Source organism: Malaya genurostris, chromosome 3 (genome assembly GCF_030247185.1).
Source record: "Malaya genurostris strain Urasoe2022 chromosome 3, Malgen_1.1, whole genome shotgun sequence".
Taxonomy (NCBI): domain Eukaryota; kingdom Metazoa; phylum Arthropoda; class Insecta; order Diptera; family Culicidae; genus Malaya; species Malaya genurostris.
The window spans coordinates 127,960,517-128,032,605 of NC_080572.1; the positions used below are offsets into that span (position 1 = coordinate 127,960,517).

General features: G+C 35.3%; 2 protein-coding genes across 2 annotated transcripts; one reads left to right on the forward strand and one right to left on the reverse strand.

The window, feature by feature from the left end:
• Nucleotides 1-19,025: 19,025 nt before the first annotated feature.
• On the forward strand, nt 19,026-19,779 carry LOC131436809 (large ribosomal subunit protein uL14m). The gene has a single exon (XM_058605732.1). It carries the CDS (start codon nt 19,257-19,259, stop codon nt 19,725-19,727), a length of 471 nt encoding a protein of 156 aa, XP_058461715.1. The 5' UTR covers nt 19,026-19,256; the 3' UTR covers nt 19,728-19,779.
• On the reverse strand, nt 19,752-21,917 carry LOC131436808 (probable ATP-dependent RNA helicase DDX56). Its single transcript, XM_058605731.1, has 6 exons — nt 21,760-21,917; nt 20,960-21,708; nt 20,669-20,768; nt 20,270-20,610; nt 20,074-20,215; nt 19,752-20,021 (listed from the first exon to the last, which is right to left on the reverse strand). The coding sequence occupies exons 1-6, from the start codon at nt 21,826-21,828 to the stop codon at nt 19,773-19,775; spliced, it is 1,650 nt and encodes a 549-aa protein (XP_058461714.1). The 5' UTR covers nt 21,829-21,917; the 3' UTR covers nt 19,752-19,772.
• Nucleotides 21,918-72,089: the final 50,172 nt, after the last annotated feature.

The following is a 72,089-nucleotide window of genomic DNA, read 5'->3' on the forward strand; positions in this document are numbered from 1 at the left end:
AATGGACAGGGCATAAACACGCTCTTCGCAGAAAACTCATGATTTGGCCTGATAGTGTATTATTCCACGAGTCAACAATTCGCAACGATGAAGAGGTTGAGTCGTGCAGCTCCGCGGTACCTGCATATTTAAAACTCTGTTTCCGTAACTACTGTTTGGAAGACATTCTTGTAAGGAATGAAAAAGGGAAGATTGTTTGTAAATACTACAAATCGCACCAGCATCTGGATAACGTGAACAGAAGAGCACTGTCTCACACTGTGTTTTTTTATAATAAAATTTTTATTTGGCTCATTTGCTTTAGCTTAACGTGGCCGATTGTTTTGTTGTTATAGGAGAAGAGGGGACGCCGTATTAAGGGGGCGGCATACTCCCCTAGAGTTAGTAAAGAAATGTGAGGAGGGTGGGATTTACAAAATATTGATTTTGAATTACAATACATCATTCGTTTGTGGCACAAATTTTTTAGAGTTTTCTGGATCTTCACGTTCTTCTGATTGTAACGAGAGAGATTATCCTTGGCTGGGATGCTTTGTTGGTGTGCTCTGACGTTGATGTGGCGTTTTTGGATAGTTTTCGGGAACTCAGTCAGTTCAAGGCAGGTGCACGCTCCGAAGCATCGTTTATACCGGTCATACTTTCAGCAGCGTAAAGAAGAGTGCAATAGAGCTGTAGACGAGAGAGAGATAGGGATAGCACTAAATTTTGGCATTGATAGTTTCCAAAAAGTTATAGATGAGAGTCATATAAGGAAGATTTCGAGTTGCCAAGACGTCGCGGACTGGTACCAAGGGTGGCATACCTCGGGCCCGAAGGGAACCTATGAGTTGGGACCTGGCATCACAATACTCGATACACATCCAAACAACATGCTCGATGTCATGATAACCCTCACCGCAAACGTAGACACCACTCTCGGCGAGCCCCACACGATGGAGATGCGCGCTGAACATATAATGATTAGACATGAGCCTTGACATTACACGAATAAAGTCAAGGCTCACGTCTAACCCCCGGAACCAAGCTTTCGTCGATACCTGTGGACAGGCCCGTACCCAGGATTTCATTTCGGGAGGGGCCCAAAGATTAAAACATAATGTTACTTTATTTATGTACCTAATTCTCGGTGTGCCTTTTACGGCTGTTTTTAACATACACTTTAAACTTTTCCACTGGAACAGATATTGTATTACATTTCTTTACGTTTACTGTCTTGTTATTTCTGTAACACAAGTCTGAGACATTCTAAATAATTATATGTTTTTGATTTCGGGAGGGGCCAGGGCCCCTCGGGCCCCCCCTCTGGGTACGTGACTTCCTGTGGAATTATTGTGTGTAACCATCGTCCCAGAGTTCCACTATTTCATGTATTTTGCCAGCTGGTTATAGTTTTCTGAAGACAGCAACTAAAAAATTCATTGAAGCAGATTGGTCTTTCATAGATAAAGAGCTGGATCACTGAGTTTATAGGAAGCGGTGAAATTTACATTGAATATACCGAAGCCAGTGGACCCGTCGAGATATGATCCGTCAGTGTAAAACATTTTATTACAGTCGACTTATTTAAATTTATTATTAAAAATTTTTGGGATCTCTTGAGGGCGTACAGGATCCGGGATTCCACGAATTTCTTCTTTCATGGATGTGTCTGGTCTGTGAATTAAGCTCGACAAGCTTTTCCAAGTTTTCAATCACCATCGGATTCAAGATGTCGCATCGGATTAGCAGTCGATATGAGAGATCCCAGAATCTGTTTTTCAACGGTAAGACACCCGCCAGCACTTCAAGACTCATCGTATGAGTTGATTGCATGCAACCCAAGGCAGTACGTAAACAACGATATTGAATTCTTTCCAGTTTAATGAAATGAATATTCGCAGAGCAGCGGAAAATGAAACATCCATCTAACTGATGCCATTTGTTCTTTACGAGCAAATGCCATTTGAACTTCACACTGTGGTTGATTATTATATAGCCAATCAACTGCATTTCACACTAGCAGACATGGCGAAATTCGCTAAATTAATTTCTTTACGTTTTCCTCCGGAAATTGCAGTAATGCTACACCGATTTTACTATAGCGATTATGATAATAGATTGTGGCCTTTATTACCGGTGTCACTACACGGTGAAAACCAAGTGAAGTGACTGTGACCCTTATTATGGGTATCACTTCACGGTGGAAATCAAGTGAGGTGAATGTAGGTCCTTATTACGGAATTCGCTTCAGAGACAAAAGTAATTTCTTAAATGAACTTGATGCCATTATGAACATCACGCCACCAACATTTTGTCGAAAAAATTAGTTTTTTCCATCACAGTGATCACTTCACTATGCGTGATACCGGTGATAGGTAAAATCAAATGAAGTGACATGTAAGTGAAGTGAATGTGAAAGTGGAAGTGAGAACGGTAATAAGGGCCTGTGTATATTTCATTTCAGGAAACCTACTATAATCCGAGGGATATTTCGGCCAATAAAAAGCACCCATCCGGCTTGTTGTATGACCGGTTCCACAATCGTAGTATAAAAGAAATCGGCAAGCGCATTCTATACAAAGTAGCTGATCATATCAGCAATGTCAAGTCTTCTACCCTAGAATTACCTGACAAAGGTAACATTAGATTTTATTATATAATACTTTCTCAGCATTTAACATGAAAATTTCTTTTCTCTCAGAGATTAGAAGATTGTCAACTGTTAAAAACTGGTTACGCAATAACATTGTCCCAGAAGAGCGCATTCGCCAATACTGGGCGGAATCGTTTTTGCTGCGTTTTCGTAACATTTAGCAGGATAAAAACAGTGACAAGCGCACTATTGAATGATTGGCCAAGAATAACAGATGAAAATGGATACTCGCTGGTATCCCAAGTAACAATTTTTGTTATGCTAGCTTATTTGTGACTAGTTTGCAACCAGAAATTTGAGTTATTGTTACTAACATCTAACCACTTCCGTGACTCAAAAAGCGCAGTCGAGCGGAATTAAATTTTAATTAACTGTTTTTTATGCGCCTTCAATCAAAATCTGTTTATGAAGATATGAACAATAAACAACAAAAAAACCTTATGTTCAGAATGCTCAAAATAATCCAAGTAAAGTGATTTCTCATTATTTTAAATTCATATATCATGATAATTGTAATATAACAATCGATGTTTAATCCATATATTGTTTTCTTCGAGTTTATATTGTGCATAGAACAAAAAGGACTATTCTGCCTTTCAATTTTCGTCAAAATATAGTTTAAAAGTAGTAATATCCTGGTTTTATTTATGTTCTATACACTTCTTGCGACTCCATAGTGTGATCGCCATATTCAAGCCAACAAAAGTTTTTTAGGTTGCATTTCCGTTATCATTACATTGGGAAAACCTACCGATAGCTATCTGAAGCAATGCAGAAATTGTATTAATGTGGAAATTATAGCTAACGTTTCAGTCTTATGCGTAGTTTGCTAGAGGTAGGTTGCTACACAGCAAGACAAAAAGTGCCATAAACGATTTGAAGCTTTTGTTGGTATGCTCTGATCTTGTTACATGCAAGATTGAATGAAATCCCATGTTATGTCGTCTCACCTGAGAAATTGACAACTACCCCAGGGTAAATTTTGAGTGCATAAGAATAATTTCTTATTGAGATGAGATGAACTCGATTGATAATGAGAAAAAGTTTATCGCTTCAACCGAAATCGCAGAATGGTAGTAATGGTATAGAAACGCTATAAAAATAACTACTTGCACACAAAACTTGAACACAAGTTTGGCGAAAGGAAGCTTAAATATCGATATCTGCATCGCAAGCATGTACAAACATATAATTGCCTACATTTGGGCTATTGATGTAATTTCGTCGGCTAGTAAATTAATCCCGGCTGAATTGCCATTTCATCAAATACAATTACACAATGTTTGTCAGGTTGGATCATGATTGTACTCTTTTGCCTAAGAAGTTTAAAGTCTTCATCGAGACAACTACTTAAAACGTGGTCTTTTCCTCAAGGTTCTGCTACTAAGTAATTTGTGTTTTTTTTAATGTGGAACACATTTTTGTTTTCTATATAGCGGTGCAAACTAGAAACTCAAGAAAAATACACGTAGAAATGTGGTCAGGTTTTGAACAATTACAGCTCAGTCAATTTTGTATCAATTATTAAAATTATGTCACCATTTGATTGGAAATATTTCTACGTATTGATTTGAATGTTCATAGCCATGAATTTTTAATTTTATATCATTGAAATGTTGATTAATAGCTAGCAGTGTCCTATTTTGGCTGCAAAAAATCTCCGGCATACCGGATTTCCCTGCCATAGTCGACTGTTTTGAAGGAGTAAGCGATATATCAAAGGACAAGCAGCGCTCTGATTGGTCAATCGATGCAAAAGCGAAGCTGTTGGAAGCACGCGAATCTATAAATAGAAGCGAAATTATAGCTAACGTTTCAGTCTTATGCGTAGCTTGCTAGACTAGGTTGTTGCTACACAGCAAGACAAAAAGTGCCATAAACGATTTGAAGCTTTTATTGGTATGCTCTGATCTTGTGTCATGTAAGATTGGATGAAATCCCATGTTATGTCGTTTCGCCTGAGAAATTGACAACTACCCCTGAGTAAATTTTGAGTGCATAAGACTAATTTCTGATTTATATAAGATGAACTCGATTGATAATGAGAAATATTTTATCGCTTCAACCGAAATCGCAAAATGGTACTAATGGTAAAGAAACGCTATAAAAATAACTGCTTGCATACAAAATTTGAACACAAGCTTGGCGAAGAAAAGCTTAAATATCGATATCCGTATTGCAAGTATGTACAAACATATAATTGCATATATTCGGGCTATAGATCTAATTTCGTCGGCTACAAAACAAATACAAATCACGACAAATAGAGTCTATATTCTGGGTTCGCGAGTTCGGTGCTGGTTCCTAATAAAGATCAATCTATGCAGACTCTTGTGCATTTGCGGATTCAAAAGTGTGACGATTAATTGAAAATGTCAATCATTGGAAATTTTTGTTGCCTTGTTCCACATCAACGGCTCGAACAACCCCATGGGGCTGATCCTTGTAGTTTTTTATAATCTTATAATATCTAAGTTATTGCTACATCAATTAACCGTAACGATTTACATATACGCTTACGTATTTATAATGGTTTCGCCACCTTTTATCAACTAGTAGCAAAAACCATAGCTGTGATTAAAGATATGTTAGAATCAAGTAACGATTACTTACAAATGATAGCTACTTCAATGTTTATGTTATGAAGAAACACTGCCGTCTTAACCAGTATAACATAAATAACATGTTCGTGCTCTTGTTGCAACATAGTTGGACTAAGTGGTATCAGAACTAGTTACGGGTTGCTAATATTGGAGTCAAATAAACTTATTTTCAACTCGTAGCTAGAATCATAGTTGTTATTAAAGATAAGTTTGGATTAAGTAACGATAGCTTATAATTTATAATTAATTCAATATGACAAAAAGATGTGGTGATTTAAAACATGAATAACTATTTCGTAACTAGTTGTGTTATGAAGAAACATTGATGTCACATTGTTTTATCCAGTACAACATAAAAAACAAATTCGTGCTCTCGTCGCAACATAGTTTGGACTTAGTCGCATCAGAACTAGTTGCGGATTGCTACTTGGGTGATACCGTTTTCGTTTATTGATCAGAGCAGCCCGAAAGCTGACCCAGAGTCGCCCAAACAACGTTTAATATGTTTGTTTTAGCAACCTGAGGTCGCTCTAGAGCGGACTCCAATCGCGTAGTTTCGCTCTGAAAATTTTTTCGGGTCGCACCACGCATCCATCCGAGTTTGTTTATTTTATCTTTTTTTCATGAGTTGTTGTTTAGGGCGCGTAAAACGTGTTCGTTTTACTCGGAGTCAGAGTAGCCCGCGTCTAGGTTCAAAAACGAAAACGGTATAAGTATTCGTACTAGACAAAGTATGAAATGTGAAATAAAAAGTTTTGCCTTCCTCTATAGAAAGGTATTAGAATTGCTGGAAAACCCGACTTTTGAACGGAGCCTCGGAGACCCATAGTGTTATATACCATTCGACTCAGTTCGACGAGATCGGAAAATGTCTGTGTGTGTATGCTATTTTTAACGCTCAATTTTCTCAGAGATGGCTGAACCGATTTTAACAAACTTAGGCTCGTTTGAAAGCTACTATCGATCAAGTTCGAAGATCGAATGGCTGTGACTTTTGGTTCCAGAGATATGATGCTATAAATGACGTAGCCGACAAAACGTGTTGTTTTTTTTACCGCGAAAGTTTCTCAGAGATGGCAAGTTTCTCAGAGAACCGATTTTAACAAGTTTAGGCCCGTTTAAAAGCTATTGTTAGGCCTTTGAAAATGGCTTTCTAAGACAAGCATCGTTTCAAACGTCACGTGTAGAATGTTCATTCAATTCTTTTTGAACCACAAATATTGAATGAAAAATCTATTGAAAACAGTGCCAGTTATATTCATTTAAACAATATACTCGCAGCACCAGATAATTACCAATGCAAAGAATCTCGTAAGTCCACAGATAACATCATTGACTCAGAAAATGATAATGGTTTGGTTGAAAGTGATATAATCGATATTATAAATAAACTCAGAGAAAGCTTTTTAAATTTTACTCTAACACTTTATAGTAAAAAAACTTTGCCAGAAAAGACGTAGTTGAACTTCAAAAAAATATATCAGCACAGATTGTTAGACCCATCTTGCGCATTCAAGGAACTGATCGATGTTCTGGTTGATCTGGAAAAGAACGGAATATGTCTTGAGATTAGAGAAGTTACAACAAAAGTTCATTTCGTGCTAGCAGGATTACTCGGTGATAATTTGGGCATTCATACAATTATGGGTTATGCTACATCGTTCTACTCCATGTTTTACTGCAGATTTTGTAGAATAAGTAAAAACCAAGCTCAAATACAGATTCAATTTGATCCCGGTTTAAAAAGAAGCAAACAAATTATAACTAAGATGCATTGAAAGCTTTCAATGAGTCCGGGATAAAAGATTATTCTGATTTTACCCGACTTCAACACTATCATGTGGGTGAGTTTTCAATAGTCGATCCAATGCACGATCCGTATTCGCATGGTATTTGCCATTATGATTTAGCTCTAGTTTTAAAATACATGATAGAGACAATGAAAATCTCTCTGCACACTATAAACTATCGAATACAAATGTTCAAATATGGGGAAATAGAAAAACAGAACACATTCAGAAAAATTACTCGAGAGCACATAAAAATATCATCATTCAAAATGACCGCAAGAGAAATGATGCATTTCTTGCATTTTTTTCATTAATTTTTTGAGATATAATTCCTGAAAATGACAAAGTATGGAACTTCGTATTGTCCCTGATAGAGCTAGCAGATTTGATTTTACTTCCAAGATTTAATGATGAACAAGTAATGTTCCACCACACGTTATATAAAGACCTATTTAACGAAAAATTAAAAACCCAAGTATCATATACTTCTCCATTACGTAAGCACAATAAAAAAAGGCGGGTGGGTTATGTCAGAGACATAACTGGATGTCGTGAATACGAAAAAACTGGCACGCACCCATCACTTTTCCGAATATCGGTTAGTTGATTGATTGTATGAATTGTGCAAGCTTTCCCCCTTTTCACTAATAGAGTTTAAAGCGATGCACCTGGACTTCCGATGGAGCTCTCAACGTGTGAGGATGTTGTTTCGCACTAGTGCGATGAAATTTTGTGTATTTTTCGCGATTTTTTGCGTTCTAGAGTGAATCAGTGTTGCGACGCCGCGAAACTATCATCGGGAGTCACTGTAAAAGACATTACAACCGAAAATAAATAAAAGAATCGAAATTAAAACCACAATGGAAATATAACCCATAAAAATGTAAATTGAAAAACATGTGAATAAAACCACAATCGAAATTAAAACATAAAATAAAATAATAATCTAACAATACACGGGCAAAATAGGCCATCACTGGCCTTAGCCTGTCACTTTAGTGACACAGAAAAGAAAAAAAAGCGATGCACCTACATTAAAGTACAGATTAGTTACATTAAACAGCTACTATTTTACAACTATATATTTCAAACTTGAAACAATTCATTTTTAATTTGCTAATATAGGAGGCTAGGTTCGACAAATTTGTAGTTAATTTTTATTGAAGCTATGAAGTTCGAAGATATCTGATTCTTCTTGAAATTTCAGTACGAGACAATTGCAATGGCCTGGTCTGAAATGTATCGAATATCTTCGGTATGTAAGAGTAATTTTAATAATAATAATAATAATAATAATAATAATAATAATAATAATAATAATAATAATAATAATAATAATAATAATAATAATAATAATAATAATAATAATAATAATAATAATAATAATAATAATAATAATAATAATAATAATAATAATAATAATAATAATAATAATAATAATAATAATAATAATAATAATAATAATAATAATAATAATAATAATAATAATAATAATAATAATAATAATAATAATAATAATAATAATAATAATAATAATAATAATAATAATAATAATAATAATAATAATAATAATAATAATAATAATAATAATAATAATAATAATAATAATAATAATAATAATAATAATAATAATAATAATAATAATAATAATAATAATAATAATAATAATAATAATAATAATAATAATAATAATAATAATAATAATAATAATAATAATAATAATAATAATAATAATAATAATAATAATAATAATAATAATAATAATAATAATAATAATAATAATAATAATAATAATAATAATAATAATAATAATAATAATAATAATAATAATAATAATAATAATAATAATAATAATAATAATAATAATAATAATAATAATAATAATAATAATAATAATAATAATAATAATAATAATAATAATAATAATAATAATAATAATAATAATAATAATAATAATAATAATAATAATAATAATAATAATAATAATAATAATAATAATAATAATAATAATAATAATAATAATAATAATAATAATAATAATAATAATAATAATAATAATAATAATAATAATAATAATAATAATAATAATAATAATAATAATAATAATAATAATAATAATAATAATAATAATAATAATAATAATAATAATAATAATAATAATAATAATAATAATAATAATAATAATAATAATAATAATAATAATAATAATAATAATAATAATAATAATAATAATAATAATAATAATAATAATAATAATAATAATAATAATAATAATAATAATAATAATAATAATAATAATAATAATAATAATAATAATAATAATAATAATAATAATAATAATAATAATAATAATAATAATAATAATAATAATAATAATAATAATAATAATAATAATAATAATAATAATAATAATAATAATAATAATAATAATAATAATAATAATAATAATAATAATAATAATAATAATAATAATAATAATAATAATAATAATAATAATAATAATAATAATAATAATAATAATAATAATAATAATAATAATAATAATAATAATAATAATAATAATAATAATAATAATAATAATAATAATAATAATAATAATAATAATAATAATAATAATAATAATAATAATAATAATAATAATAATAATAATAATAATAATAATAATAATAATAATAATAATAATAATAATAATAATAATAATAATAATAATAATAATAATAATAATAATAATAATAATAATAATAATAATAATAATAATAATAATAATAATAATAATAATAATAATAATAATAATAATAATAATAATAATAATAATAATAATAATAATAATAATAATAATAATAATAATAATAATAATAATAATAATAATAATAATAATAATAATAATAATAATAATAATAATAATAATAATAATAATAATAATAATAATAATAATAATAATAATAATAATAATAATCCCAAGCAACCAGAAGTTCCACAATTACTTAAAAAGTCCACTTTCTTGCTGCTTAAAAGTACACGCGGAACTTTTGAGAACTTGAAAGTACAGATCAAGTTCCGCGTGAACTTTCTAGCTGCTTAAGAAAACACGTAGCAATTTTTGACAGTTCGAAGTACAGAACAAGTTCCGCGTGAACTTTCTCGCTGCTTAAGAGTACACGTGGTCAGAGATGGCATTTCACCAGAGTTATACACGCTAGAGTCAGATTTTTGCCACACCAAAGATGAAAAAAACGAAGCACCGCACAAAGAGGAAAGCGCACTTCTTCTCAGTGTCGAATAGACAGCATTTGAGTGTGTGCTTGTGGTTAAAGCAGCTGGCGCGAGTGAAACACATTCTCTTCGCATAAATCGCTCACACGCGCTCTCGTCTAAATACACCCAAGTGACCACTGGCGCGTGATTGTGAGCGAACACTTCTGTGAACTTCAATTAATAGAGAGTAGATCTGGCCTTGCTATGAAAAATTTGCAAGGAAAACCGAAAATTTTACGATAAATTGTTTTATTTTGCTGATTTTGCGTGTCCACGCTTCATCTACGAAAACCATACAGCAGAGTGCTCACCGGCGTGTACACCTCTGTGAAAGTATCTGCATCCTCCTCAGAGAATTTATTAGCTAATGCTCTAGCACTTTGGTGCGATTCAGTGGAAGAGGTAAAAGGAAATAAACAAACGCACTCATGATGCGTGCACACTTACACAACAGCGGTGTATAAATGTGAAAGAGAAGAGCTCTCGTTGAAGTTGTCAGTGCGAGGGGAGAAATTTTGCTTGCTCTTCGTCACACAGAGGAGATAGACATCTCTGCACGTGGTACTTTTAGCAACTTGAAAGTACAGAACAAGTTCCGCGTGAACTTTTTCGCTGCATAGAAGCTGAACAATGTATTCTAGAAGCAGCTTAGAAGTTCGTTCCGCTTCGTCGCGCGAACTTTCAAGTGTGGATAATTACTTGAAAAATGGGCTCCTTAGAATGCTATTGATTAACTTTGAGAGCTACTTAAGCCAAATCAGTCCCTTTTATCCGAACTTTTGGTTAGTTGGGATAATAATAATAATAATAATAATAATAATAATAATAATAATAATAATAATAATAATAATAATAATAATAATAATAATAATAATAATAATAATAATAATATTAATAATAATAATAATAATAATAATAATAATAATAATAATAATAATAATAATAATAATAATAATAATTATAATTGATTATCTGTGCACTAAAAAGTGCCTTGAATTGTCACAATCAACAAGATCTGCATTTAGATCTGAGATGGCTCTAGTGTGTGTTTTGTTTCGGCAACAATTGCTAAGAAAATGGTAGGAATGCGACAAAATTCAACTAGTTCTTTCTGATAATCTTCAGTACTGAAAAGTGCTTTGAATTGTCTGAAAAGTACTTTGAATAGGCCTTACTGGACTTTTTGGATGCCGTTCTACCGGTTTTGGTGCCATCGTGCTGACGGTTTCTCGTGCGTTCAGAGTAGCTGCTTTAACTTAAATGACGCTATTTCTCATTTTTTTTTGCATAAATATCTGTTTATTAATCTTATTTTTGTGTATTACATCAACATTTTACAGTACAAGTGCTTTGACCCTTTGGCCTTTCATCTTTGTTGTTCATACGATTCGTTATTAATATTAGGTGTTTTAGTTACTCTTGTTTTACATACTAATGTTTAATCATAATATTTTTTTAAATTATTTATAAAATGTCTACCTACTTATAACTATCCCTAACCTAATACGTACAAATTTTGAATTATTTGTATTTCAGAGATTGAGCACCTCTCTTCAAATTTCGTGCAGTATTGTTCGAATTTTTGTTCTAGTATATCCAGTGAGGCCATCTCATGTACGTCACTAGTCCTTGTCCAAGGGGGTAGATTTAGAATCATCTTTAAGATCTTACTTTGAATGCGCTGAAGCCTAAGTTTGTGTGTTCGTGCACAGCCCCGCCAAACAGGGACTGCGTATTCAATTGCGGGGTAGATGATTTGTTTATAGACAGCCATCTGGTTCTTCAGGCACAGTTTAGATGTTCTACAAATCAGCGGATACAGAGACCTAATGAGTATGCTGCATTTTTGAATGATTTTGTCAACATGTGACCTGAATATCAAATGCCTGTCAAAGGTGAGTCCTAGATAGATAACTTCATCGGACCATTGAATGACCTCATCACCGAATCGTATTCTGCATTTGTCTGATGGAACAAGTTTTGGAGATCTTGAATGTGGAAACAAGATGACCTGAGTTTTTGCTGCATTGATCACAATTTTCCAGCTTGTAAAATATTCCGTTAAAGCGTCCAGACCTGTCTGTAGTTTATTCTTCAGAGCATTAATGACACGACCTTTGTAAAGAATGGCAGTATCATCAGCAAATTGTGACAGAACACCACCACCTGGAAGAGGTGGGATGTCTGATGTGAAAATGTTGTATAGAATGGGACCTAGGATACTTCCCTGTGGACCAGCAGGAATAGTAAATCTTTCTGAAAGTGCATTATTCAGAGAAACCTGGAATGCTCTATCTGTAAGATAATTTTTGATAATTTTAATAAGATACATGGGAAAATTATACCGATGCAGTTTGAACACCAGTCCATCGTGCCACACATTATCGAATGCCTTTTCAATATCCAATATTTCCATGGCAGTCGTTGTGGACACTGATTTGTTTTGCTGGATGACGTTGTTAACCCTTGTGAGTTGGTGGATGGTGGATCTTCCTTTCCGGAACGTAAACTGTTCTTCCAGAATTATATCCTGTTCATCTGCGAAAGCAAGAATTCGCCTTTGTATTGACTTTTCAAACAGCTTGGATAGGGCAGAGAGTAAGCTGATGGGTCGATAGCTCTTGGAAAGGGAAGGATCTTTCCCCGGTTTCAAAACTGGGATAACTTTAGCTAACTTCCACATTGAAGGGAAGTAACCAAGTTCCCAGCACCTGTTAAAAATTTTAGCTAAGAAGACAAATGAGCGAATACTCAAATGTTTCAGCTCAATGTTGAATGTGTTGTCGAAACCGGGGGTCTTTATATTTTTGGATTTTTTCACAAAAGCCATCAGCTCATTCGCAGTGACTCTACTTTCCTCAGGAACCAAGCTGTCTGATTGGTCAACCTCAGCTACGCTATCAGCAACGGCTCTTTCATATGGACTAACAATGTTAAGTCCTAAATTGTGAGAACACACAAACTGCTGGCCTAGCGCATTTGCCTACTCTACTGGTGTGATTAAAGGTATTCCTTCAGCTGCGTCCTGGGGTGACATCAGAGGAGGAATAGGCTTCGGTTTTTTCTTAAGCACCTTCGTTAAGGACCAGAAGGGCTTTGAATGTGGGAGAATTTCTCGAAGCTTTTGCTGGAAGTTCCTGTTGCGAAGCTCAGATATCCGTTCCTGGTTTATCCTAGTTAAGTTGTTATAAGTAGTCTTCCTATCTAGGATGCCAGTTCGTTGATACTGCCTCCGGTAGATATTCCGAAGTCGGATGAGTTTCTTGGTGACACTGTCGATTTGAAGAGAGGAACTCGGCATATGTTGTACTGGAACCGTCCTATCACGAGCGACTGTGATTGAATGCTGGAAGGAAGATAGGGCTGCATCGATTTCCATCGGGGAATCAAGTGGCAAATCGATATTAATAAGTTGGTCGACGATATGTTGAAATTGGACCCAATCGGTGCGATAATAGTTCCTCCGAGGTTGAATAGGCACTGTTTCTGGTGAAGATCCCAACGTCAATATTACTGGAAAGTGGTCAGAAGAGAGCTCGTAGAAGACAACCGGAGAACTGTCTATGGCGATGTTGCTGATGAATATATCCAAAATGGAATGAACTCCCGATCTGGAAAGTCGCGTTGGTTGATCCGGAGCGAAGATGTTGTATTGTCCAGCTTCGTAATCTTCGGCAAGTATGAATCCGTTTCGATTCTGTCTTCTGTTTCCCCACAGCTCATGCCGTGCGTTCAGGTCCCCAGCAATGATGAATTTGTTCTGTCGTCGAGTGAGCATAGCCAGATCTCGCTTCAATGATGCACACGTACCATCTCGAAGATTTGTTTGTTTGGGGCAGTACGCTGCAATGATGATGATGGGTCCCATCGTCGTTGTAATCTCAATTCCGATGGCTTCTATGAGTTGCAATTTAAAGGCTGAGAGAAGCCTGTGCTGAATGGATCGTTTCACGGCAATGGCAACTCCCCCTCCTCTGGTAGTTGTCCTGTCGAGCCTGTGAATCCTGTAATTGGAAATAAAAATAGAAATTTCAGGTTTAAGATGAGTTTCAGTTAAAATAGCAATATCGGCATTCTTCTCTTGAAGAAAGTCGGACAATTCAGCAGTTTTGCTCCTGAGTGAGCAAGCATTCCAATTTACTATAACCAACTCATTATATTGCATATTCGATGATGAATTTGCCTAAGGCGTTGATTTGATCTAACCGCGTTCTGCAGTTTCGTAGTTTTGTTGTCATTGTTTCAAAAATCACGATCAGTTGTTCAGCAGAGAATAAATCGCCAGAGTCATCCTTTGCTTGTGGTTGATTATTGCCCCATCCAGGAGGGATTCTTGAGGAAGATTCTTTTTGAGATCCAGCGGCTGAAGTCTTTGGATTGCTGCGAGGAAGTGGCGGCAAATTCGGAATATCCCTCTTCGGTGGGAGCCATGGGAAATTAATTTCATCCTTCTGTGGAACATTCTTGCGCGTTGATTGTTTGCGGGACGCCTGTTGTCGAATTTTTGTGAACTCAGCACGTTTGGGACACGATTTGCTAGTAGATGGATGGTCGCCATCACAGTTCACACATTTTACAGCGATATCATCTAGTAGGCAATCGTTGGTATTGTGTGGTTCGGCACATTTTCCGCACCGACTTTTCATGTGGCAATTCCTCGCTCCATGACCGTAGTTCAAACAGTTCGTGCACTGTGTGACATCCCGATGTACCGGTTTATACTTTTGCCATTCGATAATTATGTGAAATAACGATTTAATCGTTTTCAGTTGACTCATAGTGATGGAGCCCTTCTCCAGATGAATCAGGCACAGTTGATCTCTAAACTTTTTGTCCGTATTATGTCGCTTCATTTTAAATACCATCAAAGGCTTTAGTGCAGCCTCTGACAGTGCCTGCTTTAGTTCGGCTTCCATCATGTCGGGTATTCCTCGAAGTACAACCTTCATTGGTTTGTTGGCGGCAATATCGTGTGTGAAGTATTCCGCTTTTGTCTGCTTCAGATAGCATTCCACTCCTTTATAGTGGTTCAAAGCCGGAACAGTTATTTTGTAGCCTTCAGTACATAAACGGATTGTTGCCTGTAGTCCTTTGCTGATCAGTGTGTTGAAATCCGAGTCGGTGGGAAGCCCTTCAGGTAGAAAGGCGGCATTTTTTCCTTCTTCTGCAGTTCCTCTTCGACATCTACTGGCAGATCAGCATATTAGTTTTTACTCAGCAAACGGTCGTTTACCTGTACATCACTTGGCTTCAGACGCTTAGCATCCTTTGGATCCTTCTCGGATCTATGGCGGTTTTTACCCATAGCTTGGGTAGGTAGACAACTGCGAATAAAAAATAAAACAAAATCGAAATTAGTCGTAGTAGGTTATTCGTCTATCCACATCGAGTGTTAGATGACGAATGACGCTATTTCTCACATCACATTTCATTTTATACCTGCTACTGGCAGCGGTGTTCGGACAGCCTCTTTGCCAAAATTCCCTTTCCTGTTCACAGAACGGGAAACAGTAAGACGACATAAAAGAGAGAGTTAGTAGAGCTGCAGCCAGTAATACTGATTTGACGCTATTTCTCACATCACATTTCATTTTATACCTGCTACTGGCAGCGGTGTTCGGACAGCCTCTTTGTCAAAATTCCTTTTCCTGTTCACAGAACGGGAAACAGTAAGACGACATAAAAGAGAGAGTTAGTAGAGCTGCACCCAGTAATACTGATTTGGCTGTCTAGCTGTTAACAGCATCTTGTGGATTTTTACGCAGAAACACACACACAGGAGGAACAGTTAAGGGCAAGGCAAAGTCTCGCTCAAATCGTGCTGGTCTGCAGTTCCCAGTTGGCAGAATCCATCGTCTGCTCCGGAAGGGGAACTATAACGAGCGTATCGGTGCCGGTGCACCGGTCTATCTGGCGGCAGTGATGGAGTACTTGGCTGCCGAAGTGTTGGAATTGGCCAGTAAGGCTGCCCGTGACAAGAAAACGAAAATCATCCCTCGCCTTCTACAGTTGGCCATCCGTAACGAAGAGTTGAAGAAAAACCCTGTCCCTTTCAGGACGACCACATCAGTGTGATAAATAAATATTTAAGATTGCTTTAAGTTTAGCCAGTTCTGATACGCCTGGAAAGTAGAATGCGCAAATCTAGTGGAAACCTTTGTTCTAACAATTTGTTTATTTTTGTTTTCGGCCTCATACTAAGGTATCCACGACAAAAATACATATTGATCTGTATACGTGGCAACTCGGTTTCGCACAGCATATTTGCATACTAGTATGAAGATGTGTTCAACATCATCACTTCCACTTTCGCATTGCCGTTCGTAATTGTATGTGTTGGCGACGGTGCAAATTATTTTAAGTTTCATCTTGATGAATTTTTATGTAGGAAATATTGAGGTCTGAGATGGTTATGTTTCGGCAACAGTTGCTCAGAAAATGGTAGGAAAGCGACAAAATTCAACTAGTTCTTTAGGATGATCTTTAACACTGAAAAGTGATTTGAATGGGCCTTGCTGAACTTTTTGACTGCCTTTCTACCGGTTATCGGTGTCATCGTGCTGATGGTGTCTCGTGCGTTCAAAGTAGCTGCTTTAACTTAAATGACGCTATTTCTCACATCTCATTTCATTTTATACCTGCTACTGGCTGCGGTGTACGGGCAGCCCCTTTGTCAAAATTCCTTTTCCTTATTCGCAGAACGAGAAAAAGTAAGACGACAGGTCCTCGATATTGCTCTCGTGTGTCTTGTTTCGGGAACAGTTGCTCAGCAAATGGTAGGAAAAATGAACCACTCAACTTTTATATGGATGCTCTTGTATAGATGCAGACATCTCGTGTTCTGATTGGCTGGTGCTGTCATGAGTTAAATCAAACAGGGTTTTCAATAGTGTACTATTGAAAAACTTAAATGTTGTTGCAATACACGTTCAAGTTGAAAATTTTTGATTCAATTGGTAGTTACACACTAAGATTTAATTCCTTTGTTCGGTAATATTTTTGACGAGAAATTTCGGTAATCTATAGAAATGACCGATATTTCGGTACATGAGTTTTATTTTACAATAATTATGCAAATTTTCACTGGACGATCAGTTTTACGTAAATTTTCATTACAGAATTTTGTAAATATAAGGCAATTCATACGGTAAATCTGAATACTCACCGAGTACGGAAAAAACCACGGTATGGTAAAATTATCTTCCAATAACCGAACTTCTGTGAAAACTGATTGTATTGAAACTAACTGTCAAACAGTTATTTAAAATTTTCAGTAAGTGTCTTTTTATTAACCAAATTAAAAAAAGTATTGAAGAGTTCATCGAATGGATTGAGGTACAGGTGCTAAAGTATTTAAAACATTAGAATCAGTAAAAGCTTTTTGTTTACTTATAGGCAGAAAATAATTTTTTATTGCTTGTCCACTTACTGCCTACACAAATCGTTCGAGGGAAAAATGGACTCGACGGATTGTGCAAAGTTTCGGAGGGCGCTCATATTTTCGTGGAATAAAATCATAGACACACCAGATTGTAATTTTCTTCATTCGTTTGTGCGAATTTGTGTTGATTTTTAGAATCCGAAAATCCAGAATTTCAACCAAAAGAAAACAAACAATCAAAAAATTACCGAACAATCAGTTAGATCCATTTGCTTTACAGTTTACGGTAGTTGTTTGACAGTTCAGCAATTACCGAACGATTTTTAATTTAATTACCGAACTGATTACCGAACGTTCAGCTATTGAAAATTCGGTAAAAATTACCGAATTTCTGCGAAATTTTCTGAGTGTGTAGATTATATAAATCCTTCTACAGATCACTGAGCTATGAGCTTTCAAAATACAAGATGCTCGTTTATACCAAACATTTCAGAAAAGTTTCATTTTGAACTATTTGAGATTATGTCACACAACTGAAAATTTTATCATAAAATTGTGATCATATTTCCGATGGCATGTCGCAAGAATTATGTTGATTCATTAGATACAACAGGAGATATTCACGATCAAAAACTTATCACTCTCTCAGAGGGTAAATTTTGAAAAGGCGCCCCATAGAAAAGTGAGTCGTATTCACGACAAAACAACAATTTTTCAGACTGAGTTGCCAGTTACAAACATTTTTCAAGCGATTTCATTTTGACATTACGAGTTTCTATGATTGATGATTCCTTGTTTCAGAAACCTGATCTAGAAACGGCAATGAAAAACAGCGTATTCTTGCATTTTCTAAATTCACTTAGAATATTCCGATAAAGAAAACGCAATGAACTACAAGGAGCATTTTTTTCACTCAAATGCTTGAAAACTAAACGCTTACTTTTATGTATGAATAAATGCGAGAGAACTCATGGCCTGAGTAAATTTTACTCAAATCCATTTTCACTTTTTGACATATTATTCCAGTTTATGAATTTGAGTAGTAACAACTCAAACCATGAGTTATGTTCATAGAGCGCGTAGACCCAGACAAATCCGGATAAATTTTTGAGTCAGAGACAGATTTTTGAAAAAATAACATGGCAACTCTGATAACAGATTTTATAAAAAATCTCCTGACATCCTTGCTCACCAGAGATGCCAGGTCTGCAGATTTGTCTGTAAATTAGCAGATTTGGGGTATAGTGCAGACTTTTGAAATTCTCGCAGAGTTTTGCAGACTTTTGAAATTCTCGCAGACTTTCGCCTATATTTACAGACTTTTGAAATTTCCGCGACCTTCTTTTTTTTTTTGCTCGTCAAGTCAGTTTTGTGTGTCATACTTTATGTGCTGCCAGCAAGACATACTTGCTGACTGCAAATATTTTTTCAGATTTACAGACCCTGTCTGCAGATATTTGAAATTTTTACCTGGCATCTCTGTTGCTCACAGTTGTTTCCAGTAGACTCGTGGTTCAGATGAATAGTATGTCAGTGGCGGATATGAGGCTACGATCCTCGAGCCAAAAACAAGAAAATACAACAACAACAACAAGATGAATAGTATGTTGAGGAATTTTTTAAACCTCAAACTCTCAGGTATCAATTATGTAATAAGTCGACAGTTTCACGTTACGATTGTTTGCAATGAAATCCGCAAGCTTGCCCGATTACGTGTCGTGGATAACAGTGAAATCGGTAAGCTGGCGATGGCCGAAGGGAAACCACCTAAATGCATTCACGTGTATAACAAAAAAATGGTTGCAAAGGTGGGCGATAAAGTGCTGGTAGCAATCAAAGGAGAAAAGAAAAAGGCTATTCTTGTAGGATGTAAACAACGACAGCAACCGAAAATTCCTAAATTTGATAGTAATAACATTGTTCTGATTGACGATAACGGTACACCTCTCGGTACCAGGATACATGTACCGATTCCGACTATACTGAGAACGATTCTTAAACAAAAGACACAATCCAAAGGAGCAGACTACACCAAATTGCTAGGAATTGCCAGCAGATTCGTTTAATATACCACTAGATAAGAACACATATTGCAAATATAAAACATTTTATTAAACACGTCTCTTCTTTCTGTAATCGATTCCTTCAACCATAAGCGGATTCTCGTATTTATCGTCCTTATTTCGTTTTTTTGGCACATAACTCTTTTTTTCTCTATTCGTGATACCAATAACATGCTTCAGAGAATCTGGAATTATGTATTCTGGAATATCGCCTAAATGCTCCTGCATCTTGACTGTATGCAAAGTACGATCGTGTCTCAAAGCTTGAAGATCGTTTGGATTTTCATCAAAGAAACTCTTAAAGAAACGAATTAAGGTTTTTCATTTTCTCATTGAATTACCATTTTACCTTCAGTTTGTCCGAGTTGAACATTTCGGTCTTAATTTCCTTAATTCTTGCTTCTCGAATGGAAAATTTAGTGACCGCCCTCCAAGCATCTCTTGCTCGATAACGGAAGGGTTCAACCTCATCCATTTTGAACTGATAATTCCTAAAAATACAAAATTGTTTGAATTCAATTCTTCTTGCCGTCTTGAAGTTCTACTTAATAATAAATCCTTCAGAATTGTAAGTTGATTTTAAATGCTCTTCTACATGATCCATATGCTCTTTTTCACCTACATCAACGAAAGACAGTACGCTACCAGTGTTATTTCCTCGAGCAGTTCTTCCCGCACGATGTATATAAGAGGTTATGTCTTTCGGAAAATCAAAGTTGATCACATTCGATACAAACTGAAAATCGATTCCACGAGAAACACCAACTTCTGATACAGATTGTTTTTCTATTTGTTTGAGAATCTTCTTTTTCTGTCCCCTTTTCTGATGAACCATCGGATCCAGAACGTGTAATTCGTCAGAGGCAATAATAATATCATATAAACCCTGAAGCAACGAAAATTGTTAAATTTAATATAATTTTATATGGTTTTGTTATCATTACCTGATTGAATTGATTAACAGTGTGACACCTTATTTTAGTTGGTAATTGAGAGTTCAATATGCAGGACCGTATGTTGAATTGTTCCAAAAACAGTTTCAATCTGTAAAGAAGGTACTTTGAAATTGGTTACCTCAATGGGTGATATCGTTTTAACTAATTATTTTTATCAGAGAGAAGATTAGAGGTTCATCATTATTCGGCCAAAGAATTCTTTGCCGAATCAATAAACTTTCAAGTCATCATTAGAATACAATCTTATTCTCTAAATATTGTAACTACGCTTAAACTTACCTGTAGCACCGATCGATAGAATTGACGAAAATAATACTCTTTCCTTTGATAAGCTGCAACTTGAACAGAGTGTATAAAATCGCCGCCTTATCAATTTCTTCAGCCAGAATTTGAAAATGGGACAGCTGTGTTGCGGGAGCCATGTCTGGTTCTTCTAATTTCAAAATTACTGGATTGTGTAAAATTATCTTTTTCAAATCAAGTACGTCTTCCTCTAAAGTAGCAGAAGCAAGCACCGATTGGTGAACAGTGGGTAAAAAATTAAGAATTGCTTTTAAATCATGTTCAAATCCAAAAGAAAACATCAAATCCGCCTCATCAATTATTAACGTTCGCAAGCTTTGCTTCACGTTCATTATTCCATCTTGTAATTGACTAAGGAGTTTGGCAGGTGTCGAAATTACAATATCGGGACGATCTGCTAATAAGTGCTTTAAAGCTGCTCTTTCCACTCGGGTGGAGATATCAACGCATCTAAACAATCGACCGCACTTAATTGTCAGATCGTCAATGACCTTCGTAATCTGATGACAAAGATCCTTACTCGGTGCTAAAATGACCACTGTTGTTTGTTGCTCTTTTGCATCTTGTTTTTGGTCAAGTACTCTCTGAATGACAGGAATTGAAAAGGCTGCTGTTTTACCCGAACCAGTGCGGGCACGAACCAACACATCTTTTCCTTCTAATAATAAAGGAATAGCTTTCTCTTGAATCAATGTGGGAAATATCCACCCAAGCTTTGCAATTCCCTGTAAATAGGTGAATTAGCCAAAACAGAACATATCGTTTAATATTATTACCTTCAGAATTCGGTCATCTAACTCCATCTGATGAAAATTGAGAACGTTGTTTCGATTCGACTTTGCCATTGTTACAATTATATATTTATTGAACAATATACGAACAACATTCAGCGTTTTCAACGTGTCTATTCACAAGCAGCGTTGCCAGGTTGCAGTTCTTTCTGGCAAATGCCAGAATTTTTCGCTTCGCCAGACATTCTACACGCTCATTCAATATTACTCTGGAATGAGTAGTTTGAACTCACTTTTGCTTATTTAGTTCAAATGTCAAAAAGTGAGTAATATTGATTTAGAAGAATGAGTAACTTCGACTCAGTTTCTAAATTGACAACAAGTTTTACTCACAGAGCTTTGACAACGTTGTGTGAAAATTTACGTGCACTAAACTTTTCCCTTTGTCGGAGCGGAACTTCTCTCTTTGTCGGAGGTGGAACGGAGGAAGGCAGACGGATCCTTTCCAATGACCGATGAACAGGTAGCGGCTTCCTTCATTCGTTGGATAGAAGTAAGTCAGTATTCGTTTAAAGCAAAGAATTCCATATACGAATCCCTTATTCAATTCGCATGATATTGAGTAATATTTACTTACTCGAGCTAATTTTACCATTTGTAGCACTGAGTAAATGTTACTCAGAATTTGACAAATACCATATTTACTCAAAAGTGAGTAAACAAGCTTTACTCACTATAGAGTAGTTCCACTTTTAACGAAAATGAGTGAAATTGTACTCACTATAGAGTAACATTGAACAAGCGTGTTATACCATGTTCACATTACTAATTCTCGATGAACATTAGAAAAGGTCCCAAGTGCAAGTGACAGTTTCTCTTGGTTTACTTTCTCTTTCAATTATTACGGCAAATTCCAGTAATTTCCAACAAATTCTACAGTGCATATCGAAAGTTGATGGTTTTTGCTATAATCCTATGTGAAGTGTTAGATGGAAAGATTGCTGATTGGACCGTTATACTCGAAAGAGAAAGTAAACAAAGAGAAACTGTCATTTGCACTTAGGACCTTTTCACGTGTTTGTCTTCAATTGCTAATTAGCGCTGATACCCGGTGGATTTTGTCGACCCGCATCGGTCCGATCATCGGCCCGATTATCGGACCGATTGAGCACGATATGGGGCCGATCGTAGCGCTTCGATCGGCCCGCCATCGGACAATTCTGTACCATTTGCATCAACCGCGTCGACCTAAAAAAGTTTTATGTTTATATTATGTATCGCTATAGGAACAGAGCGAAGGAACATCAAACAAGGCATTTTCGAGCCGACGTCTCCCGGATAGGGTGTGAAATACATTCTTTTGTTTCGATCATAGAGGCTTTAACCTTAAGGTCATTCGCCTCTTAGGGCTAGAAAAACTCTAACCCTATGTTCGGAGTTGGAAATCCAACCCCGATATATCCCATCCCCTGAGAATCAGACATCCGCTCTCTGCTTTGGTATTTCTTCACACTTTTGTTCTACCGATACATTATGTAAGCTCGAAACGCAATCAAAAGCTTTCTTGCACGATGCGTCCGATGTTCGGATTTACTGGGTAGCACTTGATATACCCTATATAGATATATGCCCCGTTTACACTTCTGCTGGCTGCCAACATGCTGGTGCCAGTATACTGGCTCCAGCACGCTACCAGCATAATGTAAACGCTTGCCAGCTGCTGGTTGTTGTCAGCATGAAAATTTCTGAACGTTCTAAATTTCATGCTGGCAAGCAATGCTGGTGAAGAAATTCAATATGGCGACGGAATGAAAATATTGTGCTTTTCGTACGTATTTCATGTTTTTCTCAGCTAAAAGTATTCGTTCGCGAAAAGTGGATCGATATAAATGATGAGAATGTTGATTTAAGTACTCAAAGGATATATTTCATGGTTGTTTATAATTTTTACAAATTTTACCAGCAAGAAATTGCCAGCAATAGTGTAAACATTGCCAGCTGCTGGCTTGCCAGTACACTGGCTCCAGTATGCTGGCAACCAGCATAAGTGTAAACGCTACAATACCGAGATGATATGCACCTCACGTCAAAGTGTTCACATATGAATGAAATGATATTGTTTAACCGACGGCACGACCAGGCACTCCGAAGAAAAATCTGCATTAAAGCTGTTCGCTAACGATTCACCGCCAGTTACCACAAATCTAGCGACCCCTTGTAAATGATAAAAATAATCTTCTCGAGCAACACTGTTTAGGTTGCTATGGACAAGTTACCAAGGAACCCCAAAACAAATAAACATGTTTTGAAAGCGGTGGAATAGTTCTATTAGTGTTAAACTTTGTCCAAATTAACCAGGAATGCATTTAAATGAACTCGATTTTCGGAATTTTATCGAAACTATGGATGAAACCAACGAACGAGGACAATGATCTGCTTCCAGCGATTCATCCGTACACTTCAACTGCTAGCTTTTCTGGGCAGTAGGATTCGGTGTAATATGCCGGTGTCAAAATTGTTTTGTGTCGATTGATTGCGCAGCAGTGGAAACAGTATTTCACCTTGTTGGCCACTATTCGAGGATTACTAGTAGAATTCCACAAAGAAATCATTTTACCGTACGATATGCAGGTACCGCAGAGCACTAGCCTCGCTCAGCTCGTTGTCGGTCATTTCCATGTCTTCCTCGTTGGTTTGCGCTGAGTTGTTATCACACAACGGTTTCAAGTCAGCAGTGAGTTATGCATCCCAATGTCCCTAAGACCTGAATTTTGAACTTGGCTTTATATAAGACATAACTCATACTCTTCAATTTTTACATTACGCTCGAGGCAGGTAAATCCATTAAAATGTTCCGTAATATAATAACCGATCTGAAATTTATTTTGTTCACATTCATTTTGCCTTCGATATGAGTAACCATGGTTATGGTGACTGTTATTCAAAATCAATAAATATCTCAACTTGTGCTGCCAGTTTAAAAAAATTCACTAGCGTTTTCGATTTGACATTTCCAGTTACTGAGGGGTAGTTAAATTTACGATACAGTTTTGATAGACGAGTGGCAGGTCGTGTCGTCGGTTTAACAATCAAGTTGTCATTTTGAATGAACTCATTAGATGAAATATCAATAATATTACCTTTCTCTATTAAAATTAAATCAATAATTGAAGTCTTGCATTTAATGGTCTTCGAACGCCAGTATTCGTTGAAAAATTTGAAAGTATAATGATTGTTTATTAGCGGCCCTTACACGTGAATTATTTTTGTAATTTTTTAATGAGTACTAGGTAATGATGTATTTCAAATTTTATAGAAATCTCTTTATTACTGCACCATACACGTTCATTAAAATGATATTATTTTTTAGTAATGATATTTTTAATGACTCGTGTAAGGGCCGCTATTGTCACTTTCAAAGTGACGTTCATGAATGAGTGCGTTCAATGCCATTGTCCGTGTTGCTAGTTGCGATTTTTGACAACTCGATATGATATCCTATACACGATATCCCGGATATCATGCCAAAGTTGTGATACGCGTTGACATCAACTTGTATGGGATATTAAGTGATATCGCATATGATATCATCAGATATCAAGTATATCCGTATAGTACTTGATATCAGCGCTAATGTGAACTACTAACGCTACTATAAGGCCGAAGGCAGAGTGGGCGCGAGAAACTATGCCGAACTGGTGACTGACATTAGCAAACCTAGAGCGGGAATGATATTAGCAGCAAATCGAAGCAGCCCTGTCAGAGTACAAGCGAGAAATCTTCTCAGGTAACGGTACCCCCTGTCATCTGAGCTCCAGTAGTCATCTCATAGACAAAAACGTGCCTATCCACCTAGGAGTGAGATGATACCTTTTTATCTTTTTTTATAAATATAAAAAATAGGTATAGAATTCGTTCAAACTTTAGAAAAATTTTCCGAAGTTAGATACCAATCGATTCAGCTCGACGAACTGAGCAAATGTCCGTGTGTGTATGTGTGTGTGTGTGTCTGTATGTGTGTTGTCAACTAAGAGTTCGAGATCTCAGAGATGGCTGGACCGATTTTGATCAAAATGGTCGCAAATGAAAGGTCTCCCCGTCACCCAGAACGCTATTGAATGATTTTAAGATCGGATGTTTACTTTTTGAGTTATACGAAGTTTTATGTCAAAATTTTCAGTTTTTTGACAGTATCTGTCACAATTGACCTTGAAAACAGAATATATTTTCAGACTCAGATTCCGCACGGTAATACCTATCCAACAAGCCATATGTAGTTTGTTAAAATCCGTCCATTTTTAACGGAGATATCGAAATTTTTGTGTAAGCGACTTTTCCCCTATTCCAGCAGTAGAAGTTTTGAGCGCTGTCTGGCAAAGAAATACTTGGAAGCAACATAAAACACGATTTTTTATACTGTCACATACATTTGTTTCTAAGTACTCAAAAGATTGTGTACAGCATAATATTTTACCTCGGACCGATTTTAACACGGATCGTTTTTGGCAACATAATTGTTCGAATAAGACATAAATAAACTAGATGATGGCAGCATGTTCGAGTTGATAACAATTCCATAATTATATTGATTTAAACTACTTACAGCAATAAATGCTGGAAGAACATAACACCCATATACCATTCGAATCAGTTCGTCGAGATCAGTAAATGCGTGTGTGACAAATAATTTCACTAAATTTTCTCGGAGATGACTCAACCGTTTTCTACAAACTCAGATTTATATGAAAAGTCGTAATATACGTTTGGTTCCGACCGCTGGTTCCGGAGCTACAGGAGGACGTATGAAACGAAATTAAAATTGTGTAACTTATTTTTCTCGTAAATGGCTGAACCGTTTTAAGATTCAAATGAAGTCTATGAATTATCTAAGATTCAAATGAAAAGTTTTTAGATTCTACAAGACATCTTGCTTTTCAGTCAGATCCAACTTCCGGTTTCGGGGATACAGGGTGATTAGTATAAAAATGTCTATTTCACATAAATTAATCAGGTTTATTGGGTTTGCAGATTTGGATAGTCGATAACCAAATAAACTTATTTCATTTTTGGTTGTATTCAGCTATACAGCTACTCAGGTGAATTTGTCTGACTTCGGCTACACCGAATTTCGAATTCCGGTTCTAGTATCGAATCATTTCTCAAAGCTCAATCGTTTTCTCAAAAAAAGCCAAATTGAATTTCAAACACAAAAATTCAAATTAAAATAAATCCAATTTTATCCAATTCTGACTTCCGATTCTGGAATTGTAGGAGGATAAATTTTTGAAATTCTAAACGATATAGAAGATGACAATCCCGATAAGCTTTAAAGTTGGACTCAAAAATATTGCAATTTATTCGTCATATGGCTCGGTTTGGATACCGGCTCTGAAAGTACATTAAATTACCGTAAACTCTAAAGTGTAAATTACTTCGACATATCATGGAATGTTTAAATTGCACTTAAAACGACGGACATTAGAAAAATGTCATGATGCGAATGATAAAAAAATTTATCATCTCACTGCTAGGTGGATTAATCACGTTTTTTTTTAATCAATCCGCATGTGTTTTTTGCATGAATATATTCGGTGCTTCTAGTTTTCAAGAAATTATTTTAATGACCGTCGTTCTAGATGACAGTTTGAAATTTCAATCACTCATTAACCTTCAATTTCGGAACTGCAAGTCGAATCAATAAGAAAAATTGCATAAAACTGAACGTGAGACAATCGATTAAGCATTCCATGAGATGTCGAAGTTAGTTCCACTTCAGAGTTCTTGGTGATTATTTGCGGTACTTCCGGAACCGGTATTAAGGGACCAGCGTAACCCAAAACGGTTCGTATGGACTTAATTCATGACGAATAAATTGGAATAGTTTTGAGCCCAACTTTAAAGATTTTTTGGTATCGTCATCGATCGTCGTTAAATGAAAAAAAAAATTTTATCCACCTAGTGGTGTAATGATGCCTTTCCCATATTACTTATATTTTCAAAAATATCACCAGAAGATTTCGTGAAGGAATTGTTTTTTCAATCTTGAATAAAATAAGAAACTAACATAAACTTTTCAAATTGCAAACAGTTATGTCAAGTTAATAAGATTTTTTTTTATTTTGCATAGTCGCACTAAATGATTAAACACTCTTTACCTTATAGTTCTGGAATCGGAAATCGGTTCGTTTAGTAAGTAACTAATATAGCCTACAAATTGAATCATTTTTAAGCCAAATCTAGAAGAATTTTACTCTTCGTCGCTTTAATTGACGGTGCGAAATTCAATAGCAACCTATGTGACTACGAGATTTTTTAATTCACGAGTGACATTATTTGACACATACTCACACACAGACACATACATTGTTCAGCTCAATGAACTGTGTCGAATGATATAGAACACTTAGCCATTTATACTAGTCAATTTTTCAAGTGATTGTATAAACTTTCTATATGAGAAAGGCAATAAGTGTACTTTTATAGAAAAGCATCGTTATCACGATTTTGTAATAACACTAACAAGTATGTACAAATTAAATAAAAGATTTAGAATTTACATTTTTTTCACCTAAAAAATATAAATTTAAACGTGGCAAATTGAATAGAAATTGAACAAAGCACGCTGCGAACGAAGCAAAGCCGCATGTACCGTCGCGTACTAGATTTTCATCGTCATATTGAATGACAATTTGAATGCCCTATAATTTCGGAACTGGAAGTCGGATCTGGATGAAATTCCAAAGTATTTTTAAAGATAATGTGAGCTTCAATTTGTATCATTATTCGTGAAAATCGGTTTAACCGTCGCTGAGAAATCGAAGTGAGCTCCATTTTCGAAGATTTTCTTTACTATTATCGGTGCTTTCGGAAGTGGAAACCGGGGACTGGTAGTCCCAAAGTAACAAGATCTGCCAACGAGATGAATTTAGTAGCAAGTTTAATAAAAATGTGCTCCTCGTTTCGCCATCGCTTGTGAAAAAATACTCTTGAAATTGAAACTTTTCACTAATCGCATTGTAATACCGGAACCGGAAGTGTGCCCACCTGCCCTTGGTTGAGCTGTCCCATTTCCTTTGCCACTCGCGTAGGTCGTTCCTGTCCCTCCGCATATCGTAGCACTCTGCGTCCTCCTTGATGAACAGTCCAATAGGCATCATGTACGCCAACTCGCAGGCTGTGTCTCCAGATACCGTACGGTACGCACTGATCACGCGAAGACACATCAGTCTGTGCATGATCTTCAGCAATTTTGTGTTGCGTTCCACCCGGAGTGCCGACGCCATACCGGGATGCCGTACCTAAGGATTGAAACTGCCACTCCTGCCAGTAACCTGCGTTTGCTAGAACGCACCGGTGAGCTATTGGCCATCATTCGCGAGAGCGTCGTAATCGCTATTCAAAGGAGAGAGTCAGCGAAGGAGAGAGTCAGCTGTCGAAGGAGAGAGTCAGCGATATCCGTCCAACAAGCACTATTGAACGCATTTTTGACGTCTAGCCATACTACCTCGCAGTAGCGAATTCCACGCCACTTGGGTTGAATAGCGACCTCCGCGGTGGCTACCACCGATTTTATTTTTAACCTGCCTTTGCGGAACCCGTATTGTTCGTTAGACAGTCCACCCGTCTCCTCTATGAACGGGGTTAGCCTGTTCAGGATGATTCTCTCCTGGAGGTTCCCTATGGTGTCAATCAGGCAGATTGGTCTATATGCCGACGGGTCCCCAGGAGGTTTCCCAGGTTTCGGTAACAGTACCGATCTCTGCCTTTCCCAAATGTCCGAGAACGTGCGCTCGTCCAGACATCTCTGCATGACCTCTCTGAACATGTACGGTTTGGAGACTGACAACAACTCTTCGTTCGTCACTCTGCTAACATCGTTTGCTGGTAGCGGCGTTGACGGCCACGGGGACGTCTCGTGGAGCGGGAAGAGGACTCCTATGATCTCCTTCAGGGGGTGCTAGTGTCCCTCTCGTTTTGGCCATAACCATCCTGTAGGCATCACCCCATGAGTCACACTGACACAGATTATCAAAGGAGGCTTTTTTGCTTACGCAAATAGCCTTGTTCAGAGCAAGCTTGGGCGCTTTGAACGCTTCGTTTCTTACAGCTCTTGCATACTTCTGCTGGTCTTTGCATACTTCTCCTGGCCCTTAAGCAGGTCGCTCGAAGGTCTGCAGCTCGCTCGTTCCACCAGTAGACCGGTCGTCTGTTGCCGTGCCTTCCACGCCCGGACAGCAACGCCCGGACAGCAACTGCGTCGCACGCCCGGACAGCAACCAACTCTTCCCCATCTAAGTTCGCTGTGTGGTTCTCCAGTGCGAGAGCTGCACTCAACGTTTCACGGTCGATGTCGGCAACCTTCCATGCGCGGGTTCCGGGACAGCGATGCCAGATCGTGCGCGCTGAATTTCCGTATTCCATCTAGTATCGGGGTGGTGGTAAAGAGAAGAAAATCAGTATAAATCCGTATAACTTATTTTACATTGATTGTATGTTTTTTATATCAATTATTGTGTACTTTGTGTAAGGACGATTTTTGATATTTTTATTATTTAACACAAAAAATGTAATTTAATTAACAGTAAATTATCTCGTTCTTTATTGCACTCATTGAAGTGCCTCGAAAAAGTTTGACACTGTTTTCAGTTTTAATTATATAATTAATAACAGGTCGGCTGAAAAGTTCGTATCGTTTAATAGAAACACACATTTTTTTGCCAAAATTCGTTTTTATTATTCAACATAATTGCCATCAGAGGCGATACAGCGATTATAGCGATCTTCCAACTTTTCGATACCATTTTTGTAGTACGATTTGTCCTTTGCCGCAAAATAGGCCTCAGTTTCAGCGACTACCTCTTCATTGCTTTTAATTTTTTTACCACCGAGCATTCTCTTGAGGTCTGAGAACAGGAAAAAGTCACTGGGGGCCAAATCTGGAGAATACGGTGGATGAGGGAGCAATTCGAAGCCCAATTCGTTCAATTTCAGCATGGTTTTTATCGACTTGTGACACGGTGCATTGTCTTGATGAAACAAGACTTTTTTCTTATTCAAATGAGGCCATTTTTTTGAAATTTCGTCCTTCAAACGCTCTAATAACGCTATATAATAGTCACTGTTGATGGTTTTTCTCTTTTCAAGGTAGTCGATGAAAAATATACCATGCGAATCCGAAAATACAGACGCCATAACCTTACCGGCCGATTGTTGAGTCTTTCCACGCTTTGGGTTCGGTTCATCGCGTGCAGTCCACTCAGCTGACTGTCGATTGAACTCCGGAGTGAAGTGATGGAGCCATGTTTCGTCCATTGTTATATATCGACGAAAAAAATCGGTTTTATTTCGATATAACAGCTCCAAACACTGCTCAGAATCATCAATTCGTTGTTGTTTTTGATCGATTGTGAGCTCACGCGGCACCCATTTTGCACAAAGCTTTCTCATATCCAAATATTCGTGTCAGCTATCTCGATCAACTTCACTTTACGGTCATTGAAAATCATTTTGTGGATTTTTTTCACGTTTTCATCGGTAACAGCCTCTTTTGGACGTCCACTGCGTTCATCGTCTTCGGTGCTCATATGACCAGTACGAAATTTTGCAAACCACTTACGAATCGTTGCTTCGCCCGGTGCAGAGTCTGGATAACACTCATCAAGCAATTTTTTGGTATCGGCGGCACTTTTTGTCGTGAATACGACTTACTTTACTATGCGGCGCCTTTTCAAAATTAGCCATATGGAAGAATGGGCAGAACTTAATCGCGAATATCTCGGCTTGTATTAATGGTAGCAACATAATTCTTTCACCATTTCATCAAAAATATGATCAGGAATTCAGGATAATATTTTGAACAGTGTGCGATAACCACAAACAAGTCAAAAATTAAGTTTTCTTAAAATTTGAAAACAACGCGGAAAACTCTTTACTTTTGCTTGGGTTTTTCGCGCAAGGACGACGATTTTGAGGTAGTCAGGCATATATCTTCAACTGAATGCGTATAAAAGGGGAACCGTGGTCGAAAATCGATCATTTCTTTTCGTGCGTTCGATGGAAGCAGACGCCGTGGGAGTGGAATCATCAACCAGCAGCAGCAGCGGGAGTTAAACTTTCAACCAGCAGCGAGAGATAATGCACCTTCTGCGTGGTTAAAAGCCTCAAACGCTCAGGTCGCATCTCTCATTCGCTTGCTGGCCATCGAGGCGAGAGGACCTTAACCAGCAGCAGCAGCGAGAGTTAATCAGCAGCGACGGAGAATGCACCTTCTGCGTGGTTAAAAGCCTCAAACGCTCAGGTTGCATCTCTCATTCGCTTGCTGGCCATCGAGGCGAGAACCAGCAGCGACTGAAACTGGATTCTGAGTCTGTTATTGGATCTAAATGAGTCTGTCTGTTATTGGATCTAAATGACACGGTCTTGAACTCAGGGTCCAGTTCTCTATTCCAGACTTCTATTCGGTTCTTCTTAAAACCATAATAATACTCCTAAAGAATTATGCGGAATTTACTTTACTGTACCTCTATCCAACCCATTTTTGTCGTGAATACGGCTTACTTTACTAAGGGGTGCCTTTTCAAAATTTACCCTCTGAGAGAGTGATAAGTTTTTGATCGTGAATATCTATTGTTGTATCTAATGAATCAACATAATTCTTGCGACATACCGACATGGAAATATGATCACAATTTTATGATAAAATTTTCAGTTTTGTGACATAGTCTCAAATAATTCAAAATTAAACTTTTCTGAAATGTTTGGTATAAACGAGTATCAAAAAGGATAATTCATAAGGCGCGTTTGCCTTTCTCGTATTTTTAAAGCTCATAGCTCAGTGATCTGTGAAAGGATTTATATAATCTAACTACCAATAGAAAAGAAATTTTTCAATTTAAACGTGTATAGCAAAAGCATTGAAGTATTTCAATAGTACACTATTGAAAAACCTGTCTCATTTGCTCCATGTCAACACCATGTCAGAACGCGTTCTAAGGAAGAGAACAAAATATCTGCTGCTGTACAACAAATCGTCCGGGAAAAATGTTCCGAAAAGTGGTGAATATCGCAGTGAGTTCCTCAATTTGGTCCTTGTGAATGCTAGAAACGAATCCCTACAGCATATTGATAGTTTCTTTCAATAAATTATGCAAATCCGAAATGAAATAATCGACAATAAAATTCTGTATGCTGCTATTTTTATAGCCGGGCGGTCCCATTAGTGAGAAAGCTACAAACGAAATCACATAAAAGGAAATCTCTTAACAAAAATTCAATCAGTTTGGATTCAATCGCCACTGCGAGCAGATGTGTTTTGTGTCGTCTGCACGCTTTCGACAAGAGCGATTACGTCACAGCTGCCAGTCATTAGCATTGGGAAAAAAACAACGGTGGAGAGCATTGCACAATATCAGCCGTTCTAATGGCTCTAAAATTTTTCTAAAGAACTATTAGGATTTGTTGTTCGCAAATCGTAGGGAAATATCCTCAGTTTACTGCAAATCAAGAACAGTTTGCTTAGATTTGTGCACTTTTCGCTGTGTGAAATTCACAGTAATCGAGATCTAGTGAAGCTTTCTTTATTTTTGCGAAAAATGTGAAAAAGGGGAATGCGTGCATAATTCATACAATTGATATTCGGAAGTGTTAAGGAACATGTCAGTTGTTTTCGTATTCACGACATCCAGTTATGTCTCTGACATTACCCACCCGCCTTTTTTCATCAAAAAGTAGTATTTCATCAACACACGAAATTCCTTTTTTTCCATTTTTTTCACAATAACAAAAGTAGCTTCACTCAAAATGCAATATCTCACAAACTAATAATCAGACAGCTGTCAAATTTATACACGTATCTTTTGAAGGTTGGTACTAACTGAAAATGGTATGGATTTAATTCTAGTGGCGCTCTCTCATAGAAAAGATACGAACTTTTCAGCCGATCTGTTATATAGAATCTGCAAGAATCTGTCGAGAGGAAAGAGCAACTGATGGCAAATAAGACGCACGAGTGTATTGATTGTGCAGAATGCACAAAGTTTGTACATGTACATGAAATTTTAGGTGCGTTCTGAAAGTTCAACAGTTCAACTGGCGCAGGTTTTCAATGATTTAAACCAGTGAAATTTGTCGGCCGGATTCGGCCCGATTGATCACATTTCTCTGACATCATATGATAAAGCAAGGAAAACCTTCTGTAATATTACTTATGTTGGTAAAAATGTCCAACTTTCTTAAAAATCTGTATTTTTCAGTATTTTTTGCCAAATCCGTATAAAATTCAATAAATTTTACCAATGTACTTGAAAATCTGTAGAATACTGAAAAATCCGTATATCTGGTAACCCTGTTCCGGGAGCATTTCCCGTACTGCTGTACCTCGCTAGGCTACCTATCATGTAGCGTATGGCTAGGTGGTCGCTATGGGTATAACCATCTTCAACTCTCCAGTTTAAGTCTTCGGCCAGGCCGGGACTGCAGAAAGTCACGTCGATAAACGACTCAACTCCGTTCCGCTGGAAAGTACTTTTGCACAGTACCACATCTCTAGCTTGACGAGGGCCTCTAGCAGCGTCTGCCCTCTCTGGTTAGTGTGGCGGCTACCCCACACCGTTTCCCATGCGTTGAAATCTCCTGCTATCACGACTGTTTTTTTACCCACTAAGTCTACGGTCACCCTATAGACCAGTTGGGCGAGCTGGTCTGTTGACGTAGCAGCTGCAATGTTATACGCCATTTATCTTCGCAATGCCTACTCCCTCGGCTTGCGTTGTCACCACTTCATGAATTGGATAATGACCCGTGGTCCAGATGGCCGCTGACCCGGATCTGTCCGCAACCCAGTTCCCATTGTCGGCGGAGATGTGATATGATGATAACGGCATCTGTGCTCCATTCTACAACCGACTGATGCAGCAATTGCTGCGTAGCTGCACAGTGGTTGAGGTTTAGCTGCATTACGTTTAGGCCGTCTTATTTCCTCCGCCGAAGGGGCAGACGGGGCCGCCCATGGCGTGGTTTTAAGCCTTCTTCTTGCAGGAGCAGATGACCCACGTGGTGTTTTGTTGCAAATAAACGCCTTGTAGCCTTCGCCACCGTAACGCTTACATAGGTTACTTCTGTATGGACCTTTGCAGACTTGTGGTCAGATTCGAAGCACCTGAAGCACATATCCACCATCGGCGGTGTGTGTGTGTGTGTGTGTGTGTGTGTGTGTGTGTGTGTGTGTATGTTTCAAATAATCTCACTAGGTTTTCTCGGAGATGGCTGAACCTATTTTGACAAACTTAGATTCAAATGAAAAGTCTCATGGTCCCATACGAAATTCCTAAATTTCATCCGGATCCGACTTCCCGTTCCGGAATTATAGGGTAAAGTGTGTTAAATATTGTACACCTTCACTTAAACCGGCGAAACAAAAAACGCAAAAAAATCTAAACTGGTCTCAAAACTACACAAATCGATAGCCATTATCAGTAGTCAACTGAACAAACCGATTCTGGTTATCCTGGTTGCTGGTCTCCGGTTCCGGAAGCACCGGAAATAGTAGTCAAATATTCCAAAAAAGATCTAACTCACTGTTCTCAGTTATGATTTGACCTATTTCCACAAACTTAGATTCAAATGAAAGGTCTCATGGTCCCATACGGAATTTCATCCGGATCCAACTTCCGGTTCCGGAGTTTTAGAGTAAAGTGTGTTAAATATTGTACACTATCACTTAAATTGGCGAAACAAAAACTGCAAAAAATGTTGTAAACTGGTCTCAAAACCGTTATTCCTAATCGCTGCATATCTTCGGATACAAAAAAAATTAATTAGTCGTTTAGAGTACGATGGCAAAATTGTATAAAATCATCAAAATTTGAATAAAAACTAGTAGAGTTTGTACGTCATGTTGGTTGGTGGCCGTACGAACCGTACAGGTTTTTCTAAATATATTTCATGTTTCTATGTGGATTAAGAAATCAAGTACGCCCCATTGTTATATTCTCGAGAAAAAAACGCCGACGATAGTTGTGGGAGATACAATACAGATGCTTTAAAACAAGAAACTATTAAATTCATGGATTTCATGAGCAACTTGGATAGGAAATCTGCTCCTTCACAAGTTCCTACGCTTGGAGGCATATATATTGATATCGCATGGAAAAGTCAGCGATTCCAAAGCAACTAAAATGTTAGTTGTTTTTCTCAATTTGATCGGTTAAAATTTGGTACAACTAAACGATTGTTGTTTTAACTAAACTGTCATCACTAATTTAACAGGGTCTGAGTGTTTAGTAATGCATGAAAGTAGAAACTGTCTGAGTTGTTTCAACCAATTATTCAGTAATTGTAACTTAAGATGCATATATCAGTCACTATTTTTTACTGCTAGTCCCTTCGGGGGTAGCTAATCGTTCACGATTTAAACTACGAAATGTTGCTCAAGTAGTTGCTTAAATCTTTAACACTAAACTAACATATAATGTAGATTATAATTCCGAAGAAGGAATTAATCAGAAAAATGTTCACAGGCCATTAAGAGTTATTTTTAATCTACTTGCAGGATAGCTCGCTCGTCCATAAACGCTCATTAAACCGGTTGTTTTCTATGGCCACGAGACTTGGACTATGTTGGACTATGCAACGCGCCCTTAGCGTTTTCTAAAGAATCAATACCATCTATGGCGGTATGCAGATGGAAGACGGAACGTGGAGACGGCGTATAAATCGCGAATTGCAACAGCTGCTAGGAGAACCATCCATCGTACATATAGCTAAAATCGGACGTCTACGATGGGCTGGGCATGAAAATGGTTCTTGAATCCAATCCGACTGATACAAGAAGAAGAGGAGTGCAGTCGAATAAAAAAAAAGAAAAAAGAAAAAGGAGGGAAATAAACAAGACACGTACGGTGAGATAATGACGCAATTTCGCCTGGACAATTTTGACAGCAGCCATAATGCAGCCAGCCTTCTGACGGTTGCCAGAATTCCTCACAAGCGGGCATGAATGGTTATGACAAAGAGGGATGTCAGGTTTACAGATTAATCTAGGTTTCACAGATTTTGAATTTTCTGCACAGATTTTTAAAATGACACAGATTTCTGAAAATGATCACAGATTTTCACAGATTCTTGAATAAATCACAGATTTTCACAGATTTTGGAAATCGAGCAGAGTTTAGCACCAATAAGTACAGAGCGGTTGAGGAAAAAGGTACAGAGCCTGTTGGTAGTGAGCCCTTTTTTGTTTTTGCTCACCAAATTGATTTTGAACTGCTATTGGGGTACGGAAAACGGTCACAGATTTTCACTGACAGGTTTTGGGTTTGATCACAGATTTTTGAAAAAATGACCTGGCATCCCTGATTGACAAAATCAACAGATATGTTTGTTAAATCAATAACATTTTAGTTGAAACAACCAAGGCGTGAAACAACAATTGCAATATTGTAATTTTGTTATCTGCGGGTTCTGCGTGCATGCTTGTTAGGAACAATGTAATATTTAATTCTGTGTCAGAATGGTTGATGCAACCAGTAGTGTAGAAGGGGAATGCTTGTAAAATTCACACAATCGATCAACTAACTGATATTCAAAAGTGTGAATGAAGCATGCCAATTTTATTTGTATTCACGACATACCGTTATATCTCTGATATATATCGCCTTTTTTGAAAGTGATTTTCGTCTACAATAAAATTATTTTATCAACTTTTTGCCTTTCTCTATAGAAAGGTATTAGATTTGTTGGAAAAACCGACTTTTGGACGAAGTCTCGGAGACACATAGTGTTATATACCATTCGACTCAGTTAGACGAGATCGGAAAATTTCTGTGTGTATGTGTGTATGTGTGTATGTGTGCACTTTTCGAAGATATTTATACGTGCTCAATTTTCTCAGAGATGGCTGAACCGACTTTAACAAACTTATGCTCGTTTGAAAGCTACTGTCGGGCCATTGATCAAGTTCAAAGATCAAATGGCGGTGACTTTTGGTTCCGGAGATAGTGACGTAACCGACAAAACGCGTTGTATTTTTACGCGCTCAATTTTCTCAGAGATGGATGAACCGACTTTAACAAACTTATGCTCGTTTGAAAGCTAATATCGGACCATTGATCAAGTTCGAAGACCAAATGGCTGTGACCTTTGGTTCCGGAGATATAATGGTATACGTGACATAACCGACAAAACATGTTGTTTCTTACCGCTCTAATGTATATAAGGGTGCCAATATTTTTGGGATCACCTCTAATTTCGTAAAGCGCTATTGTTCAGAAGTTTAAGCATCTCGAAAAAAGTCCTCATGCTAAATTTGAGCTAAGTCGAACATAGGTAAGGGGTCGATCTTGAAAAAGCACCAATTTTTTTTTTATGTCAAGAATCTTAAAATTGCATGAAACGTCGAGATTTAGTGTAATCTGAAAAAAATTTTTTTTGAAAAGATCGACATTCTGGGACTTGATTTTAAAGTCCTCAGAAAGTCGAAATTTTCAAAAAATTTTTTTTTCGAGGTGACACTAAATCTCGACGTTTCATGCAATTCTAAGACTTTTGGCATCAAAAATTGTTTTTCGATTTCGAAAATTTCATGCCCCCCCCTCCCTATTTTTCAAGATATATGAAAATTCTACTAAGTGGACTAAGAAGGGTATTAGAATTGCTGGAAAAACCGACTTTCGAACGGAGCCTCGCAGACCACCACACACACCACCTAACAGCTATAGGCCTGGGGTGTCCTTTGTTGTATCAAGCATACGTCTCCACATAACTCGGTCCGTGGCTGCTCGTCGCCAGCCACTCAAGGCACGGATGCTTCTGAGATCACCCTCCACTTGATCGATCCACCTTGCTCGCTGCGCTCCTCTTCTTCTTGTACCAGTCGGATTAGATTCAAGAACCATTTTCACTGGGCTGTCGTCCGACATCCTTATGACATGCCCAGCCCATCGTAGAGGTCCGATTTTAGCTGTCCGTACGACAGGTGATTCTTCTAGCAGCTGTTGCAATTCGTGATTCATACGCCGCCTCCACGTTCCGTCTTCCATCTGCACTCCGCCATAGATGGTCCTCTGTACCTTTCTTTCGAAAACACTGAGGGCGCGTTGGTCCTCTGTCAGCATAGTCCAGGTCTCGTGGCCATAGAGAACAACCGGTCTAATGAGCGTTTTGTAGATGGTCAGTTTCGTGCGGTTGTGTACTTTTCTCGATCGGAGGGGTTTTCTGAGTCCAAAGTACGCACGATTCCCTGCCAAAATACGTCTATGAATTTCTCTGCTGGTGTCATTATCGACGGTCACCAGTGAGCCCAAATACACGAACTCGTCAACCACCTCGATATCGTCACCGTCTATCAATATTCGTGGTGGGAGGCGTAGTGTTTCTTCTCCAGAGCCTCTTTCTCTCATGTATTTTGTTTTCGACGCATTTATGGCCAGTCCGATACGCCTAGCTTCAGCTTTCAGTCCGATATAGGTTTCCATCATCTTCTCAAGGTTACGTGTCACAATATCAATATCGTCAGCGAAGCCAAAAAGTTGTACGGACTTTCGGAAGATCGTGCCACTCGTGTCGATCCTCGCTCTTCGGATCACACCTTCCAGGGCAATATTGAACAAGATACAAGAAAGTTCATCACCTTGACGTAGCCCTCTCCGAGATTCGAAGGGACTCGAGAGCGTCCCAGATACTCGGACGTAGCACATCACTCTATCCATCGTTGCTTTGACCAATCGCGTCAGTTTATCCGGGAAACCGTATTCGTGCATTATCTGCCATAACTGTTCTCGATCGATTGTGTCGTATGCCGCTTTGAAGTCAATGAATAGGTGATGCGTGGGTACGTTGTGTTCATGTCACTTCTGGAGTACTTGTCTTATCGCGAATATGTGATCCGTAGTGGCGCGGGCTCCAGTAAATTCCGCTTGGTACGGCCCTACGAATTCCTTAGCTATTGGTAATAGACGACGGCAAAGGATTTGGGAGAGTACCTTGTAGGCGGCGTTCAGCAATGTGATTGCGCGGTAATTACAACAGTCTAGCTTATCACCCTTTTTATAGACGGGACGTACCACCCCATCCATCCATTCCTGCGGTAGAATCTCCTCCTCCCAAATCCTAGAAATCATCCAGTGCAGCGCTCTAGCCAGTGCCTCTCCTCCATGTTTGAGCAGCTTGCCTGGCAACTGGTCATTGCCCGCGGCTTTGTTGTTCCTCAGCTTGCCGATCTCCTCATTTATCTCCGACAGATCAGGGGCTGGGAATCTGACGTCGGCTGAGCGTGCACCCAGATTGATTCCTGTACCGTTCTCTGTATCTTGGGTTTCGCCATTCAGATACTCGTCATAGTACTGCTTCCACCTGTCGATCACCTCACGTTCGTTCGTGAGAAGGTTACCGCTGATATCTCTGCACATTTCGGCCTGTGGCGTGTAGCCTCTACGTGAGCGGTTCACCTTCTCATAGAACTTCCGTGTGTCATTTGCGTGGTACAGCTGTTCCTTCGCTTCGCGATCATGGTCTTCCTGGTGGCGCTTTTTCCTCCAAAAAGCCGTGTTCTGTCTGTTCCGCGCCTGTCTGTATCGTTCCTCGTTCGCTCTTTTGCGGTGTTGCAGCATCCTCGCCCTTGCTGCATTCTTCTCTTCGACCAACTGCTGGCATTCGCCGTCAAACCAGTCATTTCCTCGATTCGATAACCTCGTATCTAGAACAGTTGCAGCAGTGCTACTCACGGCGGACCTTATGTTCCTCCAGCCGTCTTCAAGAGTCGCCGCGCCAAGCTGCTCTTCCGTTGGTAGCACTAACTCCAGTTGTTGCGCGTATTCCTCTGCAGTACGAATGCTACGTAGCTGCTCGAGGTTGAGTCCCGGCGTTCCTGTGCGACGAGTATTGGGCACCGTCGATAGTTTTGAGCGCGTACAAACCGCGACAAGGTAGTGGTCAGAATCAATATTGGCACTGCGGTAGGTGTGGACATTGATGACGTCGGAGAAGAATCGTCCGTCGATGAGAACGTGTTCGATTTGATTTTCCGTATGTTGATCAGGTGATCTCCAGGTGGCTTTGTGGATATCTTTGCGGGAGAAGAAGGTGCTTCGAACTACCATTCCACGGGAGGCTGCAAAATTTACGCATCGTTGACCGTTGTCGTTTGTTACCGCGTGCAGGCTCTCCAGCCCGATCACGGGTCTGTACATTGCCTCCCGGCCTACCTGAGCATTCATGTCGCCGATGACGAGTTTTACATCCCGCCGTGGACAGCTGTCGTAGGTTTGTTCCAGCTGTGCGTAGAATGCTTCCTTCTCGTCGTCGGGTCTCGTCTCATGTGGGCAGTGCACGTTGATGATGCTGTAATTAAAGAAACGGCCCTTGATCTTCAATACGCACATTCTATCACTGATTGGCTGCCACCCAATCACGCGCTGGCATATCTTGCCCAACACTACAAATCCCGTTCCTAGAACGGTGGTTGTGCCGCAGCTCTGGTAGAAGGTAGCTCGATGCCCACTTTTCCCCACCTTCTGTCCCGTCCAACAAAGTTCCTGCAGTGCTACGACATCGAAGCCGCGGATTTAAAGCTCATCATGCAGCATTCGGTCGTATCCTGGGAAGCCAAGCGATTTGCAGTTCCATGTACCAAGCTTCAAATCGTAGTCCTTATTTCGTTGCGTAGGTCTTTGCTGATTATTCCGAGTCGTATTTATATCCTGATTATTCGTAACAAGTGTTTTCCGGGCGGCTTGTTAGGCCTGCACCAACCTCCTGTCTCGCCGGACGACCATCGTTTCAGCACTGTTTAGAGTCCCACACTGACACAAGGACAGTAATCAGCCGCTCCTAACATTGAGAACAGACGCTGTTTCGAGCCGCCCCAACATGGGGAACAGACGCTCGGGTAGGCTCGCTCTCTGTAAAGAGAAGGCAAGCTCCTCCTTTCCTGTCAGCATACGACCAAGGTCCCACCGGGGTTGGTTACCCGATCTTTCCTATGGTTGCACGTACCCCAGCCGGCACCGCGGGGAGGTAGGGATAGGAGTTACTGGACAAGAGGCTAAGAACCACATTGGGGCCTGAATTGCGTATTGTCCAGTCGTTTACCAACCAGCCTCGGAGACCCATAGTGTTATATACCATTCGACTCAGTTCGACGAGATCGAAAAATGTATGAGTGTGTGTATATATATAAGGGTGCCAAAATTTTGGGATCACCTCTATTTTCGTAAATCTCTAGTGCTCAAAAGTTTAAGTACTTCGAAAAAAAGCCTTCATTCAAAATTTGAGCTAAATCGGACATGCGTAAGGGGTGCGCCCGGTGGTATAGGTTTGACAATTTTCGATCTTGAAAAGGCACCGTAGGGGGGAGTACATGAAATTTCCAAAATAGGAAATTTTTTTTGATGTCGAAAGTCTCAAAACTGCATGAAACGTCGAGATTTAGTATCATCTCAAAAAAAAATCCGTTATATTCAAATGTGATTCAGCTTTCCGCCAACGTTCGGAATGATAATACTGTAGATGGCTTTTAAGATTTGTTGTGTTTCTATTTAAGGGAATTTCTGCGTAACACCCTTTTATTTGGCATTGAACAACACAAAAGTTTTTTCTTTAATTTTTTATGAAAAAAATCCTACACGACTAATCGCTTTCCTCGCATTTGATTGGATCTGTTACAAAAAAATGTTCAACATAAAAACACCCAAAAACAATTAATTAACTTGCACCTACTTTTCATTGATTTCTGTATTATTAGAAACGTCGTCGAATTCTTAAATCAGAAGCCGACTGCTAGAAGCACAAATAACTGAAATGGTTCAGTTATTTGTGCTTTTCTTACACACGACTAGCCGCTCTGCAGCGAAGAAGAATCTACAAAAAAACCCGAGCAGAGTGTGAGATCAAATAGAAAACTCATTTTGATGTTGTCCCGAGCAGAGTGTGAGATCAAATAGAAAACTCATTTTGATGTTGTGATGTTCGCATTTATCGATTACTCAATTTGCTGTTGTTTTGGTCGTTTTAAGTGGCAAAACATCAAAATCGAAAGCAAAAAGATATTCCGATGATAGCAAAAAGAAAATTATTTTTGCTAACAGCAAAAGCAAACTGAAATCTAAATAAGATATAGATTTTTTCTTGTTGATAGCAAAACTAGTTTTCAATTTGAAGTTATTATCAAACAACGAAAACAAACCTGGAATGCATAATCAGTTATTGATTTGCTTTAAAAAGACATTACTGAAAACAAACAAGTCGCGAGCATAAGCTAAAAATAGATCGGGCAAAAGACCCGGGATAGTATACCTTTAGGCGATATTACTTGCAACAATAAAAAAGCGTCAAAAAGCACAACACCTCCACAGAGAGAGACTTGGGTTTCGAACCTAGGTGATTTGGATTTCGAACTCTCTGCGGATGCTATGGACTGTGACGTTAAGCTGTAAGTAGATGGAGAATTTTCGATTATATGACAAGCAGTATTGATTCACGAAGCTGTATACAGGTAGTTTTAGCCGATGTACACTCGTTTCGTCGCATCCGTCCCGCAGCCATCGTGAATGGCAGATCGGCTATTTGATAGGTATGAAAATGTGGTCTTTGTCTTTCTCGTGTCCAGAAGCTGTAGCATGTGAACATCATAATATCAAATTGAGTTATTTATTTGATCTCACACTACTCGAGTATGTAATCACTTTGAAATACGAATTTCTAGGCTCAGAAGAGCGAGCGCTTTAGAGTGAAGTCTTTTACAGCAAAGGCTTACTGGAGACGTGAATTAGGAATCTGACAATAAGCAATCCCAGATCATATGTTATTTCGATTCCAAAAATAATATCTTGCTTATTTCGACTAATTGGGACAATGAACGAGTATCTCACTTCTGCCTACAGACAGCATCACACTGATTTAGCAAGTTTTTAATTCTTGTGTAGACTTAAATTCGGGATCATTCGATGAAGATTAATTTCGGAGCGAACATTAAGCAATTCATTTACTTGCTTCAGATAAAATGGATTAAACATAGATAACTCATGGAAATCTGATTATTTAGAGAATAGGGTTTTCAAACTAATTTTCTAAGTTTTTCAAATATTAATGCAAATGTACTATATGGACTATATTTGACTATAATATGATCTAGATCAGAACCTGAAATCTTCAAAGCTTTTTTTGCTAATGAAAGTTGTGCGGGATATCAAGGTCTACAATATGAAAAATATGTTAGTTAGGAATTTATTCGCCAAGCGCTCCTACAGCGCTCGAAAGTTTCTGATAGAAGACATATTACGCTATATCTCGGAAACGTGATGATTTATAACGTCGTTGATTAGAGTTAATAAAATTCTTTCATTTGGTGGCGCTAAAATGCAATCAAATATTCAAACTTTTTAGAGATGGTCCTTGGGATATTTTTAAATGGTTGGGTCAAAAAGAATGGATGGGGGGGCGTTCGTGCGGTCATGAAAAAATTCATATAACTTAACGAGAATCGACACGATTTGAAGTTCATAGAAACATTTTGCATACCTTAGAATTGACGAGGGGTAGATGTAGCAAGTGCCTTCAAAACGGGGGGTGTAATGTTAGTAACAGCATAACTCCAAAACTACTGAACGGATTGCCACCAAACTTGGCACAGATACTTCTTGCTCTTCAGAGATGGTCATAAAAGGGAGAGAGCGTAGCAAGTGTACTTTACCGGGGGATGATGGAGGGGGGTAACAAGAAATCGATAGTTTTTTAAGACCATAGAAACATTTTGCATATCTTAGATATGCTTATATGGGGGGTGAATGCAGCAAGTGCCTTTGAAAAGGGGGGTGTAATGTTTTTAATGTTATAACTCCGAAACTACTGAATGGATTGCTATCAAATTTATATGGGAAAGGAGGCCTAGCTAGGGTCTTCAACAGGAGATCAAACTCAAACATGCAAAGAATAAATTGTATATATGATCAAACATAACTCCAAAACGACTAAATAGATTATTAACTTTCTTGGCACAAGTAGTTCTTGCTATTCATAGGTTCTTATAAGAGATATTTTAATGAGGAGGGGGGTGGGAGAGTTGGTGGTTGCAGTATGTGTTTGCTAACAGGGGGAATTTGAGGCAAAATGTTTCGAGTTTTACGAAATCGAAATTTCTCGACAGGCACAGATATTTATTACAACTAATAGATGATCGTAAGGATATTTATACGCGTGAAAAGATAACAAGTGTCAATTGAAGAAGATCTCAGCTCAATTGTTTGTAAATATCGGAATAATTACATAACAACTCACCAAACTTAACAGAGGTACATTTTGCAATTCAGAGGTGGTAATAAAACTATTTTTTCTTGTCGAGATCAGATATTCATTGCACAGGTGAACAAAAGGTTGGATTTGTAGCAAGTGCCTCGCAAAAGAGGTTTATTGTTGAATTTATCTCATTTGTCGACAAACGAGGGAAGCCGGAGGATATAGACTAGGAGAAAAGAGTATGGAAAATCAATTTTCATCCCCCGTCTCTTTTTTGACGAGCACAGATACTTTTTACACTACTCAGAGGGCAGAGAGCTGTTGCAAATTCACTAACAAAGGAGGAGTTCAATGTAAAATTCATCGAACGAGAAACGATACTTCTTGATTAATACAGATACTACCTTCACATCAAATCAAGAGGCAGGAGAATAAATATTCTTAACCAAGGGAGGTAAAATTGATCTGAATTGTTGAAGAAATCATAAAATTAATGTGCATTTTTTAGGTAAATTGAGAAAACTGTCGACCCAAGCTCATGAAAATAAGTTTACGACAACATTTGAATTAACTGAATCGTTATTCTATAGAACGAAAGTATTATCTAACGTAGTTATGAACAGCCTTTCGTTATCAAATAATCATTATCACAATCTTGTGCAATTATGTGAAAATAAGCTATGTTTCACTACGCTCTGAGTATTTCAATGGTCAGAACAATTTCTAAAATGGTTTTTGAGGCCTTGTATTCACGAAACATTTCCGAGCAACGCCGGGTAATTCAGCTAGTATGATATAAAGAAGAGCGTATTATTCAAAGGACTTGTTAGTTGATGCACGATAAAACAATCACTTTGGCAATACCGATACTCGAATTCTGAACCACAAATAACGGTAAAAACAACAACCGAAAACAATAGTCAGAACATCTAACATCTTTTTTTTTACTAAACGCGAAAACTGTTAGAGAATCTGGTATTTAACGTACCCCACCAAAAGGAAATCGTGGACGTCAAATGTATTTTTCATATACAGTTCCTGACGAAGGTCTTTCTGTGGCTGACGATCAGAGAGATGAGAATGCCCATTTTGGCCGGATCTGGTGAAGGCCCAGCATGCCAGGAGATCGCTAAAGGAGATGAACTAGCTTCAGATAGACGTAGCACCAATGATCGTCAACCTATTCAATGTCTTCCAGATATGTGGTGTTACAACAATAATCTCGCAAGTAAAAATATAGAGGATTATTAATGTAAAGGTTGCAAAAGTGTTGACAAAAATCTTTTCCTTGATCACGGTTATGGTTCCGGACAACTGCCACAGGAAGCATTTTTGTAAAACGCAACATAGAATTAAAGGAATAATTGTTCCATTAAAATTTATTTTTGTATTTTTGTATCGCCTAATGAAATTAGTCCTATTTTGATGCAGTTATTAAGTTGTTGCTTTTGAATAATCATTTTTGGAGTTTCCCAAAATTTTTGCCTCCCAAGTTTTTTTTAACCAAAAGTAACAGCAAAATGATAACATAATGTGATATCAATTGATAAATTAATGAGCTGAGATCAAATCAAGATTTCAATGTGATGTTGCTATCATAATAAGATTTCGATTTGCTCTCGTTTTGATGTTTGACTTTGCTCGGGAATTGTCATACTATCTCTAATTCTAGGAATACTTAAAACATTAATGCTTAATTACACATTGCTTATAATTGTGTACTTTTTGTGGACACATGTCCAGGGAGCACCGACGCGTCTTTTACTGGATCACAAAAATATTTCGAATTATCTTAAAATCGGGAGACATCTTAAGGATGGATCGTGGCATTTCCTCCCGTTTTTAGACTATTCAAAAGTATTTAGCAATCCCGATCAAAATACCTTGAAGACGTGTTGGATTTTTCTTGGCGACGCGATGGATTACTTACTGTATTCTTTTTTCATTATTTTATTGCTTGTTTGTTGCACTTTGTTTGCTCACTGCTTAGCATACACGCTGCAAAAAATTACTTGACATTAAGTACTGAGTACTTATGATTTATTTTTAGATTAGCATCACTCTTCTCATACAAATAGGCAATGCAAATGTCAAGCACTAGTTTGGAAAAATGATGCTGACTGTGTGACATAAACACGGGGAAGGGTTACATGTAGAAAGTCAACTTAAGGTAAACCAAGTTAACTTGTGTTGGTAATTTTTGTATTACGTACATTTTATTTGGTACGTATGTCATAGATCTATGTATTCATATATGCAGTGCAATGAGTTTATCAAAGTGGCTCGAACGATTGAGTTTCAAACAATCTTTTTTAACAATAATTTATTCTCAAATGAATTTTAAGCAGAATAAACTGATTGGTTTTTTTTTCAACCATATGGAAGATTTATTGATTAAAATCAGAAAAAGAATTTGTTTTTACGCACACATTGTAGACATTACTCATACGTTTGCAGAGTGTCTTGCTCTTTAAGCAAATGAAACAAAGTCGTTTAAGTATTTCAATAGTATACCTTTGAAAATTCGGTTTGAATTGACCTATGTTTTCACGAGCCAATCAGAGCTTGCCCTAATGATGTTATCCTCTCGATCATACGAATTATCGCACAAAAGGAAATCTATAAATATATGACTATAAATATAACGTATTGTGAACAGTCAGCTTCGGACATTGAGCAAGGCAATTTGTTCAATTAGTGAGTGGATGACAAAAGTGAACGTCATATTCATTCGCTTAAAAGATATTGCATGGTGTGTGGATGCCATTTTTTCGCTTGAGTATATTGAGTATTAATTAGCTGTAGATGTTGATTTTCCGATAACTAGCAGGTAATTTAGAGCATTCGGCGATACATTTTGCGGACCTAATTTGAAGCGTTAGCATCTCGATGATTTGTGGATGGATTTACCACATTTAACTTGATACGAATGTATTTATTCAATATTGTACGCATAAAAACGTATTGATTCGTCCGGTCGTGTGCTACTGGAATTTCCATTCACGAGCGCAACGGTGGCAAATGGATTCAGTTCAAAGTTGTGTTATGAAGATAACCATAGATACTTGTGTTATGCAGATAACCATAGATACTAGCGAGTGTGAAAAATATATCAAGCATGTTCTCGTTTGTGAGGATGTGCACTGAATTGCAATTCACTGTTAATTTTGGTGAACGAAGTTTCAGACAATGCTGTACTAACAGAGTAGACCCAGAATTGCCGACCATTTTTAACTAGGTGATTTGAAGTTGGATTCACGAGCGAAACGATTTAATTTTTGATGAGCATTAGATTAGGTTTGAAGTGCTAATGACAGATTCTCTTTGTTTACTTTATCATTCGATTATAACGGCATTCTCAGCAATCTATCTGTTATGGACCAGTTTGGTAATTAAATCATATCAATTTAATAATTAAATCAAATCAGGGATTTCATCCGATGGCCCAAAAAAGTGGATCATAGACTGCTCTTCAAGCGGTTGCAGCGCCTGAATGAAGCAGGTATAAATTTATGATTTGTGTGCAGGCCGAGATCTAGGTCTAGAGTCGAATATAGGAATTTACACATTTAGAGCAATAAAATCTTTCCACTCAGCTTTCGATAAGGGCCGAAATATGCAAACACACAGGATCGGTCTGAGCCGCGCGCCAGGATGCATGAAGTAAATAAAACCTTTGTAAACAAGCAGGCAAAATTAGATGCGCGCGCAGGTATAGCTAGAGATGCGTGTGAACCAGGATCCCGTCACAAGATGGAAAGAGAAAACCGTGAATGTTGCGGTTTATGTTGCACGACATTTACATTTGTTGTAAGAAAAATACTTGTATATATAGTTAAGATTTTGTTAAAATAACACACTTGCATTTCACTGCAGTCAGGAGGTACATTACTTTTCCGAAAGCAGCCGAAGTGTGATTGATTTTCAAGGTGGATAGACCGCTACGAGTGTTATCCGGCCGCGAGACAATTACACTTGGCTAATCCAAACGATCCAGGTTGGTCCAATGTTGGACAAACTTTTAAAGCCAGGAAAAGTTTCCTCCGAAACCAATATTGGTGGTTCCAGTAAGGAACTGGTAGAACACTAAGGGACTCTAAGAGAAAGAGTATTTCGTCAATAACATTGGTGTCCTCTGGAGAGGAGGGAACTCATGAAGAAACGACCTTCGCGTCGCACGAAAGGAAGGCTTTCGTTAGCAACGAAAGGAAAAGCTCGTAAACTAAACACAGCTAGAAACACGATGTTCACGACAGCCATCAGCACCGAACCCCCATGGCAGTTGCCCTCTGTGTACGACAGCTCATAAAAAAGGCGGGTGGGTAATGTCAGAGATATAACTGGATGTCGTGAATACGAAAAAACTGGCACGCTCCCATCACTTTTCCGAATATCAGTTAGTTGATTGATTGTATGAATTGTGCAAGCTTTCCCCTTTTTCACTAATAGAGTTTGAAGTGATGCACCTACATTAAAGTACAGATTAGTTACATTAAACAGCTACTATTCTAGAACTAAATTTTCCTATACTATATTGAAACAATTTCTTTTTAAAAGCGACAAAATTTAACTAGTTCTTTATAATGATCTTTAGAACTGAAAAGTGCTTTGAATGGGCCTTGATGGACTTTTTGGCTGCCTTTCTATCGGTTTTCGGTGCCATCGTGCTGACGGTGTCTCGTGCGTTCAGAGTGGCTGCTTTAATTCAAATGACGCTATTTCTCACATCACATTTCATTTTATACCTATTACTGACAGCGGTGTACGGACAGCCCCTTTGCCAAAATTCCTTTTCCTGTTCGCAGAACGGGAAACAGTGAGACGACAGGTCCTCGATGCTGCTCTCGTGTGTTTTGTTTCGGGAACAGTTGCTCAGCAAATGGTAGGAAAAATGAGCCACTCAACTTTTATATGGATGCTCTTGTATAGAAGCAGATATCTTGCGTTCTGATTGGTTGGTGCTGTCATGGGTTAAATCAAACAGGTTTTTCAGTAGTGTACTATTGAAAAACTTCAATGTTGTTGCAATACACGTTCAAGTTGAAAATTTTCGATTCTATTGGTAGTTAGATTATATAAATCCTTCTACAGATCACTAAGCTATGAGCTTTCAAAATACGAAAAAGGCAAACCGCCTTATGATTTATCCTCTTTGATACTCGTCTATACCAAACATTTCAGAAAAGTTTAATTTTGAACTATTTGAGATTATATCACACAACTGAAAATTTTATCATAAAATTGTGATCATATTTCCGATGGCATGTAGCAAGAATTATGTTGATTCATTAGATACAACAGGAGATATTCACGATCAAAAACTGATAACTCTCTCAGAGGGTAAATTTTGAAAAGGCGCGAAATAGTAAAGTAAGTCGTATTCACGACAAAAGAATCCATGATCGCATGTGACGAATGCGACCGGTGGTTCCATCTGAAGGATGTGAAACTTTCGTTTCACCACCAAAGGAAGAAATATGGTTTTGCCCCAAGTGTTTAGACGCAGGATGAGAACTTATTCACTTAAAAACTCTGCAAAAGCAAGCGGTACACAAGGACGTCATTCAAGAAATACTTCGGGAAAATAGAATTGCGATGGAGCAATTGATAAAATCCATGCAGGAAATTAATTCAGAAACTGAAGCGCCTGTTCCGATTACATCGGCAGCCACCAAACAAGAGCCTGTTCGGACGGTTTATCTAAAACGTCAAGCGCTTATGAGTTTGCCCAAATATGGAGGCACGGCCAAAAATGGCCTAAATTCAAGAAAATATTCTTGGAAAGAACCGAAGAGGGGTTGTTTAACAATCTGAAGAATCTCACTAGATTCCAGACTGTGTTGTACGCACCGCAGAGAAAAGCGTGCGTCAATTAATGATGGATCCAAACAATGTGGATCAAATAATAAAGAGATTAGAGGACAATTTCGGAAGACCCGCACTAGTCTATAAAGAATTATTGGCAGATTTGATTAATATAAAAAAAGATAATCGAAATATGATACGATAGCAGAGATATCCGATTCATTGGATTCATTGGATGCAACGTTTTACTCTTATACAGAGAAGAGTATTTAATAGACCACTGACTTGTGGAGGACACGGTCCGAAAGTTATCATATGGCTTACCAATAAAATGGCACGAGGACCAATACCAAGATGATACACCGATAAAAACACTATGGGATCTAAATGAATGCTAGAACCAGCAGGTTGATGATCGCATCACATAAAGAACCAGAGCGGAAATTAAAACTACATATAAATATGCATCAAAGCAAGGATGCAAATAAATGCGTTATGTGTGGTGGTAGTCATAAACTACCTGAATGCACCAAATTCAAAGCCATGAAACCAGAAGAAAGGAACAATCTGGCTTTCACATCAGGAGTTTGTTTGAGTTGTCTTGCATTTAAGAATCATAAAATGCGACACTGCAGAAAAACCAAATGCTGCGAAATAGATGGATGCAACAAAAACATCATCCAGTACTACACAACAAATACACGAAAAAAGAGGTACCAAAGGATGAATAAGTTTAAGAGGTGGATTTAAATAATCACCACGAACACACCAAACAAAACGTTTTCTACCAAATAGTAGCCGTAACTTTGCGCAACGGAAATAGGAAGATTGATACGTATGCATTTTTGGATGCAGGTTCGTCACTCACGCTTCTCGACGAAAATACGGCTAGAGAACTAGGGCTACAAGGGAGGTCTGATCCACTAACATTTAAATGGACGCAAAATGTTACCAGAAATGAGAAGGAGAGCCGCAGAGCTCAACTGAAAATTCATGGCGAATCCAACAAGGAATTTTCTATTAAGGGTGTAAGGACGATCAGCAATCTTCAACTGCCTAAGCAATCAATGGATGTTGAAAAGCTGCAGACTGAATATCCATATTTGAAGGATATTCTGTTGAAAATCTATAAGGATGTACGACCGACAACTCTTATTGGACTGAGTCATAGTCATCTTTTAATTCCGTTTGAAAAACGGATTGGAAAAGCAAATGAACAACAACAGCATTACGAACCAAACTAGGATGGTTCGTTTTTGGAAACACAAGACACACAGTCGAAGGTAATTATTCTATAATAATACAACAAGCAGAAGAAATTGAAACGGTCAAAGCAGTCACAACACTATCTAAATCGTTCGAGGAAGAAAAGGCAGATACAATAATAAAACCCACAATAAAGTACGATGATGGCAGGTGCGGAATTAGCTCATTGGAGCGAAATGATCAAACAACTTTTCCAGAAAGTTATAAAAATGCTATGAGAAGAACGGTGTCAATAGAAAGAACGTTGTTACGAGATCATGAGTTGAAACACTGGGCGCAAAACACATTCTCCGATTACGAAAGGAAAGGATATAACACAGTCAGAGCTTAATCAATCGATACCACGAGTTTACAATCTTCCACAATTCACTGTTCGGAATAAAAACAAGCTACCACTCAAACCAAGATTGGTCTTCGACGCAGCGGCTAGTGTACAAGAAGTTTCCTTTAACTCAATTTTGCTATCAGGGCCGGACTCCACTATTTCACTATTTGGTGTAGTAATAAAATTGCGGCAAGGAACATTTGCGGTCAGTGAGGACATCAAGATGTTTCATCAAGTCAAAATAAGGTCAGAAGATCAACATGCTCAAAGGATGTTATCGAGAGATTGTGACAACCAAGGGCAGCCTGAAATCAACGTCTTGCAAGTAATGTTGAAATTACGACAGCGATTGAGAAGGCAAATGTCGACGCGCAAATGATGGATATTGATCGAGAAGATGATCTCACCAATGAAGAAGGCTGTAAACAAAAGACAGATGAAGCTGTAGAAAAAGAAGTCGTTAACACAAGAAGCAACATTTCAGTCTCTAATATTATATCGACTGATGTCATGATAGTAGAGAAGGATTATTCATCCATTACTTGACGATCAACCGAATCACAAACGATAATTATTAAGGATTCGAACGAAACTGCTACCAAGTTGAAAAATTCTACAGACACTGTGCAAACCAAATCAGAGCCAGTAAAAGAACCAAAAAACTCTAGACAGTCACCGAATCATCTTCAGTCGACTCTGGTTCATCAGCAGTTGCTTCTAAGATGGGAACGAATTCGATTGATAAAACCGAGGCGATACTAGAAACAGTTTTTTGAACAAAATAAAGAAGATATAGCACTAGTTGATAGTATGAAAACAGAAAAAAACGCATTCGACTCTTCACTGGTACAATACCGAAATTGATAATTATGGCTATTACACTTTTATTATTCGGAAGCACTTTGAAAATTAAACGGGTTAGTTTTCAACTATTATGGAACATACATCCTCAAAAGAGGAATATTGAAGACGAATCTTAATACACGAGTAGTTCCGGAAGAGGACATAACTCACACTTAAAAAATGTTACATCTTTATAGATGCACATAAAAGGAGCGTCGCGATTTACTTACATTCACAATACAAAGCATTTAAAGATAAGTCATATCATTAACTTCACAGTTGTTTTAGCTGAAACTCACATCGATACAGATGCAAAATTTATGTTTACATGTTAGTATATGTAATATTGTGTCATCACCGAAGAAATTGCGGCATACTTGAATTCACGTCAAGCGTAAATTTAATTTTTTCTAAGAGTGTATCATTGACGAAATGCAGCACAATCTATCTACTACATTGACTGTGTTGAAAAATCTCATAATAGATCGGAATATGGAACAAATCGTAACATCATTACAATGTCAGGCAAATAACGCAGCATTAGAGATTCAGTATTCTACAAGGAGAGAAAGAAGAAGAGGAATATTAGGATTTCTCAATGATTTATTATTTGGTGGAAACGACATCGATGACGAAATCCAAGCTATGCGCATACACGAAGATGAAAGGTTCGATAAAATACCCGAGCAAAGTCAAACATCAAAACGAGAGCACGAAATCTTGTCGAAATCTTATTATGATAGCAACATCACATTGAAATCTTAATTTGATCTCAGCTCATCAATTTTTCAATTGATATCATATTATGTTATCATTTTTCTGTTACTTTTAGAAAAAAAACTTGGGAGGCAAATATTTTGGGAAACTCCAAAAATGATTATTCAAAAGCAACAACTTAATAACTGCATCAAAATAGGACTAATTCCATTAGCCGATACAAAAATGCAAAAATAAATTTTAATGGAATAATTATTCCTTTAATTCTATGTTGCGTTTTTCAAAAGAAAGACCTTCGTCAGGAACTTGATATGAAAAATACATTTGACGTCAACGATTTCCTTCTGGTGGGGTACGTTAAATATCAGATTCTCTAACAGTTTTCGCGTTTAGTAAAAAAAAAGATGTTGAATGTTCTGACTATTATTTTCGGTTGATGTTTTGACCGTTATTGTCTGTGGTTCAGAATTCGAGTATCGGTATTGCCAAAGTGATTGTTTTTTCGTGCATCAACTAACAAGTTTTTTGAACAATACGCTCTTCTTTATATCATACTAGCCGAATTACCCGGCGTTGCTCGGAAATGTTTCGTAAATACAAGGCCGCAAAAACAATTTTAGGAATTGTTCTGACCATTGAAATACTCAAAGCGTAGTGAAACACAACCTATTTCCACATAATCACTTAGTTGCTAGAAATATGCAGTACTAGTCAAGAAGTATAATTTTTTCATAAAATACGATCAATTCACTTTATACTTCCCATGTTTGGAGCACTTGCTACACTCCTTCCTTGAAATAACCCTTTAATCTATTTTGATGTGAAGGTAGTATCTGTATTAATCAAGTAGTATCGTTTCTCGTCCAATGAATTTTACATTAAACTCCTCTTTTGTTAGTGAACTTGCAACAGCTCTCTGTCCTCTGAGTAGTGTAAAAAGTATCTGTGCTCGTCAAAAAAAGAGAGAGGGGGGGATGAAAATTGATTTTCGCCTAGTCTATATCCTCCGGCTTACCTCGTTTGTCGTCAAATAAGATAAATTTAACAATAAACCTCTTTTTAGAGGCACTTGCTACAAACTCCAACCTTTTATTCACCTGTGCAATGAATATATGAACTCGACAAGAAAAAATAATTTTATTACCACCTCTGAATTGCAAAAAGTACCTCTGCCAAGTTTGGTGATAATTTACTGAGTTGTTATGGAATTATTCCGATATTTACAAACAATTGAACTGAGAGCTTCTTCAACAGACATTTGCTATCTTTTCACGCGTATAAATATTCTTACGATCATCTCTTAGTTGTAATAAATATCTGTGTTTGTCGAGAAATTTCGATTTCGTAAAACTCGAAACATTTTGACTCAAATTCCCCCTGTTAGCAAACATTTACTGCAACCACCACCTCTCCCACTCCCTCCTCATTAAAATATCTCCTATAAGAACCTATGAAGAGCAAGAATTACATGTGCCAAGAAAGTTAATAATCTATTGAGTTGTTTTGGAGTTATGTTCGATCATATATACAATTTATCCTTTGCATGTTTGAGTTTAATCTCCTGTTAAAGACCCTAGCTAGGCCTCCTACCCCATAAAAATACACTTATGACCATCTCTGAAGAGCAAGAAGTATCTGTGCTAAATTGGATAGCAATCCGTTCAATAGTTTCGGAGTTATAACATTAAAAACATTACACCCCCCTTTTCGAAGGCACTTGCTGCAATCACCCCTCGTCAATTTTAAGGTATGCAAAATGTTTCTATGATCTTCAAAACGTGTCGATTCTCGTCAAGTTATGTGATTTTTTTCATAACCACACAAACCCCCCCCCCCCCCCCCTCCCATCCCTTCTTTTTGACCCAACCCTTCAAAAACATCTCTAAACAGTTTGAACATTTGATTGCATTTTAGCGCCACCAAATCAAATAATTTTATTAACTCCAATCAACGACGTTATAAATCATCATGTTTCAGAGATATAGCGTAATATGTCTTCTATCAGAAACTTTCGAGCGCTGTAGGAGCGCTTGGCGAATAAATTCCTAACTAACATATTTTTCATAATGTAGACCTTGCCATCCCGCACAACTTTCCTCAGAAAAAAAAGCTTTGAAGATTCAGATTCTGAGCTAGATCATATTTTAGCACACTAGCTCCATATAGTACAGCGATTTTGCATTAATATTTGCAAAACTTAGAAAACTAGTTTGAAAACCCTATTCTCAAAATAATTCGCATAATGATCCCGAATTTAAGTCTACACAAGAATTAAAAATTTGCTAAATCAGTGTAATGCTGTCTGTGAGCAGAAGTGAAATACTCGTTAATTGACCCAATTAGTCGAAATAAGTAAGATATTTTTTTGGAATCGAAATAACATATGATCTGAGATTGCTTATTGTCAGATTCCTAATTCACGTTTCTAGTAAGCCTTTGCTGTAAAAGACTTCACTCTAAAGCGCTCGCCCTCCTGAGCCTAGAAATTCGTATTTCAAAGTGATTACATACTCGAGTAGAGTGAGATCAAATAAATAACTCAATTTGTTATTATGATGTTCACATGCTACAGTTTCTGGATACGAGAAAGACAAAGAGCACATTTTCATACCTATCAAATAGCCGCACTTCCATTCACGATGGTTGCGGGACGGATGCGACGAAACGAGTGTGCGTCGGCTAAAACTACCTGTATACAGCTTTGTGAATCAACACTGCTTGTCATATGATCGAAAATTCTCCATCTACTCACAGCTTAACGTCACAGTCCATAGCATTCGCAGAGTTCGGAATCCAAATCACCTAGGTTCGAAACCCAATTCTCTCTCTGTGGGAGGTGTTGGTGCTTTTGACGCTTTTTTTTTATTGTTGCAAGTAATATCGCCTAAAGGTATACTATCCCGGGTCTTTTGCCCAATCTATTTTTAGCTTATGCTCGCGACTTGTTTGTTTTCAGTAATGTCTTTTTAAAGCAAATCAATAACTGATTATGCATTCCAGTTTTGTTTTCGTTGTTTGATAATAATTTCAAATTGAAAACTAGTTTTGCTATCAACAAGAAAAAAATCTATATCTTATTTAGATTTCAGTTTGCTTTCGCTGTTAGCAAAAATAGTTTTCTTTTTGCTATCATCGGAATATCTTTTTGCTTTCGATTTTGATGTTTTGCCACTTAAAACGACCAAAACAACAGCAAATTGAGTAATCGATAAATGCGAACATCACAACATCAAAATGAGTTTTCTATTTGATCTCACACTCTGCTCGGGTAGCGCATTCTGTGAACATAATGAATGTAAAAGCAGCACAGATGGTAGACACATTTACAAGCAGGATTTCTGTCCTTCATGACGGAATGGATAAACTTAAGGTTCACTATACAGAAGATCGTGTAGCTATTACTCAAAGAAAAGCAAGTACAAGCTTTTGGATCAGCCTTCGGCAACTCAATATGATTCGAAGATAGTGAACGGCACAATAATGATTACCATGACGACGGTAATTATAGGTAAGGAAAGTTATGAAATTTTCAATGTGGTGGCAATTCCACATCACGAGAATAAAACAATAATTTCTGTAGAAAACCCATATATTGCTATAAATGTCAAAGGAGAATACTTCTACTCGACGAAGGAAATGGTAGCATTAAACAGCAGTTATTTATCATGAATCGATCTAAAATATTAATGGCACCCGATTGCATATCTGTTGCAATATTACATGTGGAACCAAAAAATAGATGTATAGTTAATCGATTACCTGGTTACTCTGTAGTTTACTATACGAATAATCCCAGCATGATCGTAGATCATTGTGAAAATACAATAATTTCACCGCCATACGAAGCAGCAAATGTCGAGATGACATCTGAATGCAAGATACAAGCGAAAAAGGAAACAATTTATGCAACCATGGAAATTAATAACAAGGCACCGTTCACTTATTTTAAGCCAAGGTCACAGAATAACTTTGAATTGAATATTGACAACACGACGACAGAAACATCAACAACACTATGGTCGGTGAATCCTTACAGGAATTTTATAGATATAGTGGAAACTGAGGAACCGATAAACACTTATCATCGTATTTGGATTGGCGCGTTATTATTTCTGGTCGGAATGATAAAAACGGCACTTTGTGTTCTACTGATGTGCAAAATTTTGAAACACAAATCTAATACAACGAAGACGTCGAACATCGAAACCAAGTCCAACGCAGAGGGATCATCAATAGCTCGTCGTAGAGGTCATCCGACAAGGACTACTGACACAGAAGTCGAGTCACAGCTGTAAAGAAAGTGAATCATACATAAATGGTCCGTTCAATTTTATTAAATTTATCAATTTATCAAGGCCGAAATGTAACGGAATAGTTCAATAATTAAATCATATCAATTTAATCATGAAATCGAAATAGGGATTTCATCCGATGGCCCAAAGAGTGGGTCTAGACATTGTAAAGTATTATGAAAAATAATGAACAAAACTAAACTGCTCTTGAAGCGGTTGTAGTGCCTGAATAAAGCAGGTATAGATGTATGATTTGTGTGCAGGCCGAGATAAGCCGCTCTTCAAGCGGGTCTAGAGTCGAATATAGGAATTTACACAGTTAGAGCAATAAAATCTTTCCACTCAGCTTTCGATAAGGGCCGAAATATGCAAACACACAGGATCGGTCTGAGCCGCGCGCCAGGATGTATGAAGTAAATAAAACCTTTGTAAACAAACAGGCAAAATTAGATGCGCGCGCAGGTATAGCTAGGGATGCGTGTGAACCAGGATCCCGTCACAAGATGAAAAGAGAAAACCGTGAATGTTGCGGTTTATGTTGCACGACATTTACATTTGTTGTAAGAAAAATACTTGTATATATAGTTAAGATTTTGTTAAAATAAGACACTTTCACTGCAGTCAGGAGCAGAGCTTAAAATTGTCACACGTTCTCGATGAAAGAAACCATTTCAGCAGTCTCATTTTCAATGTTTTACTGTCTCATTCGCAAATGACCGACACCAGAACAAACGAAGAGAGACGAAGCATTTTAGTTTCTCATCGAAAAAATGGAGAGCATAATTGCCAACGTCACTCTTTCCTCTATGACAAGACGAAACCAAACTAACGTCTTCAGGTAGCAACAGCAGAATTGAAATTTTCATTCTTGCATCGGTGTATTGAAAATATGTGACGCTTGGCTATAAAAAGTGACTAAAATATGGCAAATCGAAGTAATTACATCCCAGAACTTCTTTGGAAACCAAAACTACTACAAATCCGAGCACCAACAGTTAAAACTTATTGTGAAACCTTTTTCTGTCGTTTTCAATTCTCACAGCTTTGGTTGAATATCGACACTGAATACTACAGGAAAACTGCAAATGAAAGAAAAAACACAATTTTGAAACTACTGTCCCGCTTATGTCATTGACTGGACATGGATTTCGTCCTCATAGTTTGCAAGCGAAACTGAGAGTGACAATAATTTCTTGTCATTTTCGTTTATTTTTCAATCAATGAAAATGACTTTTATTAGCTCTGGTCAGGAGGTACATTACTTTTCCGGAAGCAGCCGAAGTGTAATTGATTTTCAAGGTGGATAGAGTGCTACGAGTGTTATCCGGCCGCGAGTCAATTACACTTGGCTAATCCGAACGATCCAGGTTGGTGCAAGGTTGGACCAACTTTTAAAGCCAGGAATTTTTTTCCAATACCAATATTGGCGGTTCCAGTAAGGAACTGGTAGAACACTAAGGGACTCTAAAGAAAAGAGTCTCTCGCCAATTACACTATATCTCTAACTATTTGCAGAGAATAGTTACTAATATTATCATATTTTTATCTGCACTCCAAAAACTGTCGAAAATACAAGAATATTTCGCAAGAATTGAAAGAGAAATAAAGAGAAACTGTCATTTAAGTGCAAATGACAGTTTCTCTTTATTTCTCTCCTAATCCTAACCTAATCTAATGTCCATCGATAAGTAATATGAAACCATCTTCAAATCATCTGGTTAGAAGCGTTTAAAATTTTAAATTGAATATTGTAACTCTGAGCCTGACCATCCAAATTCAAAAACCAGTAGTTTTACAAGCATAGCAAAAGTATATGCTATTTATAATGAGTACTTATAATAATTTGGGTTGGATCAAACATCAGTCAGTGTGATGAGTGTATGTCAATGATTATTGTTGTCACTGTTTCAAATCTCTACATATGGGTATTTTGAAATGGGTTTGACGAGATGGTTTAAAATATTAATTCTCACAATATTTTAATTTCTGGTACGGGATCGAAATCGATGCTAAAAAATAATGCTTTGAGCTATTTTCAAATCTATGATGGTGACTGGATTGCCAAGTAGGTTTTGAAAATCTATGTTTTAAATTTAAATATCAAGCTGGCGATTTCCGGCTTGTCGATAATCAAAAATTTGATCTTAGGTTTGGCCCCAATATTGGTAGTGTTATTATATTCCACCTTTAATTTTTTAACTGTAATGCAGAAAATAATCTGCATATCCATCTTCCATTAGCATGTGCTAGATGGAAATACTATACATAAGCCATAGTCTATTCATGTCGACCCTACACTATTGTTTCTGACATCACCCACAGTAAGTTTTGCTATTAAAAGTCAGAAGTAAACTCGTTATATCGTTCGTTCAAACCAATCAGAGTAGCTTAAACCCCGGCAAGTATAGTATAACTATCGATACTGTTCAACTTATCACTTAATTCAGGAACGTTTCCCGACATCTGGAAGAAATCATTCATTTTCCCTGTGTTCAAAAAGGGAAACGAATCTGATGTTTCTAATTATCGTGGGATAGCCGCACTATGCGCCGTATCCAAATTACTTGAAATTATTGTTCTCGAATTCGTTACGCATAACTGCAATAACTACATCTCTGAAAGTCAACACGGTTTTATGCCAAATCGATCAACCTCAACGAACTTATTATCTTACACATCCTTCATTATTCGATGTCTACAAGCACGTCGACAAGTTGACGCTATATATACTGATTTCTCCGCTGCTTTCGACAAAATAAACCATCAAATAACAGTTGCAAAACTCAATAGGCTTGGATTCGGCGCATCACTACTTAAATGGCTGCAGTCTTATCTAATTGGTCGTGAAATGTCAGTAAAAATTGGAGACTGCATTACAACACCTTTCGCAGTCTGCTCTGGAGTCCCTCAAGGCAGTCACTTGGGGTAATTTTTATTCTTGCTCTACCTCAACGATCTCAATTTTATATTGAAATTCCACAAACTATCTTTCGCAGATAATTTTAAACTATATTATCCAATAAAATCACCTGACGACACCATATTTTTGCAGTCACAGCTTGATATATTCGTGAACTGGTGTATTAACAATAAAATAGTTTTAAATGCCTCGAAATGTTCCGTTATATCGTTTACTCGCAAAAACTCGTTAATTAGGTACGACTATAACATTTCGTAGAATGTACTTAAGCGTGAGTCTATCGTTAAAGATCTAGGTATCATTCTTGATATCAAGCTAGATTTCAAAAGTCATATCGACTATGTGATTTCTAAGGCATCCAAGCTTTTAGGTTTCGTTTTTCGCATCACCAAGAGCTTTGTCAATGTACATTGTCTAAAAGCATTATAGCAAATGTCTGTGTGTGTATCTGTGTGTGTGAGACAGATATTGTCACTCGCTTTTCTCGAGGATGGCTTAACCGATTTTCACAAACTTAGATTTAAATGAAAGGTCTCATGGCCCGATATAAAGTTCCTGAATTGCATTTGGATCCGACTTCTAGTTCCGGAATTATAGGGTAATATGCATCAAAATTGTAAAAATAATGTCACTCACTTTTTTCGGAGATGGCTGAACCGATTTTACAAAGTTAGATTCAAATGAAAGGTCTCATACCACATATAATGTTACTGAATTGCATTTGGATCCGACTTCCTGTTCCGTAATTACATGGTGATATGTACCAAAAATGTGGAAATAATGCATCGAAAATTTTAAAAAAATGTCACTCACTTTTCTCGGAGATGGCTTAACAGATTTTCACAAACTTAGATTCAAGTAAAAGGTCTCATGTCCCCATACAAAGTTCCTGAATTTCATTTTATCTGACTTCCGGTTCCGGAATTACAGGGTGATATGCACCACAAATGTGGGAATAATGCTTTAAAAATGTGAACAAAATGTCACTCACTTTTCTTGGAAATGGCTAAACCGATTTTCACAAACTATGGCCCCGATTTTCACACACTTAGATTCAAATGAAAGGTCTCATGGCCCCATACAAAGTTTCTGAATTTTATTTAGATCCGACTCCCGGTTCTGAAATAACAGGGTGATATGCACCAAAAATGTGATAATAATTCATTGAAAATGTGAAAAATAATGTCACTCACTTTTCTCGGACATGGCTTAACAGATTTTCACAAACTTAGATTCAAGTAAAAGGTCTCATGGTCCCATACACAGTTTCTGAATTTCATTTGGATCCGAATTCCGGTTCCGGAACTACAGGGTGATATGCACCAAAATTGTGAAAATAATGACAATCACTTTTCTGGCTGAACCGATTTTCACAAACTTAAATTCAAATGGAAGGTCTCATATCCCCATACAAAGTTATACAATTCCATCTGAATCCATGACCCTATACAAAGTCTCACAATTCCTTTTGAAATTAACCTTCGGTTCCGGAATTACATGGTGATATGCACCAAAAATGTGGAAATAATGCATTAAAATGCGAAAAAAGAGGTCACTCACTTTTCTCTGAGATGGCTGAACCGATTTTCACAAACTTAGATTCAAATGGAAGGTCTCATGTCCACATATAAAGTTCCTGAATTTCATTTTATTCGATTTCCGGTTCCGGAATCACAGGGTGATATGCACCATAAATGTGTTAATAATGCTTTAAAAATGTAAAAAAAATGTCATTCATTTTCTCTGAGATGGCTGAACCGATTTTCACAAACTTAGATTCAAATGAAAGGTCTCATATCCTCATATAAAGTTTCACAATTCCATTTGAATCCAACTTCCAGTTCCTGTATTACAGGGTGATATGCACCAAAAATGTGGAAATAATGATTTAAAAATGTGAAAACAATATCACTCACTTTTCTTGGAGATGGCTAACCCGGTTTTTCACAAACTTAGATTCAAATGAAAGGTCTCATGGTCCCATACAATTTCATTTGCCTCCGACTTCCGGTTCCAGAATTACAGGGTGATATGTACCAAAATTGTGAAAATAATATCACTCACTTTTCTCTGAGATGGTAGAACCGATTTCCACAAACTTTGATTTAAATGAAATGCCTTAAAAGCCCATACAAAGTTCCATAATTCCGTTTAAATACAACTTCCTAATCCGGAATTACAGGGTGATATGCACCAAAATTGTGAAAAAAATGTTACACTCACTCACTTCTCAGAGATGGCTAAACCGATTTTCCCAAACTTAGATTTAAGTGAAAGGCCTAATGGTGCTGTACAAAGTTTATGGATTTCATTTGGATCCCACTTCCGGTTCCGGAATTACAGAGTGTTATGCTTTAAAAATGTGAAAATAATGTCACTCATTTTTTCGGAGGTGGCTGAACCGATTTTCACAAGCCTAGATTCCAATGAAGGTTCTCATAGTCCCATACAAAGTTTCTGAATATCGTTTGGATCCAACTTCCGCTTCCGGAATTACAGGGTGATATGCACCAAAAATGTGAAAATAATGCTTTTAAATTGTGAAAATAATGTCACTCACATTTTTCGGAGATGACTAAACCGATTTTCTCAAATTTATATTTGAATGAAAGTCCTTACTTACATATACAAAGTTACGGTATTTCGTTTTAATTCGATTTCTGGTTCCGGAATTACATTGTGATATGCATCAAATATATGAAAATAATATCATTCTTTTTTCTCGAAAATGACTAACCGATTTTGACAAACAAAAGGTCCTAAGATACCATAAGAATTTCCTATTTTCATTCGGCTTAAACCCTTGCTCTGGAGGTAGAGCGCCTAGTGTAAAAATGTCAGTTTCAAGAATTTTTTTTATATGTTCCTTCTTTATATTTGCTAGTTAATTTTACTAGTTTGCGACCATGAGAGTCTGATAGTTTGATAATCCCATAAAAGATCTGCTCAAGACTATCGGTACATTTTTTTTTCAAAATTCAAATCTTCATAGAGAATCTTAAACAAATTTTTAGGTCATATGCAAAAGAAATCTTCAAAACTTTTTTAAGTTGTAGTATTTCGGGTAATTTCTGCTGTACTATACAGGAGAAAATTAAAATGAGAAAGGCATCATTACACCACTATGTAGATTAAAACAGGTTTTTTTCATTATATTCAAAAATTTTCATTATTTTGAAAATATTTTGGAACTATTTCAAATATAATTTCTCCATTCAAAAAATTTGACAGTGTTTTACTTTGCTCTGTAGCCACAACAAATCGAAAAAAAAATCAAAAATACGTTTTAAAAATATTTAGATTTTAAGTTTTGTTTTGAAAATAAAGAAAACGGTATAATTTTTTTTCCAACGGTGCTAATTTTTCGATTTCGTATGGAATTGCTCATAAGAAAATGATTTGTCAAGTTATGTTTATTTCTAAGGAATTTCTAAGGAATAAATGGAAATTTTCATATAGGTTTACCAGAAACACCAATCTGTTATGGCCGTCACGTACGACCATTATTCAACCTTTCTCAACAACATGCAATAACAAACGTTGGGCGTTTATCGTGAGCAGAAATGTCTATTTATGAACGAAGGCGGAAGTTCGTAAATAAACCTTTGTTATGAATATTATTATAAATACTTCTTGAACGTACTTGACGATGATGTATTAGTAACTGTAACCTTTAACTTCCTGAAATTATAAAATTAGCTTGAGATACCTAGATAATGTTTCACAATTATTTGCCTATTTTACAAATTTAAACTCTTGACGAGAGATTTTGAAAATTTAGTTTTTAATGTCATCAAATGAATAAATAAACAAATAAACAAATAAACAAATAAACAAATAAACAAATAAACAAATATACAAATAAACAAATAAACAAATAAACAAATAAACAAATAAACAAATAAACAAATAAACAAATAAACAAATAAACAAATAAACAAATAAACAAATAAACAAATAAACAAATAAACAAATAAACAAATAAACAAATAAACAAATAAACAAATAAACAAATAAACAAATAAACAAATAAACAAATAAACAAATAAACAAATAAACAAATAAACAAATAAACAAATAAACAAATAAACAAATAAACAAATAAACAAATAAACAAATAAACAAATAAACAAATAAACAAATAAACAAATAAACAAATAAACAAATAAACAAATAAACAAATAAACAAATAAACAAATAAACAAATAAACAAATAAACAAATAAACAAATAAACAAATAAACAAATAAACAAATAAACAAATAAACAAATAAACAAATAAACAAATAAACAAATAAACAAATAAACAAATAAACAAATAAACAAATAAACAAATAAACAAATAAACAAATAAACAAATAAACAAATAAACAAATAAACAAATAAACAAATAAACAAATAAACAAATAAACAAATAAACAAATAAACAAATAAACAAATAAACAAATAAACAAATAAACAAATAAACAAATAAACAAATAAACAAATAAACAAATAAACAAATAAACAAATAAACAAATAAACAAATAAACAAATAAACAAATAAACAAATAAACAAATAAACAAATAAACAAATAAACAAATAAACAAATAAACAAATAAACAAATAAACAAATAAACAAATAAACAAATAAACAAATAAACAAATAAACAAATAAACAAATAAACAAATAAACAAATAAACAAACAAACAAATAAACAAATAAACAAATAAAAAAATAAACAAATAAACAAATAAACAAATAAACAAATAAACAAATAAACAAATAAAAAAATAAACAAATAAACAAATAAACAAATAAACAAATAAACAAATAAACAAATAAAAAAATAAACAAATAAACAAATAAACAAATAAACAAATAAACAAATAAACAAATAAACAAATAAACAAATAAACAAATAAACAAATAAACAAATAAACAAATAAACAAATAAACAAATAAACAAATAAACAAATAAACAAATAAACAAATAAACAAATAAACAAATAAACAAATAAACAAATAAACAAATAAACAAATAAACAAATAAACAAATAAACAAATAAACAAATAAACAAATAAACAAATAAACAAATAAACAAATAAACAAATAAACAAATAAACAAATAAACAAATAAACAAATAAACAAATAAACAAATAAACAAATAAACAAATAAACAAATAAACAAATAAACAAATAAACAAATAAACAAATAAACAAATAAACAAATAAACAAATAAACAAATAAACAAATAAACAAATAAACAAATAAACAAATAAACAAATAAACAAATAAACAAATAAACAAATAAACAAATAAACAAATAAACAAATAAACAAATAAACAAATAAACAAATAAACAAATAAACAAATAAACAAATAAACAAATAAACAAATAAACAAATAAACAAATAAACAAATAAACAAATAAACAAATAAACAAATAAACAAATAAACAAATAAACAAATAAACAAATAAACAAATAAACAAATAAACAAATAAACAAATAAACAAATAAACAAATAAACAAATAAACAAATAAACAAATAAACAAATAAACAGATAAACAAATAAACAAATAAACAAATAAACAAATAAACAGATAAACAAATAAACAAATAAACAAATAAACAGATAAACAGATAAACAAATAAACAAATAAACAAATAAACAAATAAACAAATAAACAAATAAACAAATAAACAAATAAACAAATAAACAAATAAACAAATAAACAAATAAACAAATAAACAAATAAACAAATAAACAAATAAACAAATAAACAAATAAACAAATAAACAAATAAACAAATAAACAAATAAACAAATAAACAAATAAACAAATAAACAAATAAACAAATAAACAAATAAACAAATAAACAAATAAACAAATAAACAAATAAACAAATAAACAAATAAACAAATAAACAAATAAACAAATAAACAAATAAACAAATAAACAAATAAACAAATAAACAAATAAACAAATAAACAAATAAACAAATAAACAAATAAACAAATAAACAAATAAACAAATAAACAAATAAACAAATAAACAAATAAACAAATAAACAAATAAACAAATAAACAAATAAACAAATAAACAAATAAACAAATAAACAAATAAACAAATAAGCAAATAAACAAATAAACAAATAAACAAATAAACAAATAAACAAATAAACAAATAAACAAATAAACAAATAAACAAATAAACAAATAAACAAATAAACAAATAAACAAATAAACAAATAAACAAATAAACAAATAAACAAATAAACAAATAAACAAATAAACAAATAAACAAATAAACAAACAAACAAATAAACAAATAAACAAATAAACAAACAAACAAATAAACAAATAAACAAATAAACAAATAAACAAATAAACAAATAAACAAATAAACAAATAAACAAATAAACAAATAAACAAATAAACAAATAAACAAATAAACAAATAAACAAATAAACAAATAAACAAATAAACAAATAAACAAATAAACAAATAAACAAATAAACAAATAAACAAATAAACAAATAAACAAATAAACAAATAAACAAATAAACAAATAAACAAATAAACAAATAAACAAATAAACAAATAAACAAATAAACAAATAAACAAATAAACAAATAAACAAATAAACAAATAAACAAATAAACAAATAAACAAATAAACAAATAAACAAATCAACAAATAAACAAATAAACAAATAAACAAATAAACAAATAAACAAATAAACAAATAAACAAATAAACAAATAAACAAATAAACAAATAAACAAATAAACAAATAAACAAATAAACAAATAAACAAATAAACAAATAAACAAATAAACAAATAAACAAATAAACAAATAAACAAATAAACAAATAAACAAATAAACAAATAAACAAATAAACAAATAAACAAATAAACAAATAAACAAATAAACAAATAAACAAATAAACAAATAAACAAATAAACAAATAAACAAATAAACAAATAAACAAATAAACAAATAAACAAATAAACAAATAAACAAATAAACAAATAAACAAATAAACAAATAAACAAATAAACAAATAAACAAATAAACAAATAAACAAATAAACAAATAAACAAATAAACAAATAAACAAATAAACAAATAAACAAATAAACAAATAAACAAATAAACAAATAAACAAATAAACAAATAAACAAATAAACAAATAAACAAATAAACAAATAAACAAATAAACAAATAAACAAATAAACAAATAAACAAATAAACAAATAAACAAATAAACAAATAAACAAATAAACAAATAAACAAATAAACAAATAAACAAATAAACAAATAAACAAATAAACAAATAAACAAATAAACAAATAAACAAATAAACAAATAAACAAATAAACAAATAAACAAATAAACAAATAAACAAATAAACAAATAAACAAATAAACAAATAAACAAATAAACAAATAAACAAATAAACAAATAAACAAATAAACAAATAAACAAATAAACAAATAAACAAATAAACAAATAAACAAATAAACAAATAAACAAATAAACAAATAAACAAATAAACAAATAAACAAATAAACAAATAAACAAATAAACAAATAAACAAATAAACAAATAAACAAATAAACAAATAAACAAATAAACAAATAAACAAATAAACAAATAAACAAATAAACAAATAAACAAATAAACAAATAAACAAATAAACAAATAAACAAATAAACAAATAAACAAATAAACAAATAAACAAATAAACAAATAAACAAATAAACAAATAAACAAATAAACAAATAAACAAATAAACAAATAAACAAATAAACAAATAAACAAATAAACAAATAAACAAATAAACAAATAAACAAATAAACAAATAAACAAATAAACAAATAAACAAATAAACAAATAAACAAATAAACAAATAAACAAATAAACAAATAAACAAATAAACAAATAAACAAGAAAACAAAAAAAAACAAATAAACAAATAAACAAATAAACAAATAAACAAATAAACAAATAAACAAATAAACAAATGAACAAATAAACAAATAAACAAATAAACAAATAAACAAATAAACAAATAAACAAATAAACAAATAAACAAATAAACAAATAAACAAATAAACAAATAAACAAATAAACAAATAAACAAATAAACAAATAAACAAATAAACAAATAAACAAATAAACAAATAAACAAATAAACAAATAAACAAATAAACAAATAAACAAATAAACAAATAAACAAATAAACAAATAAACAAATAAACAAATAAACAAATAAACAAATAAACAAATAAACAAATAAACAAATAAACAAATAAACAAATAAACAAATAAACAAATAAACAAATAAACAAATAAACAAATAAACAAATAAACAAATAAACAAATAAACAAATAAACAAATAAACAAATAAACAAATAAACAAATAAACAAATAAACAAATAAACAAATAAACAAATAAACAAATAAACAAATAAACAAATAAACAAATAAACAAATAAACAAATAAACAAATAAACAAATAAACAAATAAACAAATAAACAAATAAACAAATAAACAAATAAACAAATAAACAAATAAACAAATAAACAAATAAACAAATAAACAAATAAACAAATAAACAAATAAACAAATAAACAAATAAACAAATAAACAAATAAACAAATAAACAAATAAACAAATAAACAAATAAACAAATAAACAAATAAACAAATAAACAAATAAACAAATAAACAAATAAACAAATAAACAAATAAACAAATAAACAAATAAACAAATAAACAAATAAACAAATAAACAAATAAACAAATAAACAAATAAACAAATAAACAAATAAACAAATAAACAAATAAACAAATAAACAAATAAACAAATAAACAAATAAACAAATAAACAAATAAACAAATAAACAAATAAACAAATAAACAAATAAACAAATAAACAAATAAACAAATAAACAAATAAACAAATAAACAAATAAACAAATAAACAAATAAACAAATAAACAAATAAACAAATAAACAAATAAACAAATAAACAAATAAACAAATAAACAAATAAACAAATAAACAAATAAACAAATAAACAAATAAACAAATAAACAAATAAACAAATAAACAAATAAACAAATAAGCAAATAAACAAATAAACAAATAAACAAATAAACAAATAAACAAATAAACAAATAAACAAATAAACAAATAAACAAATAAACAAATAAACAAATAAACAGTCATTACAGTTCAACAAATGTTATGGTTCAGATTTCTAGTATCTTTTGAATCATTTTAGAATTTATATGATTTTTTCAATAAAATCACACTGTGCAGTAACTCTAATAAATTTATTTATTTTATTGATATTATTTTTGCATGTATAATACCACTAAAATGCTTGCATGGTCGTAATGTTATGTGTGTGTTTTCAAGGGTGGGAATTTCGGATCAAACCCACAGACTAGATGACGATGGTCACACTGATTACGCCGTAAATGCACTCACATGTTCCATTCCCGGTATTCCAACGTTAATTGTCCCTGTAATCATTTTAATAATTCCAGATCCGTTTTTTTGTTAGCGTGGGGGATTAGTGATATGCCAGCCTTTTTATGATAGCGTTCACCGCTTTACTCATTTCAGAGTTTTCTAACCAAGAAGCCAAAATACAGTTTTGCACTATAAAGCAAAATTACGCCATTAATTTTTCCAGCACTGTGCAGATTTTAATGTTAGTTATAATACATTTACCACTTGAGCATAATTATTTCATGCATATTTACATGTCCTTAACGAGGTTATCTGGATGGTACTGTCGTTCCCGCTAAAAAGCAATAGCCCAACGTAAAAGTATTCAGCGTAAAGATTTAATTGCATCAGAGCTTGGAATGATATAAATATAACATATTGAATGAGCAGAATATGTACGGAAAGAGCAATAAAAACCGGTTTTAGTTTACCTAGTGGTGTGATGATGCCTTTCTCATATGACATGTATTCTCAGCAGTATTACTATGGTATTCTTGAAAAAACTGCTTAATGAATAGAAGCAGGAAAGTTTTTTCGAGAGCAAACTAGCAATACCTAAAAATATTTTCAAGCCAGAATTAGAAACTTTTTTTTCAGTTTTTTTGCAGCACCGTTCTAAGTGACGGTTTGAAATTGTAAACACACTTCTCCCTATAGTTTCGGATTACCTTTAATTTGAGTCGAAGTTTATCGATTCAGCCATCTCGGAAGTGTGAGTGCATAAAAAAAGTGAGTGCATATTTTTCTCACACATACACACATACATACACATCCACAAACATTTTGCGTACTCAACGAACTGAGCTGATTGATCTATGGATCTCGGCCATCTGGACCTCGGTTCAAGAGTCGGTTGTCACAGTGATTGCATATCCTTTCTATATGAGAAAGCTGTCATAATTATTTTAAATGTTGCACAAAAGAAAAAATATTATTTTTCCAAATTTAACATGTATCGTTCTGACTAACAGATAACGATTCTATTGAAAACATTTAGGGCATGTTCAGGAGTGTTCTAGTTTTAGATGCATAATTTATGTCAGTTTTAAAATTTAAATCTAGAATTTATAACAAAATAAACTGACAGCCCTAGCAGAGTTTTATCTGTGTTTCAAATATAGAAAAAATAGAACGGCTGCGTATACCAGTTTAAAATTTGACAGTAGAACTGTTCGAATAAATAAAACTAAAACGGCTTGCTGGGGATATGTTTGTTTCAGTTATATTACAGTTATATTATAGATCTTGCAGCTGCTGAATTTGCTCTTAGGATATTAAGTGACATAATGTTTTGCCTTTCTAGCACAAAAAGGATATGCAATCACTTTAAAAAAACACTTTTGGATCGATTGAATTGGTGCGTCAAGATTAGACAATATGAGTCGAAATGAACACTCAATTTTCTCGGAGATGGTGGTATCGATTTTCACAAACTAGGATTCAAGGATCCAGTAGTCCCATAGCCT

What these genes read in the sequence shown, in the direction of transcription:
- LOC131436809 (XM_058605732.1), top strand. Translation starts at nt 19,257, where the DNA reads ATGAATAGTATGTTGAGGAATTTTTTAAACCTCAAACTCTCAGGTATC.
- LOC131436808 (XM_058605731.1), bottom strand. Translation starts at nt 21,828, where the DNA reads ATGGCAAAGTCGAATCGAAACAACGTTCTCAATTTTCATCAGATGGAG. An exon ending in TCTGAAGGATTTATTATTAA is followed by an intron (nt 20,216 to 20,269) that starts GTAGAACTTCAA and finishes TTGTATTTTTAG; the next exon opens with GAATTATCAGTTCAAAATGG. An exon ending in TCAACTCGGACAAACTGAAG is followed by an intron (nt 20,022 to 20,073) that starts GTAAAATGGTAA and finishes CGTTTCTTTAAG; the next exon opens with AGTTTCTTTGATGAAAATCC.